The following is a 72,089-nucleotide window of genomic DNA, read 5'->3' as shown; positions in this document are numbered from 1 at the left end:
AATTTAAGGTCTTCTGAGGACTCTATGCAGATTGTTCCTCCTACTTCTATGTTTGCCATATGAAAGTGTCAAAGTGTTTAAAAGATAATGTTTAAGTACCAGGTGTCAGGAACATGAATGTTAGACTTCTTTATGTACAAGTAGTTATACTTAAGCAAGCTTTATAAGATTGGCCCAGATCTTTAAAAAAATAGATTAAACTGTAGGTTTCAATATGGGAAAAGTTAATTCTGAGGGAAAAAAAAGACAAAGGGCAAGTACATGCCAATTATTAGCAGAGAAGCCAAATCTAAAACAGTTTCAATTTAGTAGAATGAAAAGTAAATATATAATTATTTTTCAAGGGATCCCCAAAATATAATGATTGAGCACCAGTCAGTGGCAATGGGAGATATCCACAAAACTTGAATCCTGTATAATTATAACAAGAGATTTGGATGTTCTATGATCCTTTCATATTTAAAAGAGAGAAATTCTTAGAGTACAATTAATTTGAACTGTTTCATACTCCTGCTTTAGGATTAGATGTATCATACCTCTCCTGTACTTTCAGCAGTGATCTAGTATACTAAAATCAAAGGATATTTGAACTCTGAATTCTTACTTCAGATCCATTTTCTATGCAAAACTCAGTATGACTTCCAGACTAAAATCTGTTTGAAACTTTCATGGAGTATACTTCTGAAAGCTCTTCACAATATTTTGTGTTCATTTAAAAATCCTACAAGTCTTCCTATCAACAGTAAAAATCTCCAACTTGTCCACTATTCTCTCCTTATTACCCTTAAACCTTCTTTTCAGTACCTTCTCAATTCATTATTAAGGGGTTCTTGGCAGGAAGATTCCTTCTTTGGAACTCAAAGTTCTTCAAAAATAAATTCTTCAGTAGAAATATTTATTATTTAACTGATTATTAATCAGTTTTAATATTATTCTCTTAATATGCTGCTTCAGTGACAATAGTATCGTGAGACATAAGCAATAATTCCACCCAATAAATTCCACCATTTAAAATTTGCAAGATTTTTCTTTCTTTCATTTTAACACAAGACTGAAAAATAAGGAATTGACTGCAAGTAGCACATCTTTTATTTGCATTACATGAGTTAGAAGCACAATCCCTAGTTTATGTTTATAATGTATGCACCATTTAAATTGTCAACTTCAAGAAACTTTCAGTCTGTACAGACAACTTAAACATTTAGTACTTTCTTGAATATGGAACAAATGTTAAAAACTGACTCTTACACCACAACAATTACGGTTGTCAAATCCCTTCAAGAGATGATATTGTTTTCTTGACTTCATAAATGATTCATGTGTAGATGCATGTTGAAAAAATATAGTGCTTACATAGTTTTTGCATGTGGCTGGTATTTACTCCTTTGTAGAAGCTTCATTTCTGTAAGCCATTGATTTTCACAGTCCAAATCCTGAAATGTAGAAAAATTTGTCCATAATTTGTAGGTTTCACAGAGGTTTTACACCTCTTAGAGAGAAGATTGATTTATTTCCAGATAGGAATCCCAAGAGTTTTTTCTCTTTTAGGTTTCTCATTAGGTTCACTGAAATTGCTTAAACATACCAGATAGACCAAAAATTTAAACCTATAAAATTAAAAGACATATTTACAGAAAGTTTAATATTGCTGATGATGTTGGATGGTACTTGTGGTAATAACAATTTAGTTATTAACATACCAGATAGACCAAAAATTTAAACCTTTACCCAGTCATAGATAAAGGACATATTTACAGAAAGTTTAATATTGCTGATGATGTTGGATGGTACTTGTGGTAATAACAATTTAGTTGTCAGAATAGGCTATGAACAAGATGACTAAAACAGAAAGTCTGGGAACAATCAAATTCTATCACTTTCAAACAGCAGGAAAACATAAGTAATTTGACCTAGATATTTCAAAGATATATTAAGATATAGCAAGGAACACCTGTTCTGAGTCACAAAAATTAGAAAAAATATTTGTTGGATAAGAAAAACAACAGAAATAAACTACTGCCTTCTCTATTTTTTTTTTCACTTTTTAATTGCTCACAGAAATAAGTAGAAATTTTGGTGACAGAAGGCAACTTCAACAAGAGCAACTCTGGGATTTATGAACCTTAAAATGAAGGCAAGGAATATTTGTAAATATAAAACATTGATCTTAAAGACACAATCATAACTAAACTCAGGAAATAGCAACAGAAAACACAAGGAAATTAAAGGAGAGGTAAAAAAAATGTTTAGAGAGCTCTGTCTTACATAAGCAATATTTGAAGAAAAAGGATAAGGCCAAATCATCCAAATGCATCAAAATTATACAAGTGCAATAATCTACCAGTTTACCTGCATCAAAATAGAGGACAAAGAATTTTAAACAATGAAAGGAGAGATAAAGTCAGATCAGTAAATAAAAAATTACATAATCTGGAAAAATTGCATACAGGAAAAAAAGAAGATAAAATGGGAAAAAATGTGTAAGAAGTGCTCTAGCTTGTCTACATAATGTGCTCTGTACATAGACATGCACAGACATTCACACACACCTCTTTCACTCTCCCTTCTCTGTGACAACTTCTCTTCTTCTTTTGGGGTTTTGGGTCTTGAAAAGTTTCAAATTCAGTAAGTTTCAGAGTATGTTAGCAGAATATCTTATATGTTCAGCTGTCTCCTCCTGCTAGTAAATCTGATTAAAGACTAAAGTCGTTTGTCAAACACTACATTATGCTGAGAAAAATGTTATATTTTCCCAAAGAACACATCAGGATCCATATAATATACTCAAAGCATCCACCTCCATATAGTTCTTAGTTAATGTAAGACTTCTTTACTCTGTTTAATTGGTTTCATGTTTGCATAACGATATACAAACTATATAAAGGGCTAAAAGGTTAAAAAAAAGGGGTTTAGTAGTTCAGGAAAAAACCTGATAATTTAATCTCATTTAACCTGAGATTTCAAATATGTGTATGAACTCTTTTGTCTTGTTTCAGTGAAGTCAAAGAGAGATAATATTCATGTAAATCAATTTTATTAAATGTTATTATTTGGCCTGCTGTTTTACTAATATTATAATGCCCAGGTAATATCATCAGTTCATTCTTTTAATTTGTGCCAGTATACGATCATTTTTTTTAAAACTTATTTGAACAAGAGGATGTTAAATACACAAAAATGGTTAGACATTCAACACAAATGCTTTCCCTATATTGTTAATTAATCAATAACTGCGCTTTCCAAATTGTTGTCATCCAGGTTTTACCAAGAAAGTTAAAAAAATGCTTGACCATATATGATCTATATTTTTAAGTTTCTTCACTACATATTTCTTATAAATTTGTTTAAGCAGTTGTATGAAAGTTGTATTTCCATTTGTCTTGTGATCTAGGATAAAAAAAATGCAGCTCCTTTAAAATTTGCAGTTGCTCCAAAGAACGTAATATATGTTTCCACTAATTCAGCAAACGCAATTAGCAAATAATTTAAAACGTATTCTGAAATGTGGTTCTGACATGTTTTTTTTTATCCTCCTCAATGTTTGCTTTTACTGCCTCATTTCCAGCTTACAATTTACAATTTGCTACAATATCTACAGAATGGCATGTGGTAATAGTGTTACATTTCTGTATGCCAGGTAAAATAAGCCAATTAATTCAATGCAGTCATCTCCAACATACTTTACAACGTTAATGTTATGTGCAATTTAATTGTCTAAATAAACTACTTTTTAATGTAAAAGCAATTAGAAAGGACGAATTTTCTAAATAATTTATATATTCTAAGTGGACCATGTCATTCCATATGGAGAACATTCAGGCTAAACAGCTGTGTGAAAAAAACTGTCCAGCTGAAAGGGACAGTAGGAACTGAGCATGCTACATCCTTCTTTAGAGTGCCTGAATCTGTTAAATATTCCAGATGGTTGGAGGGTAAACCAAAGGGCTATTAACATCTCGAATCATAGCCTTGACACGATGGTAGTTACTGTATTCAATCGTGGGTGTTAATGAAGCTTTCTAAATATTTCACAGTCAAAGACTCTGAGTATACTGTTCAATGACTGCTAATATCTGGACCCCTTAGACTGCAATATGTTCTTCACAATATGTTCTGTTTTATTTCCAGGTGTAATCTATATAGATAAAGAGGGTTTGTGTGGAATGTTTGCAAATTAAATATTATGACCTATTCAGAAGTGTAACTATACAATGTAAAAGACACACATCAACTATGACTTCAAGTTTGTAAATAATTCAACATTATCAAGGATACTCAACCATTCCAGCTTTCCTTCTGGAGAACACAAATCAGAAACTCTTGCATTTTGGTAACTGCAGTGAAATATTTCAGAGAAATAATCAAGCTGAACAAAACTACAAAACGACATCCCCGAGCCAGAGAAAAATACTGTAAGGTTTGACTTTCTGCAACAGAGTATGAGGGAATATGTTGCAATGAAAGACATGTCTATTAATCCTTTTCAGAAAACATTAGTCTGTTTAGCTTGCTGTATAATTCTATACTTAATCCACTTGTGACTCTTCCAGAATGAAAATGAAGAACTTTATCAAAGCAGGAGTGTACATATATTTCTAAAATTTCTTTCATGCAGTGTTTTATCACTAAGTGTGAAATATAAAATAGTCTTTCTATGAGATATGACTTTAAAACAGATATTTTTTCACACAATTCCTTTGTTTTCAATCCGCAACAATGCAAATGATTACTTTAAAATGTAGGGAGAGATGATGAAAAAAATGAAAAATAATTTGAACATCTTTGTACTTGCTTTTGACACTTTCTCAGTTTTTATAAAATAAGATTCAAAAAATTAACTAATGATTTTAATTCCCAACCAACAAAATACTATATTTTCTCCCTTAAAAGTAATAAAATCAACAAAACCCTAACCAAGATATGAACTTTGGCTACTCCTGTTTTTGAAGGGTCTCAATTTTTTTTTACCATGGTGTAATCTGAATATTTAAGCATTAACAATATCATTGCTGAAGATATCTAATTCAATAGTATCAACATCTTTGAACAAAAATAAGAAAAATAGTGAATCACATAAAATAATACATACTTCTTGACATTGTGATCAAGCAGATATTTTTTCACAGTAACTAAGAGAAACCAAAAGGAAAATGGCGTAAATATGGAATTTCATTTTGTTCTTTAGATTTTTTTCCTCAAAAACTGTTGCACATATAAGAAGTCTTCACTAAAGGCCAAGGTCTTATTAAAATTGAGCAGGACTTGGACCTCAAATGAGCATTTCATTCTATGGGACAGAGAGAAAATATCACTCTATTCACTGTGATTCTATTCAAAGAAAATTATTCCTCTGATCAGGAAAATTAGTAATTTTCACACAAACATACATACACATAGAAAAACAAAACAAAAGCACATTCATTTTTCCTAGAAAATATGTAACTGCAGAGAGATATTTTGTAGCTTTGAATTTTGGACTTTCTCTTTTTATTTCAAAAATTCATAATATTTGAGATATTCTACAAAATTTTTTGAACTAACATGGCTTTTCAGATATTTTCTGCAAGTATATCTTCTTGTACTCTACTGAAGGAACAAGAGGAATGTATCATTTATGAAAAGTTAGCTGCATGACTAGTAAACCAATCAAACCTTTTGATTTCAAGAGGCTTAGGTGTTTTTTTTGTTTGTTTTTAGGTTAGGTTTTGGATTTGGTTTTAGTTTTAGTTTTTAGTTTTGGTTTTAATATAGAATTTAATACATTTTACAACAGTGAAAATTTTCAAAATTATAAGCTATTGAAGAAATGAGTGAACTATAAACTTTGCCTTTTAAGTCATAAAATTCAGTTCCTCTGCTGCTCTTATTCAAATTCAATTCTGTTATGGTAAACCTTCAGATGAGGAACAGGGGACAAGGTAAACAAGGACATTTTTAGGAAGCTGAACTTACCACTTGCACTGTAGTAGGGTGGGAGGTAAAGAGGAATAAATTCTGTGAGCAGAAAATAAGGAATACTGATCCGTAACCCCAGGACCACGAGCTTCCTTTATATATCATGCCATTCTGCTGGTGAGCAAGAATGGAGCTTGGCTTTCCATGGTTTCAGCACAAGTAAATATCTCAGATGATCTCTAGCTATTATGCTTTTCTGAAAATGTCTCTAATATTAGAGTCACTGTAAGTATGGATGGTAGATATTAACATTCAGAACTTAATTGGTGTCCACAGCTGAGAATGTGCTTAACATAAGTCAGGGTGCATACCTGAGTTATATCTAACAATATCTGAAAAAGTAATAGAAACCTGTTATTCATTAAATTGTATAGCTGGCCATTTGAAAAGGCTAAATAATATGTTGCTTATATATAAGTGTATATGTATATGCAAGCAAAAAATGAAAAATTCAATAAAAGGTAATACAGTTGTGTACTGACTTCTACTACCAGCTACTCCTATAAATCAATGTATATGCATTGTAGCAGCAATTCATGCTTTTTGCTGTCTTCATCACCATTATATCTGAATGTATGTGAGTATTCAAGCAGCTAACAAGCATATTCAACTTGGAGACTAAATAACTAATAACATCAGCCAGAGACAGAAATAGTCAAGGATAGACTGATTCATGTTTGCTGCTCATAAAAGAGAGAGAGGGGAAGAAAAAAGTGATTGTAAAATATGCATGTACCAGACTGAGTTTGCATCATGTCTTTTGAGTGGAAAAGGATTGGTGTAAATGCAGGAAAGGGTGGTGCAATGTAGGATGAATTTCTAAATGCCCTTTGCTAGTTGACAGAACAAAGGCAGGAAGTACATACCCCTCTGTTAGTACTTCACTAGGTGAAGCTATAGAGATTGGCATTCATTCAAGGATCTCTTTACCATGCTTCTTTGCATAAGATTTTTGTCCATAAGTGTGAAATTCTTTTTGGGGATGATCCCAAATCAGTTTAAAATTTGTGTTGTTTGTGTGTGTTTGGTTGGCTTTCTTTGTTTTAAGTTATGTGTGTCCTTAATTCCATCTGTTTGACTTCCAATGACAAAAGAATGATCATTTTAATGTTAGTCAGTTACAAAATAACACTGACACTCTTAACGAATAATTAATATTTTCACCTGATATTGCTTGGTTTTTTTATGCTTGATTCCCTGCTGAAATAACATATTTTTTCATTGTTTTGAAATTGTAAGCAAAACTAAATTGAGTGAAGTTTTAGTATTTTTACTCCACTGACATCTAAACTACCTTAATTGTCCTTAAATCCTGTCAAACAAAGATTTTACTTGACAGGACAAGATGCTTAGAATTTCCTGTAATGGGCTGTTGCAAGACTATACATATAATAAAATATTCCAGAAGTAATTTTCTTGTGTTAGGAAGACACATTTCTATGTGGAAGCAAGGTAAAAGATTCTTGAATTTATGTGTAATTAAATATGCATTGGAAGAGAGTTAGAATGTGCATGTGTGTGTGTGCATGTGCATGCAGATAGCACCAGGCTGTGATGGTAACAGCAGCTCATAATTAGACAGCATTATTTATCCTAGAAATGCATATGCTTTTGAAGCAATTTTCTAAAAAAAAATTTTCTCAGCACTTGGACAAGATAATGACAGCTCCTTTCTGAGTTAGAACAGGGAAGGCTGCCGTGTATCTAAGAGCATGAACAGCACCAGTCCAAATTAGACAAGAAAGTATTAAAATTATTTGTAAAATTCTTTGTTACAACTTGTAAAATAAAAAATAATTAATGAAAGCCGTTTAAATTCAGCTGACCTTTTCCATGTTTCTTTTTTGTTAAAGGAATCTTTTCAATAGGCAGGAGACACACAAGAAAGCTCAGCTATTTACTGATAAAAAGTAATAAAGAAAAAAAATCATGCTTTGAGAATTCATTTGAATGCATCAAGGTTTTTTGGATGCTAAGCAAAAGACAGAAGGTACATACTGAATTAATGTATTCTACTGATTAATATCTCAGCCTATTAAATGAGCAAAAATTTTCCCCTCAGAATAGCAGCCTTTACTGACTCAATATAATGATACAATTGAGCTGATTCTAAGATTATCCTTAAAAGTAGTGCAAACTTTTATTGCGGGTATACTGTGCCCTTCCATGTAGGAATACTGTATCTGACTATTAAAATTAATATCTGCAAAACTCTTAAAAGATCACTAGTTAATCCTGAGATATACATTACTAAATGTCATAGAAATAAAACTGTGAAGGTAAGGAATCCCTTTATGTTAATGAAGATGCCATTCTGACAGTCACACCAGGAAATAATGACTGCTGTCTAAAAAATAACCACAAAAGAAAACTCTAAATCTTTGCAAAATTTAAAAAATGGTACTATAAAACTATGCCTAATAGAATTCAATAGCAAAACACCCACTAAAAATCTTTCTTATCAATCAAACATCATAATATTTTGGACAACTGTACAAATATTTTTGATACCCTGGAGGTTGTTTATCTGCTTTTGATTGCCAGGGATATCAAATAAGAAATATGTACAAAGAAAAACTGGTTCACTCATAAAATTTAAATCAAAGGAAACCATATCAGCTTTACCTGACAGTCAAGAGTAAATGTCAGGAAACAAAATGAAAACTGTGGTACGAGATACACAGGAAAGTGGCACCACTATGTTGCTTTCTTCCTTAATCTGCTGAGGCTTTCCCATATATGTCTTCAGAGAAATCAGGAGCACCAAGAGGTAAAACCTCTCGGTTATTCAAGAGAAGAAATCTTTTAATCAGATAAAAATGGTAACAAGATGTTATATAGATCATTATGGACAGAAATCATGCAGTAGTTTTATTGGGTGTGAAAGTCCTTTACATTTATATACTGTCCATGTAGCAGGCATATTCTTGAAATGCAGAAATTTTTAAGTCTGTCTTTTATACTTCAATTATTTGCAAGGACTGCCTTCTAAAATAATTCAAGGCAAGCATATTCAGAGAAATTATTCATTGTGCAATTATTTTAACAGTTAATACAATATTGAAATGAAATAGGCCAATAAGCTAAATCTCTTGCTCTCTTCCTCTCTCAGAATTAGAGGAACATTATTGTAATTATTGCAATTTAATTCATATGTCATTTGCATAAAAAATGTCATTATTCAGGTATACAGTAAGTAATTAGTAATGACCTCAGAAAAAAACAAGTCACTCCCAGTCACTATTTTTTACTTTTTTATCAGAAACCCAAGCATTTGAGTTAAACCAATCATTTTATTACACAACCAAATAGAAAAAAAAAAAAATTGTGAGTATCACAGATTTTTCTTTTTTGTGGAGAGTAACTAGTGTTTATTTCTTTAATGACACACAAAGGGAACACAATAAAAGATTTGTGGTTTTAGTTACATTTTTAATGAAACCTGATAATGAAGTGAAATACCACAATAACAAAATGTCAAATATGAATTATTATTGTTTTTTCTTTTGCAATATTAAATAGCATGATTACCTGCAAATGCCTGGGACTCATTCTATATATTGCTTTTCTTACCATGCAGTGTAGCTCCAAAAGTTTTCATATTAATATAATTTGATTTTTTGCAGAAAAGTATAGTGAAAATAAAATAGTGTGGGAAATGTGAAAACAACAGGAAAAAATTTTTCAGTCTGTCAATGTATTGTGGGTACATATAAAAAAAATTCTGAAGGAGGAAAGGTGAGAAAAATAATATGTGAGTATTATACTACATTTTCTGTACACGGATAAATTATGTTTTTATGGTCAACGACAATCATGGAGAGATTTGTCATCAGAATACCGAGTTACACTAGAAACTCAGATTTCAGAAGGCATTTCCTTCCCACACACAGAAAGGAATAAATTGAGAATTACCTGTAGCAGCATCTGCATCTTTATTCAAATTTTTCCTATCCTGTAAGCCTGCAAAGGAGAAAGCAATGTTTCCTCTTTTGCAAGCAACACAAATCCATTTCAGCTGCCTTTCTCACAGTAGAATATCTCCACATCAGATTTTCTACTCTCTTGTGCACTGTGAATTTTGAAGTACATAACCTCTAGATATTTGAAGGAAGTAGGAATCCTTGTTGGTATTTTTTTATATTTTCTCCTTCATGTCTACTATAATCCTTAATATTTATATTGTAACTGTGTCCCAAGGTTAAAGTCAGAATCAATGGTTCTTAACATTTCATCTACTGCAGAGCTATGAAAACTTCGCTTGTGGCTAAAAAGAAATGACTGGACACATTAAATAAAACTACAGGAGTATTTTAAAAATTGAAAAGTCTTCTTTCCCTCTAAATATCAGAGTATATATGGGACAGTTATATTTTTAAAAATATTGTTAATTTATAGAAACCTGAGACAGTCATTTACTAACAAGCAAAATTCACTGAGTATCCATTCCCTGGAATTTTTGGAGTTTATATAAATGTATGCAAAGATAGATAGACAGACAGATGCATACATGGAGTGCATATTTTAGTTTTTACTGGCAAAATTAAAAAAAATGGAATCATAACAAAAATTGAAGTACCAAGATTTATCCTTATTTGCCATTTTGGATGATTTTTTTTGGAGGTAAACAAGCATATGTTAGAAATTCTTCAAATAAATTATGAATATCTGAGTAACTTGTATGCAGAGAGTAAAATCCCTTTTCACTGTTCACATGCTATAATAAGTAACTATGTTCAATGTACTGGACTATTTTGAAAGTCAGTTTCATATAGTGATGTTTGGTCTCCTGGATGCTCACCTTTATTACACAATTAAATACAGGTGTGTTATGGTAAGTTTATTGGTTGCTTCTTTTTCTCTCTTTGGCTCTAGGTTTGTTTGTTTGTTTGTTTATAAAAGTGATTATATGTAATGTATCATAACACTTTTCATGCTGATACACTGTTCTGCACAACTACACTTTCATCAAAATAATTCCTTTGGTGTAAAATAAGATCACAGTATTTCTTGCAGAATAACACTCAGAAATCATAGTAGCTATAACACTCAGAAATCATAGTAGCTATAGAAACAACCATTTTTTCATCTAACAAAAGTGTGTCAAGGACAATGATGGTTGGGCTAAAACACAAAAATTGTAAGTGGAAATATATTTTTTTCTTAATGCTCTTTGCATTTGGGATCACTCTAGACCTCTCAAAAGTTAATTACTCAAAAACCTATATTGCAAATATTTAAAAAATTAACTATGCAATACAGAAATTGTCAAAAGAATAAAAAATTAGATGTATTACTGATGTTTTATTTGATACAACAAAGTATGCAAAAAAAGAGGTTCTAAGATACATATTTATATATGACATAGTAGGTATATTCTCTGCAAATTTCATTAATCAATGGGCTTGTTTGTGGGAAACTTTATTTTTAAACAAACAGGTTTCCTACTACAAACTTAAAACTTTTATTTTTTGTATTTTTAATCTTTCTATTTCAGATTCTGACACAGAGTAATTGAAATAGTCTGATATTTAATATTATGCCAAGGAAGCTTTTGTGCAACATTTTTCAACAAAGAGGAAAAATAAGATTTACACTGGAATTATTATACTGATACTGCTATAGTTCTATGTGCAGTGCTAGAGTCTCAGTTATATTTAGAAATGTGTCTTAAGGTTCATTATTTTTTGTATAAACTTTTCTCAGAATTCAACTTAATAATTTTGATTCCTTCATCTTCAAAACATAGCTGCTAAATGGATCTAAAGAAAAACCATTTACTAGACTTTCAGATTACCAAAACACAGATGCTAAAATTGAGAAACAAACAGACAAAAAAAGTTTAGACTTATTAACTGAAAAGAACTCATTAATATTCTTATGTGGGATTCATCTTGCCAACTGAATGTGCCTAGCTTTAGAGCAGAATTAGTTTCTTCCTAGGGCAGTAATCTTAATATGCAGCAGAATAAAATGTATTTATTTGTCCCTTTTGACTTTAAAGGAATCAACGACTAGATTATATTTAGACATTAGTTCTGTAGACAATAAAATTTTGCTGAGACTATTATATTTGCAGATGCCATTTCTACTAAGAGAGGTCCTTGAAATACCATGGGAAGTGGGACATTATTCCTAGGAAGTACTGTGATAAATTTTCCTAAGACTTAAGGCATATTCAAGAAAACTGGTCTGTATTTGAGGCTGGACAACAGGTCTATGTCCCTGGCCTATCTCTACTCTTGGAAGATAATGTATTTTCTATGAAACTTTCAATAATTATTATTTCCCAACCATACACTTTCAGTAAGAGCACATTAGCTGAAAAGTAAGAATCAAGGATTAGTTTTTAATGAGAAACAGAAAGGTTTGGCTACTTGTAAGACATAAGTTTAAAACCTAATAATCTGCAGTTCTATATGTAGGCAAGTTGTACTTGGGTTTTTTGGGGAAAGTTGAAATAGAACACAACATTTGTAATGCAGAGAAATATCTGAACTCCTGAAAGTCCTCAAATTTCTGTGAGGACAGTCTTTCTTAGTATTTCAGAAAAATAAAAACATGAATTTATAAATGAGAAATTTGGGGAGAAACTTATTGCAACATAATATGGTAAAAAGTGAATTCATTAATAATTCAAAGAATTATGATGGCTTTATTTCCTTTTGTTCATTTTTTAAATGCAGTTATTCTGCTGAACTCATCTGGGATTAACTCAAATTCATGTTAGAGTAGTTCTGAACACCATTCAGCCCACAAGTGATAACACAGTTTTCTAGCTATTTATTTAAGTCAATGAATTTCATTGTAACTTAAGAAGACATTTTTCTGTTATTTTTCTTACATTCTTATCTGCTAAAATAGATTTATTTTCTGCTGCAACATTTCCTCAGCATTTAGGTATTCTTCTGAGACTATTGTTTTCATTAAAGAATGGCATTGTCATCAGGGAAGATACTGCTCATATTTAAAGCACATGCTTCTCCATTAGTTTTAGATTTTTGGCCTGGTAGTGACAAATGGCTTCAGTTAAATGGACATATTCTTTCAGTCAAATGTATATGTGTGTGCAGCAGCAAGGAAAAAGAATAAATATTGCTTTATTAAAAACAAATAAATCTATAAGTTCCCAGATCAGGACAACTGAAAAAAAAACCATTTTTTATTCTTATCTCCAAAAAGAAACCACAGAAAGCTATACATAACTGTGGTATCATTTAGCAATAAAGAGAGAGAATTTAACAAAAGCAGTAACAAAGAAAGAATTGTCTTTTAATAATAAAACTATAGTGTATATCTAGATTCACAGGCACTTTATCTTTCTGAGAAGGTTTTGCTTAGTCACATCTAAAAAGTATAATTGTTAAGAACAGATAATTAAAATCAGATTTTAAAAATCAGATTATTAAAGCAAAGTTTTAGTAAAGAATGAATGAAATTCAGAATTAAAGGAAAAGCATTGGAAAGAAATAATGAAGTAGATTTATCAGAGTTGCAAGAGCAAAGGAGAAAGAGCAATAAAAACCTTTATTGTGAAGCTAAAATAAAAAGAAAATTAGAATACTGGACAATAAGACTCAAGTGCATTAAAGTGCCAAAAAAAAAAAGGAGAAAACTGAAAGTTAGAGATACATGGGAGCTTCCAGCAGCAAGGTAAGGGAAGAGGAAATAATGCTGAATTAAAGAGGAACAGAAAGAAAAGGGAGAAAGAAAGAAAGAACTGGAACAAGGACTGAAGAGAGGGCAGAAGGTTGTAGGAAGGAGACTTAAACTGCACAAGAAAAACCTGATTAGTAAAATGTGTTTACCTAGCTAATTAAATAATTCTTGATCTATTTTCCAGTGCTCATTCAAGTCACCTACTTTCTTCTCATCATCCATATTTGCTCTTTCTTAATTGCATGGGTATCACTGGTTAATAAAGGTGATTTTCAGAGTTTATGCCTCAACTGGGCCATGTGTACTACCTCTCTTAAAAAGACAGTAAATCAGAAGTGGCATCTAATCTAATTCAAAAGTGTTTATTATTCCAGCATCTACATGGGTGAATAATGACCTACATACTTAAAACTTGCTGAAACTTTACAGAAATATTTTGAGAAATACTTATTTATCTAATTTTGAAATGAATATGGATTTAAATAGGCTTGACATGCCCAGAGAAAGCTGGAGAGGGCCTTGTGATAGGACAAGGAGGAATGGCCTTAAACTGAAAGAGATTACGTTTAGATCAGATATTAGCAGAAATAAATTCTTTATTGAGAGAGTGGTGAGGCACTGGAACAGGTTACTTAGAGAAGCTGTGGTGTTCCATCCCTGGGAGTGTTCAAGGCCAGGCTGGATGGGGCTTTGAGCAACCTGGGCTAGTGGTAGTCTTCCCTGCCCATGACAGAGAGGTTGAAACTAGATAATCTATAGGGTTCCTTCGAACAAGAAGCATTCTATAATTCTATAATTGTTTAAAATAATTGCCCTTCAAAGTAATATTAATTTTATCACACTTCAGGGGTTTGATTTACTTTCAGATTGCCAGCATGTAAAAACAAGTGTTTAAATATAAATTGTCAGAGTTTTTAGACTTTGTTATTGTTTGCATAGTTTATACAGTCCAGTGAAGACTGGAAGACAGAAGAGTTGATAAAGTATACTTAAGTTAATTTTCTTTCAATATTTACTACAATATACAATAGGTATACTCAATTGCAGGAACTAATCTGGAACTGCAAATACTCATAGGACTAGATGAGTTTTCCTAAGTAGCCCATGTGAGGTTTCTTAATGAACTCTGCTGGCCTTCCAGCTCCTCCTTTAGAAGGACTGGCTTTTCTCCTGAGATTTGTGCCATAATTTCCAGTCCCGTGCATGTGCCCTTGGATAACCTAGGGCATCTGAAAAGTTGCCAGACATCTATGTTAAGGTAACTGAGCCAGCCATCAGATATGTATAGCCTAAATATCTTCATCTGAATTAATCACCAAGGTTCCTTTATAATTAATGAAGGGAAACGGGTACTTCTGAGAAGAAATATATCTGACCTACTTTTAATATGAGGCGGATTTTATTTTAAAAGACCCTATTTCTTTTCAGTTAGGACAGCAGGAGCCTATGGGACCTAGCCTGAATATAAGGATGTACATTATAGAAGTCTAAATTTAGTTAAATAAGTTCTATACAGTTCTGTAAGGATGTAAGTCATCTGGTAAGGACAGGATGACTACACAGAAACATTCAATCTTCAGATCAATTTCTGTTCAATAGTATAGACAAACAAATAAACTGAGCAAACCAATAAAAAAGAGAAACAAATCAATCAGTCTGTGATTCTGTGTTAGAAAATAGAGGACACAAAGATATTTTTCGTTTGAATACTAGCTAGGACAAAATGCACTAAAGTTACTAAATGAGAAATAAGATTTTTTTTTCTTTTTTTTTAGGGAGCACTTATATAGCTTTAACAAGAAAGCATTTCACCAGAGAATAGTGATATATCTTAGCCATAACAAACCAATAAAAAGTAGATGTTTGGGGAACTCAGAATGATGCTCCCTGCTGTGTTTGTATCTAGAAGACTGCTTGAAAAAGCATTTAGCTTTTAAACATTGAAACTATCCAATATTGGTTATGTTTATATGAATTATGCAATTACCTCTTTGATTCATTTTATAGAACTTTGCATTGCTAAATGGCAGACTCTATTTCATCCCTACAAAGTTTTACCTAGTGGTGTCAAAATTAACAAGTTGTTTTTGAATTACTGCTTTTCAAAACTGCTTACTACTTACTCTCTGTCTGGGATCTCCCAGTCAACATTCAAACTCAGGTCTTGCTTATAAATAGGACTCAACTCCAGGTAAAAGAAAGCAGTTCTTTAATTAGTTCTGTTGAGGCTTTTTTACATTTATAATATAATTGAATGCTCATTGAAGCAGGATACAAGTTTAATATTATTCTTAATTAAGAATAGAATCCGTAAAAAAAAAAAATGAAAATACTTCTTTTCAAAATTGTTATAACTGTAGAAATTAAAATTGTTAATCTATGCTTTAAAATTTTTTAAAAATTTATATAGGAACACAAGTTCTAAGATACAATAATATAACAGCTGAAGAATATACTTCTTAGAATATTTCTGAACAAATCTCCTTTTTAAAGAAGTTTTCCATCTTCAGAATACTGAGAATTTAAAATCATTGAATATTTCAGTATATGACAGTGTTTTCTTCAAGAGATAGAAAAATGTTAATATTTACTTGAATTCTTTGGATTCAAATGCATGGCTACAGCTTCCATGTGCATATATTATATGTGAATGCATGCACATAAACTGCATGTGACTCATGAATGCATTCCTAAATGTATTTGTGTGCAAACAAAAAATGTATTTAGTTATCCTATCACAAGGTGCCATTTAAGATATAGCAAATAGAAATAGACAACTAAGGGATATACTAGGTCACACATCATCACAAAGTGAAATTAGAATACTAGTGACAGAGAAGAAAGACAACAGCTACAGCCAACAGCAGCTACTAAAGAAACTGCATGACTTTTAAACAAAGCATTGGTAAGAATGTGACCTTGTAATATTAATGCAAATGGGTAGAAGTTTTTCAGCTTTTTAGAAAGGATGAAATTACTTCTAGAAAACTAATATCTGCAGGTTTATGAATATATTATGGATGATTAGCATAAAACCATCAGTATTAATCATAGACCATTCTCCTTGACTAAAATCTGGCTACAAAGTACTATTAGAAAATTGTGGAACCTGTGTTTTTGAACTAGTACATTGTTTACATAAATGTGAGTTGCTCAACATTGAGACTAATCACCGATTAAAGACTTGATCTCAGCCACAGTTAAGTCAGAAGGTTGCTATTTAAATAGCAGGCGATGATTCTTTAGTAAGTGATCCTTGTCCACAATATCAGTTGCAGTGGCATAATTCATGTACAAGTATGAACACTTTACCTGTATAACAAGATTTCAGGAAGGTTTATTTTTTTGTTTTTCTTTAAATATTCTCTTTACACTTTTCTGCTGCACTTATTATTTCCTGCTAAAACCAGGAGATTTTTATGTGTGAAATGGTGTTTAGATTTTTATTTTAAAATTAATCAATCTGAAATAAAATTGTTGATTAGTATTAAAATAGAGGAAAACTGGTAGCATGCTCTATCTGTCATGGTTTAAATAACAATATTTACATTCCCAATTCTTAAACCAGTTGCAGATATAAGAAAGTAATTACCATACTATGCAGTTCATTCTGTTCTGTAGTGAAACAGTCATTCACTAATATTGGTGATCTTCAGCATGACTAAAAGGGATATATACGATATTAGGGGTAATACTGTTCATTTTCATTAAATACTCTGACATTTTGTCCATCAAGTTTCTTTAGGGCAGGAAATGGCTTATTCTTTATTGGAAGCAGAGGACAAAACTTCCAACATGCAACATTACAGATGCTGTTTTATTAATGTGAGAAAATTATTCTGATTAAAAGATTCACATTAGAACAAAACCTATACTTCAAACTCTGATATTAGTTTTTGAACAGTAAAATTTTAGCTGAGTCATGGTTTGTTTTTGTTAACTCTGGATCTCTGGTTGTAAAGAAGTGTGATTGTGATCCTTGTCCATGAGTACTATTGTGAAGTGCCAAGGATGCTTTACAGCAATGGTGGGGTCCATGTCGACAATTGCTTTGTAACCCTCACTTTGTTCTTTATGGCAAAATAGTGTGAAGGGTTTGAAAACCAAAACACTTAATTCATGACTGCATGCAATATTATGTATTGCCTGATTTCCCCTTTCTGTGTGAGAGCTCAGACTCCAGAAGAAAAGTTGGGCAGGTCAGCACAGTCATTTCAATTCTGCATTATGTAGACCTGGGAAAAGGTCTTAGGGTTCCTTCAGAGCCTCTCTGGTTCTTCCTTTTCTATATTCCCGAGTTCCCCATCTAAAAGACTGGAAGCAGAATACTTCCTTAGTGACCAGGCCATTCAAATTTCACTAATGTTGTCTGTTTTGAGGTCTCCTTTTTCAGCGCTCAGTATCTTCTTGGTCAGGACACCACTGAAAGTTTGCTCTTCTTATGATCAACAGGTTATTTGTACAGTTTGTCTGACTATGTCCCTGAGCACACAAAAACTGTTCACTGTTATTTCTGTTGTTTGAGACGGGTGGTCAAGCATATTTCTCCTACTTCTTGAACAGATTGGTTATTTTTTCTACTACAGCGAAAGGTCATGGATAGGATAAGCAGTCCTTGATGCACCTGGAAAGAACTTATTCTGCTGATACATACAATAACTATGCAGTACAGTGTGGGCTATGTACTGCTAGTTACTGTAGAACTGTAGTTTCCTGCAGTACTTGGGTGTCTCACGGGCATTTTTGATATATTCACAATTTAATTAAACCAAAACTCTCTGGGGATATGGATATCAGAAAGTCCGAAAGAAATAGGAAAATTCAATATGTGAAATATGTCTAGAAAGAGTAAAATACCATTGTTTCTTTTCTATATGCAATCTCAAATAGTTTATGTACAGCTGTAGATTTCATAGCTTTATTTCAGTTCAGCTAAAACAGAATAAATACCAAAGAGGTAGGTAATATAATAAAAAAATTGCCTTAAGTTATGAAAAAATGTTTTGCACATTAGCCTATAATCAAGGTGTGTTCTTCTGTGTATGTGTATATATATATATATATTTTTTTTTTTTTTTTTTTTTTTTTTTTTTTTTTTTTTTTAGTTCTGAAGAATAGACTCCTGTAAAAAGCATGTACAAGTGTGTAGAAAGAGCAATTGAATGAGAGCTTTCAACAATTTTGGTGCAAATCTGACAATAAATATCAGTTATATAGAGAATTTAGATTTTTGCAGTCCATGCATTTAGTACAAACTGTATAATATACCCTCAATTTGCTTTATTTGTATGCCTATCTTCCAAAATTGGACAATCGCTGTGAAACATATTTCCAAATATACAATCCTGATTTACCTCCTCTGCCCAGCTCACTAGTTGAGTTTGCACCAAGCCAGCACAGAAGAGAATACTGTCTAGAGTAGCATTCCTCTGATGCTATGCAAAATTCTGTTTTGAACTTAAGAACTTCATTAAAACATGAGTCCAATGTGCAAAGCAAAGTACATTTATATATGGCAATGTCAGTTTTCTTGGTTATAACGTCATGTCCTTTGTTCTTTCTTTCTAAGGAGGGTGTTTAGTATTTTGTGTTGTATATCTCAATGTTTCAGCTGGTATATTTTTCTACTAAATTTAATTTGCTGAAACTTAGAGGCATTAAGACTTCTACTAGAATGTATCAGCTAAAATTATTTTCTTACTTCTTTTATCCTTTAATTAATGACTTGGAACATACTTTTGAACTCCTTAGCTCTAACAATTAGATATAGAAAGGCTAAGGGTTATAGTCTCTGAAGATCTTAGATGGTATAGTGGTGAATTTTAAAGACTTGCTTTTCTTCTTACTTTACTAATACAATATACACCTTCAGCTACAATCAGGTCTCCATGCAGTTTCTAGAGACTTGTAAAAAAGGTAGGTGCTGAACTTTCTAAGTCAGAATGATTCTAAATTACATGTAAGTGTCTTGATTTACCTGTAAGTGACTTAATAGTTGAGAAATTATTTTGCTATCCAGATTTTCTGAATAGTTATTGGAAAACAATTTTATAATTTGAGGTCTTCCCTCTCTATGTAATCACAGGAGGTCTTCCTTCTGTTGCTTCAGGTCTGTGTTATTCCTGTCAGACCTGTAGAGACATTTCAAGTACCTCATCGCATCTAAAATTGTACTAAATTCCTGTATATAAGTACCTGACTTGCTTACTTTTAGATAGTAAAGTCCTCTTCATTCTCACCTTGTTCTGGTTCTATTTTTCAGTCAAAATATCAAGCTGTTTGACTCATCTCAAAGCAAGCAGCTCCTCTTACTTTCACAAAGGCAGATGTTGAAATAGAGCAGATGAACATACCTGATCTTTCCTGACTTGTTTGTCCTGTAGTGATGAAAAGTCTTCTTTGCTCCAGATTTTCCCAGCAACCTCAGTGGTCTGAGACTCCTGAAGATCATTTTACAATAAAGACCAATGTGAAAAAGGTATTGTCTACCTCGGCCTTTTCCTTAAATTTTGTCAAATAACCTTCTCTGTCATTCAGCAGCCAGTCCACATTTTCCCTGATGTTTGTTTTGCTTCTGATAAACCTATCTACCAAAGGGGTTGATCTTGCTCTTTACATAACCTGCCAGATTTTATACCAGGTGAGTATATTGATTTTCTTGACCTTATACCTAACCACTCAGTGTCTGTATTCTTCCTGGGTGAGTTAAACCCGCATCAACATCCTGTATGTTTCTTTTCATGTCTGAGTTTTGCCAAGAGATCTTTGTTCACTGCCATGAACACTGACAAGGTCCACTGCCGTGTTTACTTGACTCTGTATTTTTGGGGTCAAAGGAAACAATGCTTGAAAAACATTAATTTGTATGGGATAACATTGTTAGTTTCAAACTGACTTCATGAATTTTGAGAATACATAATAGTCAAATCACTGACACACACAATATAGTCCTCTTGAAGGGAATTAGAGTTTTGTTTGTAGTTTCATTTCTGAGTTTTATTTTGAATAGCAGAGATATTATCCAGTAATATGCCTAGTCTGGGCACATGAATTTTGATTATACAAATTTTTTTTCCTCTTTTATTAAAGTCTATCTGCCAGGCAGTTTCTGTTGTAAATAATTTATGTTTGCAGTGGAAGATATAGCTGTCATGTGCTCAGATATCATCTTAATCTAAACTATCAGAAAATCAGAATTTTGAAAGGGATGTAGAATTTGAGAAAGGTTTTGACTCTATTAAAGACTGCTGATAGACATTATATTAGCAGTAATATATTGACTTCTCTCTTAGTCTTGAGGGGATAATTTGTTAGTTCAACAATTCAGGTTCAGTTCTAGGAATATCACTGTCTTTATAATCAATGACATTTTCACTGGCTGCCGTAGGAAATACTAATGTATCTGTGATGCAAAAAAGAAAATTACAATCGCTTTTAACTCTTATAAAATTTGATTATGGATACATTATGAAGGGTCTAAAGCAAATCTTTTTTTGATGATTGCAAAACTATGACTCTGACAGTTACTGCTTGTATGGTAAGGTACAAACAGCTATGCTATATATTGCTGCCTGTTAAATATATCATCATTTCCCAGTAAAAAATGTTATTATAATTTCTCTTCAATCTCATTCTGGGATTAGATTTTTAAGTTTATTTCAGACTGACAACTCTGAAATTTTTAAAAGAAGCTCTTCTCTTCTGACCTTGACTTTCTGAATGTCTAAGTAGCTGGTTAAGAAAGAGATGGCAGAGGAGGGATATAAAGTTAATTTCTACCGAGTTTATGAATAAGTTGTGTTCAAACTGATAATATAAAATATTTATTTTAAATGCTGACAGAAAACATCTAAGGGTATCATTCTGTTCTAGATGCTTACAGCATCTACAGAAATGACTGCATCAATATACAAAGAAAATATAAATATACATTTATATTGCAGTCACTGGACTAATAGTTCTTGATTCAAGTGCACACACATAAAAATCTGTTATAATCTGAGATATTCTGGAATACTTGTGTGGTTAAATAGTGACTCAGAAAGTCTGCATTTTCAATACCTCTCATACATATAATAATCCTACACAAAGTTGTCAGACACATTTAAGTGGACAGCTTAATCAACTCTTTCCTTTGGCCAAATCAAGAACTGTAAGGCTTAGAACAAATTCTATAATCAACATTTAAAGATATATCTTAGTGCCTAAGTACAACACTTCAGCCAACCAGTCTCTTCAATGAAGTAACAGATTTATTTTTGTGTATATGCTAAAATATTAGGTATTGCTAGATAGATATCTTTCCGTTTCAGATATCTAGGTGTGTTTATACATATATTTAAGCTGTAAATACACATACTCATGGAATGCATAAAAAAACCCTGAGAAGTGGTATTGTTTTTTTTCTGTAAACTAACAAAGCAAGCAAGCTCCTCAGATAATATAAAATTAGGCAAAAGACCAGTATTGTTTTAAAACTCCATGGGCATAAGCTTTGGGTTTTTTTTGGGGTTTTTTTGGTTTTGGTGGTTTTTTTTTTTTTTTTTTTTTTTTTTTGTATTTTATTTTTATTACCCATAATATGATGCAGATTTATATATATATATATTTTATTGAAACTAGTTTTCTTAAAACTTGCTATCTCTTCTAAGAACAATGCTAAACAGATTTTCACTCACTATTCAGATACCTAATTTCCACTGAAATCAGAAGTCATGTTCTCACATACCTTTTGTACTTGTATAATTGAGGGATGTAAATGAGAAATGAAGCCCTGACTCTACAGAGTGGGAAAAAGAGTACTGCTTTATCTCAGGGACCTGTGAAAAAATACATATCATGAGGTGCATTAATGAGCGCTGTGAAGCATTTAGATGTTGAAGTGAGTGCCATAAAGGTCAATATGAAAATTATTAGTCCCATCTTTAAACAAGACCGAATCGTGCAGACTAAATAATAGTAACTGGTGCCAACTATGCAGTAATGAAGAATAAAAAAAGGCATGGTAGCTTCTCACTAAATGATCATAATCTAGAGTGTATAGGAGGAGTAGAAGCATATCTTTTGTTGGGATGTGTATAAGAATAGGTGGTTATGTGATTAAGGAGTGAACTGTATTGCATGTAAGTTGGGGAGAGCAATTGCATTATATGTGTGTATTCATGTGCAGATGTTTGTATCTTCCAAATTTTGTCACTTTCTAACTCTATGACGTGTGAAAGAATGACCTCAGTGCAGTTCTAGTTTAATAAAGGCTCCCTCTATCTATGTTATGTATGGACACAAGAGGTTCTCAGGATTGCAGATGGTGAGGATCCTAGGATAAGACTCTAAGAAAGGACTATTGGTTTAGAATTCTCAGTGCTAAAGGCACAAAATCAACAGGATACCTGAAAAAAGAAAGGGCATCTTAATGCTGTGTGTTCTGTGATTCTTGTTATTTTGTCCTTTCTTGATAAAAAATAACAAACATCCTAGAAGAAAATATAGTATTATATACTGTACTAAAATAAGTCACAGGCTTTTCAGTTCATATTGAGCTCATGCCTTAATATTTTAATCTAATTTTCAAAATCTGAACCTTAAATTTGAGAACTCAAGTGGCTAAACAGTAGCATATCAAGATTTGTATGTCTTTAATAGATCAACAAATATTTTGGTGAAAGGAGTTGACAAGTTGCTAAGCTAATGAAAAAAATTCTTCCTAGAAGACAGCTGTAAGCAAAGCCAAGAAATTAAAAGAAATAATTTAGCAAACAGAGAGAAAGATAAAGAAAACATAGAGCAAAATCATAGAGTACAGTTAAGTACTTTCCAACCATTTCTACTGAAAGTTTAAAATATTTTTGTTAAGAATTTTAAGTAGGGTTTGCAAGTAAGCATAATGTCTTTACACTCATATATTTATCATTTAGAATAAAAATATAACTACTTTCTCCTCAGCAGTCCAACAATGATCAAGGTATTGACCAATTCCATGTTATTAACTCATTATTACTATTATTTTTACTATTATTATTATTGTTTTGTTATGCTAAAATTGCATAAGCAGCAGTATTTTACATTAAACCTTTAAGAATTCTGTATTTTGAGTAACAGTGTTCAGAATATATAGGTCTGAACATGGGCAACCGAGATACTTTTACTGCTTTCATCTTTAAAATATTCATGACAAGAGAGAAAACCTGTGCACAAAGAAGAAAGAAAAGAAGAGGAAACATATGATATTTATTAGACTGTCTTGCTTCATTTCTTTCTCTTTTTAATGTGCTGCAGGATCTCTGGTTGCAGTCTGATGCCTTGTCATATTTTATTAGCCCAGGGTTTCTAATTCAGTTTTCTTATCTTTAAAGCTGTCATCAGGTGATACAATATTTATTTTTCAGAACTTCATTAAATTTTTCTTGGCTTGGTAAAATGTCATTTTTATTTTTTAAAGACAATGATTAAGAAAAATCATTGACTAAAAAATCACTTAAGCTCCTACATAAATTATTGTTTAATAGGATGCACATTCACTATATTTTTGAATAAATAATCCTGTGGCCACCTAAATTGAAGCAACATTAAGGTCCCAGGTTGTTCCTCTGACAGCCAATCAAAGTTATGGTTGCACTTCTCAGGGTGAGACTTTTCCCTGATCCACAGGTGTCAAACAGTGATAATAAATGTAGTTTTTTGTGATTTCTTCAAATAAATATTTTATTCAATCTACATGGACATATTAATTTTGATGGTATTCTTTACAGAACTATTTTTAGCAGCACTGTCCATTTAGTATAGGGCCTTGCACTATTTACAGACATTCTATTCTAATTATAAGTCAAGTTGTCTGTTCTGTTTTTTAAGAGTCACAACTTTGGATGAGTCAAATGAAAAGACGATTTTCTTATCTCTAAATGTGAATTCTACCAATATCAATCCTAAAATACAGTTAGATAATATCTTTAGCCCTAAACCCTTGAGCTAGAATACACCTGTGTAACAAATAAGTAATATGGTCGTTTCAAAAATTACTATTAACTAATTCTATATAAAATATTTAGCACACCTTAAAATTAAAATTGAATACACTACTCAAAGTAAAAGGGTAAATGTTTTTTTCCTTTCTGCTCTTGTGATGTCCTAAGAAATGAAAGGGAAGCAAATAAATACTAGTGGAAGCAGTTCCTTATAAATGTGAAATTACTATAATTTGAAGATAAATATTTAAGAATTTGAGAAAGGTTATTCAGTTAATGAATAATTGAAGAGTTTATTACCTTAAAAGTGGAATATGTAGACTTTTCATATTGTTTCCAGCCTTCCTATTATCGTTTTGGTTACAACCTTTAGAAAATGGCATTACTGACTCCCAAGAATGTCCACTTCAAGTTAACCGTTTCTTTTATCATAAGCAATAGTGCTTTAGAGAGTTGCTGGAATAAAATGGCTATACTTTAAAATGAGCTGCTGAAGAAAGTGGCATAGTTGTTGGCAAAAGAACCATTTGTGCTGACATTGTGCGGAACATTCAAACAGCTGTGAAAGATCCTGCAGCTTGCCTGATTAAGTGGGGAACATTATGATCATCTTTAGTTCACGGTGCAGAACTGCAGAATTCTCATACAGGCAGCATGGTATGTCTCTCATTAAACATCTACTGGAAGAGACACACTGAATTTTATGGTGGTTTCTGACTTATGAGAAGCATTTTTAAAATCTTCTATACGTACATGTACAGAACATCCTGTTACTAAACATTTAAACAACATTTAAAACTATTCAATGAATCCCTTTTCAGAACCATCAAATAAATCCAATATATTATAAAAATTTTTCACTGGACTGGAAGATTTAGAAATTAGGACATGCATTGTGAATTAAAATGTGTAAGTTTGAATATTTTCAGGGTTTTTTTTCCCAAATTGCACTACATTTGTTATTCACCCTGAGTTCTTCTAGTCCTCTCTATTATCCCTATAACTACTTGGAAATTAAATATTTTCAGTATTTTACGGACCTTTTTTAAATACATTTTTAAAAGTTTCTAGTTGTGTGTAAGAAAAACAGCCTTTATAAAACAAAGTTCTTTATGGCCAATAAATATTTTTATAACTTTTTCAAATATTATTTATGATCCATTCCTACCATTTCAGACATCCAGATGTGAGTATGTTCAGTACATATGGCAGCATGTTCATCTTGTAAAAAATCCTATTTGTCTCCATACTGCAGCATATGTACCAAACTACCAAAATACTGTAGCATCTCTACCAAAAATACCAAAAATTATAAGTACTGGATTCAACAATTTCAGAGCAAAATCTCCTCTATTTATTTTTCCATTATTTGTACACAGTCATAACAATGTACTTAGTAGGACTGGAAAATTATTCTAAAATAAGATTTCCTATTTCAAAAAAATAAAGGTGTTTGTTCATTAAAATGTCAATTATGTAAATCCAAGTGCATCCAAGTACTTTTACAGTCTGTACTGCAATTGTGCCTGTCAGTTGGATAATATTATTTTTTTGTTAGAAATACTTTCTTGGTAATATCTTCAGGGCATGAAAATTATCCTTGATTGTCTTTTATAAACAAACCGCTGTTACACTCTCCTGTAAAACAAGAACTATGAAATCGGGTATATGACCTTACAGCAGTATTTTTTGACTGTAGCTCATTTCTTATTAAGCCGTACCTTAGAAGTTGTCAATCCTTCACCCTTCTGCAGCTGGTGTAACTAAATGGAGCAAAGAGCTTCTACTCTCATGTGTTTACTGTGTTTTACAAGTCTTATTAAAATACAGTCTTCTGAAAACCTAAATAATGTCCTTCTTTAAGTACATCTTTTCAATTTCTGTTACAGAAGCTACTTTTAGATTGGCAAATTAAGTGACACTAAGACTTATTGTTGTGGGATAGTCTGAATTAATTTTGTTAAACACATTTCAAAACAGGATGGATTTACACAAATGTTGGGATAATGTTTCTTACTCTAAGCCAGTTCTAAATACATTGAAAATATTGACTGGGAGAATTGGACTAAGCAAAATCCCTGATGGACACTCTTCTAACCTTTGAAGAGTGTGTGTATGCTTAAGTTCCTGTACTGAGCAACATTCCCTGTCAATGTTTATCTGATGGCATAAGTGAACAGGCTGGCATTTTAAAACACACAATTAAAGCGACACACAGAACTTTGAAGATTACCCTGTTGTCAGTTGGTTTTAAGGAGACAGCATATTTTCTCTTAGGAGAAGCAAAAATAGTTTTGGCAGTATAGTTAAAAGCCCATGATTTTTTTTTTTTAAGAGGCTGTATAATAAAAAGTAAAAAAGAAAAGCAAACTTGTCACAGAAAAAAAAGTTTGTGTTTCTAGGTTGACAATAGCTGAACACAAACATCTGGGGTCTGGAGAGGAAAGGAAGAAGTTCCAGCTGAAATGCAAGACAGGCTCCATGTGGGAGAAGAGAGGTAGCATGAGTATTTTTAGGTTTATAAAGACACTTGTGCTGTTTAAAGAAGGATATCACAATGGTAACACAATAAGGCTGAGTTCCCATTTGAGGAATATTTGATGTTGTCTGGTTCAAATAAAATTCTGCCTACAGTTGTATCTCATTAAGCATACTGATTAATGGGTGTGCTGGCGGAAAGCACCAGTAAAACTTGCAGTTCTTGTGTTTGTGCATGTCAAAAAAGTTGAGAGAGATATGACTATACTGTGCTTCAATCAAACATGGTTTAAGCTGGAATGTTACTTGTCCATCCCACTGTGTACTGATGACATGGATCTTCCAGTCTGTTGCTTCACAGTAGGATCTTTTTTTGGAAAGCTGGTCATGGATTTGAGGATGATCAGCACAGTGGTTTGGTAATGGTATACACTACACTAGTGGGGAAGCTTTCAAGCACTTTCTAATGCAGTTCACATAGAATAACACAAAACACTAAGATGTGTCTTGAGATACGTAAGGTTTTGTAGAGATGGGACACATTATTAATTTTGCCCTAAAGCATAAAGTAATTTTCAGTATTCCTCTCGGGCCAGAGGGAGTCAGTGTACTAGACAGCCAACATCTATAGACAAAATGTCAGGTAAAAACATAACTTTTTTACAAGATAAAATTTCAGAAAAGAAAAATACGGAAAAATATTATAGTTTTAAATAATTTTAGAAAGACAAATCCTACTCTTAAATATTTTATTTCTGTTTTTAACAAGGCACATTTTTTTAAATCCTGAAAAGAATAGGCTGTCACTTAGGTAATGCAGAGATTCTATTTCTCTGTACCACTTAATTAAAATGTACCTACAAATGTAAAGTAAACCACAGAGGATATTAAAATACTGCACATAAACCTGTACTAGTGTACTTAGTATTTGATTTTGTTACCACAAATGACACTAGTGCAAAGGAAGTATAATATATAATGGTAATAGCAAAATTAGATATTTAAGAGAAATGTAATAGTTATAGCCATTAACCATAAGTACTTTTTCACATTGGGAATTTTGAATGATGAGTTATTTACTTGTGATAATGATGGCTTTCAGTTGTCTTGCTCCAGGAAGCAATGGGAGAGATTTGGGTGTGCAAATGCCTATGGCCAATGAGAGACTGACTCAGATCTCAGATTTATAAACTTCCCACATATGAAATTGCTTCCTCATCAATGTCTTGCTCCTCTAAACTTACTTTTACATTCTTTTTGCCATGTTAATATTAAAAAGGTGCCTTAGAATGGTTGAAAAATCACTCTGAAATGAAATAGATACACAATCACCAGGGTTTTTTCCTTTATGTTAATTAACCATATGTTTTTACTTAAAATAAAACAGAAACTAGATTTTTTTCTCCATTTCATTCAATTTATATTTCTATAATATGAAGGCAAGACAAACTGCGAGATAATAGTGACCAATAACATAATGGGTTGCATAGATTTATAAAGAAGCAGACATTTCATCTGATCAGTTAAAAATATTGTTGAGCTTTTTTAAATTATAAAGTTATCTATAATACAGTTATATCTCTAAATAGCCTCAGTAGTGTCTTCCTTCTCTGGTAGAACAATTGTACAGCATTGTGAACTGCTTTTTTATCTCTATAAACCTATGTATGTTATACATGAAAAGCTGAATCAAAGTAAAATCGGTAAATATATTTCAATCAGTAAAAGAAGATATTTTAAATTTTAACTGAAGTGTTAATATTTCTTCTTTTAAAGTGGAAGATTTGGATGCCTTTTACCTTCAAGCTTTTTGTGTCATCTTTGCTTTCATCTTTCAGGTGCAGAAATTTCCTGTGATGGGAATAGTGATGTACTTGGAATTATATTGTAGGTTAGTCAGTAGGATAGAATAGAACAGAATGCTGACCTATTATGTAGTTAGCTACTGCCTGTAAGCCGTCACACCTTGGATTTTGGGTCCTATGACAAGGTAGATTTAAAAAAGCCTTACCATATTCTTTTTTTTTCATTAGTTGTTCGGTGTTTTTTGGGTTTTTTTGTTAAATCTTGGACTGAAAAAATTGTTTGCTAAGGGAAATTATTTAATCTCCCAAGAATTATCTGCCAATATTTTCTAGATTCCTGATCTTCTCTAATGTCTTGATTACTTTGTCTGTTGTAATTATAAAGGCCAGTTTGAAAAAAGTAAAATTAATTAAAATAAATATTTTTATTTTATTAACAAAAATATTTGGAGTGGATTAACAAGATTCTTCATACAGAGAAAGTCATGTCAAATTACATTTTCAATGGCATGTTCCATTTTAATAGCTTTGAAGCCTTTGATCTTGTTTTCCTCTCATTAATAGCTATGGTATTTGATAATAACATTTTGTAACACTGTTAGTAGAAAACACTGTATTTTGATGCCCTTTAAACCTTTATTTCATTACAAATTAAGGCTTTTCATATAACTTATTCCTGAAGAAGACAGCATCTGTCTGTTTGTTATTATGAGCATTTTGGAGGGAGTATTAGCTGTAAAATTCTAATACCACATAAAATAAGACATAGCATGTTCTTAAAAGATCATCAAGACACTGTCTTTCCTAAAGGTTACTATTCTATGCTTAAAATAATCTTTGTGTTTGACCTGCCCTATTGAAATCTTCATTAGCATGTAATCTTTAACTCCTTACATTATATCTTTCCATTATCCACCACCTCTATGTTTGGAAAGTATTTTCAACAGCATGTTTATATTATAGCTTGTAGATAATGTGATTTAAAGCAGATTGTATTTCTATTGTCAAAAAATTTATTACTGAGGGTAAGGCTGATCTATAATAGTCACCCTGTATTTTTTGAGTATTACCACTTGCTTCTACTGTGACTTTTTGTTTTTTGGTAACACCTTTACCCTAGGAAAAAATTTCTGCACCTTCACTGGCCTTTATTTGGCAGTTCACAATTACCAAATATGTGCTGGGGGTGGGAAACAAATCAAAAACAAAGAAAAAATAGAACCCAAACCAAAACCCCACAACCCATAAAAATGTTTCCCTGGAGGTTTTAGTTAGCACATATCTGAAAATTAGAAGCAATATTCACAGGCCATATATGTCTATGCAGTAGAACATGATAACTGTTAGCTTACTTCCTGCAAGGAAAGACCAGGAAAAAAAAAAAAAAAACTTGCTAAATGTCTGTCTTATATTTTCCTATTCAATACAAATTTCAGGACCACTGCAGCTTTAATTTTCATTGCATTACTAGACAGAATACTCCTTTTTAATACAATTTAAAAGGGGCTGGGCAATAACAGTTCCTGTGTTAAAATCAATAGCATTCCCAATTAGCTTTAAGTGACCAACAAGACTTCCAATGGTTTTGCCACAAGTTTATCACCCCTCTGAGAACAAACTATTTGAGCAGTGTATTTTCTTCTCTTTAGATGGTTTAAAATAAAAATTCTCTGAGTTACAAGCCTTAGTATTCTGTACTATGGACAGAGAAAGTCTCCTGCAGAGGATAGTTCAAATATGTTAGTTGGTTACATCCCAGTGAGACAGAATCAAAACAAGCTAGCAATGCTTATTATTTACATTGGTAGTGTGACTCTTGTGTTACCAACATCTGGTACTCCGACAGACAGGAGTGGGACTGATATCAGTGGAATTGCATCAACAGATAATAATATTTCTCCAGTATAAATTACATTTTTCTTTCAGTGTTCCATTGTGAATTCTAGAACCAAACACAGTCAATTTTATGAATCTTAAAAAAAAAAAAAAGCCTACATAAAAATACCCCCAGCAAATTTTATTGCCAATACAGTTTCCATAATTTTGGAGTGACTGCTTCAATATCAGGATTCTTACACTTCCAGATATCTCACTTACTTCCATAATTTAAAAACATACCCAAAGATGGCATGTTATTAATATGTTATCTGAGAGGGAAAGAAAAAGGAGAAACTTATGCAGAAGGTATTGTTCCTGCTGGGATAATATTGGTGCATTTACTCATTTAGTATAAGTTTTATTCTGAAAATACATTTTCTCTTGTTCAGTGATACTTGTAGTATTCTTTAAAAAATATTTCAAGTTCAAGCTATAAAACACGACTTTATATGTAATTCTATAGCTCTTCTTGACATTAGTCTACTTGTGATACAAGAAAAAAGTGAGGAGAATGGGTAGCAAATGGATGTTAACTTCTGTATTGAAAGTAAGATATATAGGAATAGAAAAGAATTCTAAAACAGCTTTATGAAAAAAATAGATTAAATAGGAACAAGTTGATTAAATAATAGCAACAAGTAGATTAATTGTCTGTTAGAAACTGTTGTGGGAATACACAAGTTGTTTTTAAGGGTAAGAAAATTTTTGAAATATTCTGATAGATATATTTACTGATCTCTAAAAAGATGCTGAGCTGCAGACTAGAAAAGAAGAAAAATCTGTAGACATCACCAAAACTAGAAATTAACCTGCTGCTTCCCTTAGGATCTATCTAAGCTTCAATTGCAAAAGTAGTGATTCCAGCAATTGTCTCCAAGGGAAATGAGCTAGTCAAGCACTGAAAGAAAGTCAAGAGTAAGATATCTGTGTGATGCTGAACTGTGACTGTTTTCTCTTCCACTACAGACTACTTTACAAAGGTTTTCTTGGATACTGAGATCATGTGGAGAGAAGCAAAAGAAGATTCATTATGTTACATACAAATCCATTCTAACTTTGCTGTTTAAATCTTGGTACTTGTGTTCTAAAAGTACCTTTATCGGCATAAAATTTTATAACATTATATGCAAAATATATGTAAATTTATATGCTATATTTTACAATGTTTTAGCCTGAGTGGGAAGTAATTTAATTAGTTTCATAAGAAATGTACATTTGATTTAGATTTGCAGAATGGTGTCTAATCTTTAAGAAAATTTAAAACAGGAAGGAAGAAGTATAGGGGACATCTCCAGATTTTCACAGAAAGAAGGGCTTTATTCATTTGTTTTGATTAAATTTTTGTAGCATGAACAACTTAATGAGCTATTTTCCAGAAGAAAAGGCTAAAAATTTAATACACACAAGTAATGGCAGCTCCAGTTTACATTATATAGAAGGCATCAGTCAGGGGCAAATTTCTAGAGGGTTAGTTTCAAAATCATTGAGTTTTAGTGTATTTTAGCTGTGGCACATACATTATAAAAGGCACTGTATGAATAAGTAGTGTTCATGTATATCACATCAACCAGCCCAGAGGCTAAGAAGCCAAAACTGGTGTTTGTTGTTTACACATAGACTCGAATAAAAAATGTACTTACTGTGCTAATGGGTTTAAACTAAGATTACCTATTCGTAAGTCATAATCTCTTATATAGCCTGGGGAGACACTAAACTACAGTATAAATAATATTTGTTCACAAATGTAATCACTGATGAATAACAGAAGTGTAGAAGATTAAATATGATAAAACAATATACTGTGTATCTTTGGAAGCTAAAACAATTATGCATTTTATTGAATACTTGCAGGATTTCATAGACTCTATGTACAGTATGTAAGAAAAGAACAATCATTAGATCTGCAAAACCGTTATGGGTCTGTTGTGATTTAATCCCTGTAGGCAGCTAAGCACCACAGAGCTGCTCATTCACTCTCCAGCAGTAGGATGAAGAAGAGAATGAGAAGTGGAAAAATGCAAAAACCATGTGGGTTGACACTAAGGAAGTTTAATAGCTAAAAAAAACCTGTGCATGCATGTAAAGAAAAGTAAGGAATGAATTCGCTCCTTCCCATCGACAGTGTTAAACACTGTCCAGGAAAGCAGAGCTCTGTGTTGCATAACAATTACTTGGGAGGACAAATGGCATCTGGAAATCCCCACCTTTTTCTCCTTCCCTATAGCTCTTACTGATAAGCCTGACTTCACATGATATAGAATATCTCTCTGTTCTGTTGGAGTCACCTATCCCAACTCTATTCCCTCCCAACTCCTTGTGTACTCCCAGATTCCTCACTGGTGGGGCAGTTTGAGGAGCAGGAGAGGCCTTGATGCTGTGTAAGCACTGTTCAGAAGTAGAAAAACCATTGATGTGTTCTCAGCATTGTTTTGGTAACAGATCCAAAATACAACACCATATGTCCTACCATGGAGAAATTTAACTCTATCCCAGCTAAAACAAGTACAAATTGGAAAGATAAAATTAATCAGAAAAATAGTATTATTTTGTGTTGTTACATAGATTCAGAATTCACATAAACATACATACTTCACAATAACTCTCAAGTTGTTGATCTATCTGAAGTCCAGTCTGGCTTGTGTTTCTTTTTCCCAACCTGGAAATGAAACTCGAGATAATTTTAACTAGGAGATAATGTAAGAGCAGATCTTTATTTGAAGGCCTTCAGGGGCAGTTATGGAAAGATGTCCACAAAAGCCCAACCCTAGAGGGGTGATACACATTTATAGGTTTTAGTAAATTAGCATAAATTATAAAAAGCACCAGTTCTGAGGACAAGTGGTGATGCAATTCCCTCCCCCCCAGGTCAAGCCCCTTCTCTGGAGCCCCTCTTCAGCACCAGCTGTACTGTGTCCATGAGAATGTATCTCAACGAGTTGTTCTTGGCTTTGGTTCCCAGGAAGAGCCAAGATAGTGGAGGGGCCTTATACCCCCTGGGGCTTGGAGCTCTGGAATTTGTTTTGTCCTTCTGCCTAAGGAAAGGCCATGGAAAAGTATTGGGAAAACTAGCCACTAATACAGTAGGTGACAGTTACAAATATATGTGCAAGGAATATAAAAAACACATAAAAGAAAAGGCAAAACCCAAATCAGCATCCCTTGAAGTGAGACCGTTCCAAGAGAGATGCTGGTCTGTTGAGTTACTGGATTGCTAAAAAAAAATCCAGACCATCTTCTGCTGTAGGCTACATAGCCTGTGCTCAGTATTAGTTATTAATTTATTTATTTCAAATCCCCTATTGTCTCTGATATGTTTTCCTATTTTGTTTTTCATGTACGTGTTCACCTCTCATTTTTCTATATGGTTCCTTTGTGTCTAGTGTTTAGCTTCCTTCTGTCAGCATGTGTATAGTCTCTTATGCCACAGTCTTGAGCAGTGTTCTATAGGACATAAAAGTTTAATCTTAAAAGTGAGAAGGGATGCCATCTAAATTAAACATAGTAATTGTCACTAATTTTCTCAGTTCTGCTTTGGTACATCTAATTGGCAGAACTTTTTTTTTTTTTTAACTTAAACAGAAGTGTATTATGTTCATCTATTTGGAGATTGCCTATTTTACTATAATTAATTTTGATGAAAGGATAAAAGCAAACTACAGCACAAACTTTCTCCCTTCACTACTTTTTATTCCAAGTTCAGCATTGGTTGAATACTGCAGATTTCAAATACATGACATTAAAGATGAATCAGGTTTATTATTCTGAGCAGCTGTTTGAGACTGGAAAAAATACCATATGACTTTCGAAACCAGATCTAGGTGGTTTGTATTGCTAAGCAAAATAGAAAGCAACTTCCATGCATGCATGCAGTGAAGACAGAAAGTGAAAAAGCTCTGTTCAGCTAGTCTTAAGAGTAACCATTAAATCTACTGATTTAGGCTCTAAGGTACAATATTAGATTTGTTAATTTGTTAAGATCTAAAATGTTTTTTCTTCATTCCTAAATTTTTCATGCAAACTGGTTTAATCCAATTGACAGTTATCAAACCCTGGCCTTCACAAAGGGCAAGGAGGACCTAAGGAGCTACCTGCCTGTCAGGCTCACCTCCATCCCCAGAGAGGTGACAGACCACCTCATCCTGAAGGACATCATTAAGCACATAGAAGAGAAGAAGATGATCAGGAGTAATCAGCAGGATCCACCAAAGCGAAATCATGCGTGACCAACCTGATTGCTTCTATGATAAGACAACTGGATTAATAGATGATGAGAGAGCACCAAGAGAGACATGGAGCTCCCAGAACAGCTCCAGCTGATGCCTGAAGCATCTCATTGGTGAGAAAAGATTGAAGGAGCTTGTGTTTCTTAGCCCAGAGGAGGTGACTGATAGGAGATATCATCGATGTATACAAGTATCTGAAGGGAGGGTGGCAAGAGGAAGGACTCAGACAATAAGAGTGGTGCCAAACAATAGGACAAAAGGCAACAGGCAAAAAACTGGAACACAAGAAGTTCCATTTTAACATGAGGATCAGTTCTTTACTCTGAATGTCACCATGCACTGGAGCAGATTGCCCAGAGAGGTTTTGAGGTCCCCCTTACTGGAGATACTAAAAAACCATCTGGACACAATCCTGTGCAAACGTGCTCTCGGGTGACCCTTCTTTAGCAAGGATGTTGGATCAGGTGACCCACTGTAGTGCCTCCCAACATGACTCTGATTTTGTGAGCCTGTGAATTCTCTGAATCTGTGATTCTGTGATGTGTTTTCTCCCATTTTTTTGCGTAAACTCATTTCAGTTTTGCATATATTGTATATATATAACTGTTTCCAATAGGTAGATATCTTTCTGGACCTATCTACACTACTGAGTAAGTCTCTGGAAAAACTAAGCTTTATTCTTACCAGGCCTATGTACCTGCAAAAATTGTCTTATTTTTGTTGTTTAAACACATAAGTAGTGTTAACGTTCTAAAAAACAAAACAAAAACCAACATCCACATGTCTGTGTCAATGTGATTGTATAAAGTTTTCTAGAAGAAGTATAGTATTTATGATAATTACTCAGTAAATAAATTAGTCAGACAGAAGGATTTAACTATATGGGAAATTTTAATTACGATACTTATTATACTTTTGAAAGTTGCATTCCTAGTATTTTGTCTGAGATGCTAGATACAAATAGAGTATCTGGAAGAGGTAGAGAAAGTAACAGGTAAAATCAAGGGATAGATGTGGGACAGCTTCAGTGTGCTATGATTTCCTCCAAAAGCTGTAGGCTTTAGTAAACTGAAAAAAGGCTGCTAGACTATATTGATTTGATATTTCAAAAGGTACTGGAGTACATTCAGTGCAAATAAGAATACCAGTGCAAATAAAATACCAGAGTGTTTGCAGGACAAGTATGGTCAGTTGGCTAAGTATACAGTTATTCATAAACTACTAGAAATTTAACTGGACATGAATTAATTTCTGAATGCATTTACCTGATTAAATTTTGTTCAGTTTTACTCCCCTCATAAAATCACTGATTTTGGCTCAGATAAGTATTAGGCTGATTCAACATTTTAAGAATCATCTAAAAGACATTCTTTCTGATATTAGAAGTACATTGTACACATTTTTTGCAAGGTACTGCCAAATTTTAAACTGAAGCATAACAAAAATAAAAATAATTTTTAAAAGTAATAATATATTTCTAGAACCTTGTTAGCCTTAGTTTTAGATGCAGTGTCTAGACATGACAGATTGCCAGTGTCAATAAAACCAGAATGAAAAGTGAATCAATAAAGCTTATGCTTAGCCTCAAGCTTTTGTTTAAAATATTCTAAGGGGAAAGAAAAACTGGATAGATTTGATCTATACTGAATTTACAAATAAATTTTATAAGGAAACTGTAGGTTTCCTTAAATACATATATATATCTCAACTGCCTAAGGATATGTACTAGAACATAATTGTCATCCCCCTGGGTAAGTTTTTTCCCATTCTGTTCATGAATGATAAATAAGCATCTTTAGATAAATCAGGTATTTACTGCTAAAATGGTATTCCTCCTGAGGGAAAGGAGATACCACACTTGTAGTTACAGCTAAGAATATATATGTATTTCCTCACAGAGAAATGAAGACAAACTAAATAAGAGAAGCTTTGATAAATTAACCAATTTGATGTTGAGGAGATAGCAGTGTTAGTGACAACATTTAAAGCTTCCTTACATGACTTTCTAAATATTGTTCTACTATATCTCTTCTATCTGGGAAGATCAAGTGAAAAAATAGCAATTCTATGTCTGAGTTAGTCCAGGTTTTGCTCAAAAGACAAAAAGAGCATGAAAAGTCTTCAATTTTTGCGGTGGTGGGTTTTTCTTTCATTTGATATTTGTTTAATATCTGTTTCCCCCCCCCCCATCTCCAAGTGGTCAATCCTCCCTTTCCCTGCCCCTTTCCCTAGAACCTTCCCTGTCATTCATTCTAGCCCCCTCCTCAGCTTCCAGATGTTAGTTCTGCCCTAAACTCCTCCCCTGCTATTCCCTCATTGGTTGCTGTTCCTACACCCGTCCTCCTGAGTTCTGTATAAAACCTTTGCCCCCCCGCCCGCCGGGGTCTTGGGGCTCACTGAATAAAACCATCCTGTTCACCCTCCAAGTCCCGTGTCGCCTTCGTCTGTCCCCGCGCGCCACGAACTGAACTGCAGAGCTTGCAGGGGGAAGCGGCCGCCCGTTCTCTTCCCTCACCGCCCAGCCTGGCACCGCTCGGGGTGCCGCAGCGAGGAGTGCGTACCGCGCCACAACATATGGTAGCAAGAGGATGGTTCCCTCCTTCGTCTTGTAAAAAAAACGGGCAAATTCGTGGGGGCGCCCGCCTCACAGAAGAAGAAGGAGGGAAGAGGAACATCTACGGCCGTAAAAGCTCTGCCTGATGCTAAGAGGAGCTGAGCGCCGAGCGAAAAACTGACGCTCCGGGACCCTCTTTGTTCTCGCCATCTACCCGCCCTGGAGCAGCCGCACTGCACGGGCAGCCGGGCTGCAGAGCTTTTTGGCGGGCAGACTTACCCGAAGAACAGAGAGAGCGGTTTTGGCAGCGGCTCGGGGGAGCCTGAAGAGGGACTGACCGAGAAGAGGTTCGTTCCTCGGTCAGCATCTGCAGCGAGACCACCGGAGGCTGATAGTGGCCGAAACCAAGGCTTCGGGGATGAGTCTTGGTTTAACGGGAACACCCAGGCTTCCGGAAGGGCCAAACCGAAAGAGAAGGAACATCCCCAGTTTTCAGCGCGACTTTTCCATCGAGTCGAGGAGAAGATCCAAGCCATCTCCGTCCGAGCCTGCAAGGTAAGGTAGGCTACACGGGGTGGGGATCGCCCCGACGGACGGCTGGGTTTGCCGCGTTTTTTTTTTTTGTGTTTTAACCCCCGTCTGCGCCCAGACTGGGGCTGTAGCCTTGCATGTCCCTGGCAAGCGGGTGGGTTTTCTTTTTCTGGGGGAAGCTAGCACTGAGTGCTATCCTTCGCCTAGTCTTCTGTGGGGACCTAGATTGGATCGCTTTTTCTTCTCCTCGAAAAAGTTGTCTTCTCTATCCTCCCCTCCCCATTCTGGGCTGGACGGAGGGGGTAGAAAAGACACCAGTAGGGAACAGCTAAGAGGGCGACACGTTAGCTATAGGAGAGTTGTTAAAAGGGGCCCTTTACACCCATGCATTGCGCCGACATCCAGCTGCGTCGGGCAGCCCCCCCCCCCCCCCATAAATTTCCCCTTTTTGCTTCTGTGAAGCTCCCTATATCCCCATCCCCTCGGACTTTCCTAAAACCCTTTCCTATCCTCCCTTGGGGATTGCTGTGGCCGAGCCGCCCCAAGTGCCCTGCCGGACACTGCTCAGGCCAAGTGCAGTGTGCCCGGCACCCCCTCCCAAGATGGCGCTGGCCACGCCACTCGGGACCCGCTTTCCCGCCTTGACCCTTCTTTTCCGCCCCTGGTTTCCCGCCAGTCCCATTTCTCTCCCAATAGCCCTGCACCGTCCCTGCACGAGGCTAGTCCCTGTTGGGGGAGGCGGGGTTGGATATTCCCCCATCCTTCTTCGGGCTCGTCCTCCGGGGGGAGGGTCGGGAGGGATCTTCTTCCGAGGAAATGGAGCCGAAACCCGGGACTGAGGATCCGTCATTTTGTCTTCCCCCTAAAATGGCAGCACCCCAGTCCACCCCTTACCGATACCCCCTGTTAATCATGGCAATCACTAATTAAGTGATTGTCTGATTCCCCTATCCTATTCCTTAATGTACCCTACCCAATATTCCTTTTTATTTAACTACAAATTCCTCTTTTTGCTTTTGATTATTTTTGAATAATCTGTTTGTTGAGTTATATTTTATAGAAAAAAAGATCATCTCATTTAATTAATACTCAAGATATTATGCCCACCTCTCAAACGGACATTCAAATTGAACAAACCACATCGCTATCCGCTGACTCTGCTTTAAAACAAGCACCGCTGTCCGCTGACTCTGCTTTAAAACAAGCGCCGTTATCCGCTGACTCTGCTTTAAGAATTTAAGAAGTTGAACATCGCAAGCGCCGCGACGAAGCAAATTCTAAATCAGATGAAGTCACAAATCCTGCTGTGCTTTGTACCCTTAATTTGGACTTTCATTTAGGACAATTTTATATATTCCAGATGAAGTTTTTATATGTTTCATATGTTGTAATCACAATTAGTTTATCATTTTTTAATGTCTTTCAATTTATGTTTTTTTAATAATATGTAATGTTACAATTTGATTTTATATTAAGTTGTTTTGTTGTAATTATAATTAATTCAGTCTTTTCTGATATTTTTTTACTTAAAGGCTGTGTTTAACCATTATTGCTACAGGAATCACTCAGCTACTATATCGCTTCAGGCTTGCTGCATTGCTGCGAAATTTAAAAATTTATTAGTTATATTTAGTTGATTTTTTATTATATTTAATTCCAATAATTTCATTTAATTATTTTATTTAAATTAAATAATTGTGATTTTAATTATTCTAATTCAATTTTTTAATTTAATTTCTGTTAACTATTTCATTTTATTTCAATCGCCTGACTTTATCTGATTTCAATTCTATTTCAATTATTTCAATTATTTACATTATTTTAGATTGTTACTCAGAGCAGCAAAACAGCAAGTTTTGTGCAGTCTTGTGTCTAATTTAGGATATTACTACTCTTCCTGCCCTATAAATGCAATAATGTGTCTTTCATGTCCTTTAAGTAATTTACAATGTTATCATATGATTTTATATTATTTGCATGTTTTATTAATTTGCTTAAACCACAGAATTCTCCTTCTTTTTGTAAAGGAAAAGAGGGAGATGCGGTGGTGTGTTTTTCTTTCATTTGATATTTGTTTAATATCTGTTTTCCCCCCCCATCTCCAAGTGGTCAATCCTCCCTTTCCCTGCCCCTTTCCCTAGAACCTTCCCTGTCATTCATTCTAGCCCCCTCCTCAGCTTCCAGATGTTAGTTCTGCCCTAAACTCCTTCCCTGCTATTCCCTCATTGGTTGCTGTTCCTACACCCGTCCTCCTGAGTTCTGTATAAAACCTTTGCCCCCCCGCCCGCCAGGGTCTTGGGGCTCACTGAATAAAACCATCCTGTTCACCCTCCAAGTCCCGTGTCGCCTTCGTCTGTCCCCGCGCGCCACGAACTGAACTGCAGAGCTTGCAGGGGGAAGCGGCCGCCCGTTCTCTTCCCTCACCGCCCAGCCCGGCAAGGCTCAGAGTGCCACGGCGAGAAGAGCGCTACCACGCCACAACAAATTTTAAATTAAAATACTAGATATTTCCCACAGTTAGAACATTAACCTTGCATGTCTGTTTACTCACCTCTTTTATTAACTGTACTTTATGCACTTATGTACTTTTTAAGGCATAAATAAGTAGATAAAACTTTTTTTCCCCCCCCATAGGAATCCTTACAAGAACAATCTAATGAGGTTAGCTGGAATTACAGATGCCTGTTATAATAAGTTAACATATGTGTATAGAAATGCTAATAACTGTTGGATTTTCCTTTGATTCACTTGTATGTGCATGGATTTACATGTGTGTATTAAGACCTTTCTGCATGCCAGATAGCTTTTGATGTCACCAGCAGTTATTGGAGGACTTTTCTGTCACCCTGGTTTGTACATTATCTCTTCAAGGGAATGCAATGGTTTAGTTTTAGAACATTAAGAATGTGCTACAGCTGAGGTACTGCTTAAGGTGACCCAGAAACTGCTTTACAATTTTGGCATAGTCTTAGGAAAAACAGAATGTCATTTTACTGGGTTGTGGAACCACCAAAAAGGAAAAAAGTAAAAAAAAAAAAAAAAACTAGATTAAAGTAGTTTGCAGATATTTTCTTAATAACACTTAAAATAATAAACACCTATATGAATACTTGTAAGAGAGAAGTGATGCAGAAACAAAAGAAAATCTGCTTATTCTATTTACAGGAAGTACTTAGCAGATATTTCCCAGTCTTTCTTGTTTTAATGACCTGTTGTGTGTTCTTTCTGATGAGGCAACAATTGGGGTTTCTTCCAGCTTGAACTGTTTTTAATGTTCACCAATAGAATTACTCATTGAATGCAGACATTCTTGAAGAGCTGATGACACAGAACACACTCAGGATTACATCTCAGACTGCACATTCAAGAATTAAATCTTAAATCATATCCTTTCTCCCATTATTTTTTGAAGAGTTTGTAAATTTCCTACACCCTATATCCCCTTTGAATTCTTCTAGCGGGCCATGAAAATGAAGTCTTTAATCTAAAATTTTCTCCATTGTTGTTGTATTACTTTTTTAAACAAAGCAGATTTTGGTTAACTTTTTTTTTTTTTATTAGAACAGGAAGCACAGCCACTGCCACTTAAGTAAGTAAGAAGTAAACATGCATTTCAATGCAATATAAACTATTTTTTTTTCTTTTTGTGAATGCTTGTTGTGTATGCTTGTTGTGTATCAGCATTAAACATGTCTTGGACCACACTGTACATTACACTGTAGAAACATTAAATAATATAAATGTAACTAGTTCATAACTAGTTTCTGAATAAGTACAGTTACATTACTCAGTAAAATTAATACAAAGACTACTTTTCGGTCATAAATGAAACCACACATTCTAGCCACATTTACATTGTAAAAGCTTGGCCATGGGTCTTTGTTGTGGATATTTTGTGGCTCTCCAGTTTTAATATGCATCAACAGAAACATCAACAGCACTCAGGAAAACTGTGGTGTCTTGAGAGGCATACAGAAAATTGTAAATTTTCTCTTACAGTAACATCAATCCAGCATCTCATAGGCAGGTCTTGGACAATATAAGCAGCACAATAGCAATCTCTACATTACCTAAAAGTGCAAAAGATGTGCTAGACCCTTCACAGTTTCAATGCAAAGGAATAGGAAACATCATTGCTGAAAACCTACTGTTCTGTGGTTAAGACTAAGTGAAGAAACCTCCCTTAATACCCTTCTCCCTCCTTTTTCCCAAGCTTCTTGTCACTTTATCTGCCTCAGTCTCTCCCCTTCAGTGTCGTTACACTTTATCCTAAACATCACATAAATCTTCAATATTCCCACAATGTCCTTAAACATTTTTCTTTAAATTTCCACACAATTCTTAAATGCCCTTCCTCCTGTATACCATAAATCTCAAGTCCTCATAGGCAATAGTCTGCAAAAAGTTCTGTGGAGAGAATCTTTTTGGTTGACTACTGCTGTGTAGACTCACATGAGGGACAATAATCTTGTTGTTCACCTTTGTTAGTCTTAGACCAGCTGGTTCCACATGGTCCATTTGTCTTGATTAGATTACTAAATTTTCTCCACCTGCCATTGTTTATCTGACCTTTACTGGATCTTTGTATTTTTTCCCCTTAGCAATGTAACCTAATACTATTTTTCTAAGGATTAAACCTAATCTATAATAATTCGGCTGTTTAACTAAAGAAAATTAAACCAGCCAGCCAAAAAGCAAAGAAAACCTTTTGAAAGAAAGTCCTCAACACAGAAAATGCTTCTGGGGAATAAATATATCCACAACCCCTATTAGATGTCTATTCAGGTTCTTATTAGGTTTGGCAGACTAGGTTTAATGTGCTGTTTCAACCCCTAAATCACCCAGTCTTTAGATGTTGAGGTTTACAACCTTGACATGGGTCCAAAGGGGAAATTAATTACACAGAATTGTCTAATCTGTATTCTGCAAATTTTGGGAATTATCCATCTGAGGTGCAAGACTTTACTAACTAAACACAGATATTTAATTTACGATGTGATGAACTGTGCTGTGAAAGACAATATAATGCATATCATCCTAAAGCAAATGTTCATATTTTTTTGGAAGATTTTTTTCCCAGGAGGGTCACTTTGTCTTTACTGACTGAAAGCAGAGCCAAATGCAATTTAGCAGTTGAAATTTAGATTTCTAGTGCTGGTTCAGATGCTATGCAGCACCTGAGAAAATTGTAAACCCTATAAAAAATATCAATAAGGAATACAGGAAGGTATCAAATACTAAAAAGACATTCAACAAGCTATCAAAGGGTGTTTACACACAATTTTGCACACTGGTTTTTATTTTGGATGGGGTCCAAGTGCAGCATAATAGTAGTTTTGACAGAGTTCTGTGGAGAGAGAGTCTAACTGACTAAGTTGCAGCTCTGATGAGACACATCCTGGTGGACAGTAGGTTAAACAGAAGGAAAATATGTGCTTTGGTGGTCATGAAGGAGCAGCAGACCAGGCTGATGAGGGAACTGAGTATTCCCCCTTACCTGGTACTCATTAGCTGCATCAAGAATACCAAATCTAACTTTGAGCTTACCAGCACAACAAGGAAGTTCATTGCCTGGAGTGAGTTTGTTGGAGAGCCACCAGTCAGGGTCTAGAGCATTTGCACTGTGAGGAAATGCTAATATACAAGACGTTGTTTAAACTGGAGAAGAGAAAGCTGTGAGAGAGATGAAGAGTGGTTTCCCAGTGTGTAAAGGGAGGTTACTGACAATGTTAGTCTCTTTACTGAAATGAGTAGTGAGGGAATAGGAGGCAATGGCCAAAAACTGAAACAGGAGGTTGTGACTTGGTGTAATGAGAAAGAAATCTGTGTGACAATAATTATGAACTTGAAAAAGGAGGAGCCTAGTTGAGCTTGGGGCTGATGCAGAAAAAGTGTTTTAAATATTGATTTATAATTATTAATATAATTTGAATTAATTTTCCCTTACTTAAATCTTTTTTGCCTATGACATTAATTGGTAAGTATTCTCCCTGTCTTTATCTTACTTACAAGCTTTTCATCTTGTTTTCTCCCCCTGTCCTTTTGAGGAGGGGGAGTAATTAAAATGGCTGGGTGGGGTTCTGGCAACTGTAAAAGGCTAAGCCCCAACGTTAAATTACATAAATAAAATAGAGAAGCCTATTTCCCTATTTCTGCTCATCAATATATTAGGCGCTTTGATATATTGAGTAATTAACAAAACCCAGAATAACAGGGAAAAGAAATAAACCACTTCAATCACCAAAGAGTTTAGATGAGCTTTTCTGTATCTTAGGCACATGCATTCATTCTTGTTTATGTTTCATGGGCTCTAAGGCTATTTTGAACATGTTTAAATAAACTTCAATACATTACTCCCAAAATATTTCTATTTGATTTCATCCTCTTTATAGTTCACTTGGGAAAACTTAGGACAAATTCTATCTTTTCTTCAGGACAAACTATGATTTCAGAAAATACATCAGTCCTTGAAAATGAAAAATAAAAGCTTTATTGGGAGAATGTTATTCTGAGTGGCTGCCAATATTTAAACTATATATATTAGAGGGAAATAGACTTTACCCTTACCAGATGGCCAGCCTATAAAATTTTCAGTAGTAACTGTATTACATATAAGGAGCATAATCGCTTCCATTACTACTGTTATGTGAACAATTTGAAAATAATAATACTGGCTGCAATAAGCACTTTGAGTAGTTTGAGTCCAGGGAATCTTCATTGGTTTATAAAGTAGATTCCCTAAGTTTTTTCAAATTTTCAACAAGAAGCTGTTGATACTACCTCACTATTTCAAGTGATGTGACTTAATCTCTGTATGTCAGTGGCTCTATTTTGTATAGTCATTTGTGCTAACTCACCACAAAATAGGACCTCTGCCAGACTGTTCAAAACTATAAAAATAGAGAATTCTGAGTATGTTCAGTGAAATAATTCTTCCTCTGAGAGAATGGTACAGAACAAAATAATAATAGGCAAAAAAATTGAAGTTAATACTACTGAAAATTTTACTAGTGGAAAGAACTTAACGAGTGTTTTAGTCTCAGCATAAAAATCCTCAAATAGTGGATAGTAAGAATTAGATTCAAATTAGCAAAATTTTACTGTATAGAATATATTTCATGAACATAATGAGATGTAGGTTGATTTTATGGTCACTTGGTGGGATAGGAAATCATGGGAGGAAGTTCAATCCACCTGTATTTGAAGGGAATGACAGCTTTCTACTTGAGCATTTAACAGGCAACTGGGAAGAGTTCTGATTTTGCCCACCCAAGTGTGACATTTAACAAATTTTCCCGGTTTTGAGACACTGTGCTTGTGCCCTGGTGCCATTGGAAAGGAATCACTGAAGTGGAATGAATGCACTGTCATTTTTAAAAAATTTTTTAATGCTTATCAAAAAAACTAAGTGCTGAATAAAACTGGATGCAGCTATCTTCTCTCACTGATCACAAAGAAATGCAAGAGTATTTTAAATTAGACACACTATGTTATACTGTAGAAATGAGATGGCATGCTGGAAAAAATGGAGATTAAGTAAAGGAGAGGATAAAGATGAGTGTAATTTTCCATACTTTAATTTGCTATTATTGAAAGCACTTTGAAGACTATTTTCTATTAAGAAAGGAAAAGAGTTAGAAAAAAGGAGCACTGTGTAGCTGAAGTTTGATGGTGAATTCTTACTTCCTTTCACAACTCAGTTGACAGAAGAACTGTGCTTAAGTTACATGATAAGAAGATTTTACAAAATATAAACTTAGGAGTGGCATGGCATCATAGTTAAGGTGAAATTGCAGTGTGCAGACTAAATGGACTTGGAGATTAAAATATTTTAGTCCCAAATACCTGCAAATTTATTAAGTACATGACACTTTTGCTCAACAGGAGATACAATGTAGTCCAGAAATTGGATAGGTTGTGGTAGAGGCTTTATCCATGCTTTGTGTGGTGCTGGGCTAGGATCTGACTTCCATGAATGACCTTGGGAAACCCTGGTTACAGGACTGGGATCCCTGAGTGTCACAGTCGCTCAGTGCCTAACAAACAGATGTCAGTAATGGTTTCCTCTGGAAGATTCTGGCCAGGTTTGAAACTTTCACAAAGATTGATATGTTTGCATCTTTCATAGCAACCAGGGCTTCGCAGTGTGTTGCTGTGCAAAATACTCCCCTATCATTATGACTAAAATATGCCCTTGTCCTGTAGGTCTAACTAAAATTATGCTCACAGCACTGTCAACCAGACCTATTTTATGCTATCTGCACACAGTGTATGAGTGAGGAATATTAAGCAGAACAAATATGTGTAAACACATATCACATGAAAAGAAAACTACAGATTTTCTAGTTTAAGTTGATCTCAGTATAATACAAAAATTTGGAACAGATGATTACAGAAGGACTACTTGCAAACTAACAATTTAACAGAAAATGTAACAGCATTTAAGATCTATTTATAGACCGAAAAAAAAGGAAATAAGAAATCCTGATATTTGATGGAGAAATTAAGCAAAAATAGGACAAGTAATTCTAATAATTATGACTCTCAGTATCACAAAATATGATATTAACTGTTTTTTACTATTTCTTTCAACATAAATGTTCTGGATGCAGAATATTAACAAGTGGCAGATCATGGAAGGGTATTTGTTGTTTTTCTTTCACCATGATAATAGAAAATATAAGGATACTATAATTTGAGACAGAGAAGCATGAATATTCCTTAAAATAAAGTAGGGATTAAAAAAAAATAAATGAACCATGAACATATTTCTTAATCACACTTTTCAATAAAAGAGGAATTTAAATTGGAGAAGAGATAGAATACTTTAAAGTAATACATAGGAATAGATCTATAATTTTATTGGAAATGGCTAAACCACTCAAAGTACTTATCTCAGAAAAATAAAGGAAGAGACTTTTGATTAGTACATACAGATTTTTGGGGTTACCCGGTGCAGGGCCAGGATTTGTGAACCTTGTGGGTCTCTTTGAACTCAGGATGTTCTATGATTCTCTTTTTCTATGCCTCCACTCTAATTAGTGCTGATGACATTCACCTGAAGCATTGTGCTGCATCTGGGCTTTGCAGTGCAACTACGATATGGACTTACTGCAGAAAGTGCATCATGGGGCCACAAGGATAGGGGACTGGAACATCTTTCATATCAGACAGGATTGAGGGAACAGTTCTTGTTAGGCTTGCAGAAAATAATGTTTAGGGATAAGTTTAGCAAAATGTTTAAAAACCTGGTGGAACAGAGTAGAAAAGAGTGAGCCAGGCTCCTCTTGCTCAGTAGTTCTCACTGACAGAACTAGAGGCAATAATCATAAAGTAGAAAACACATTAAATGAATTCTTAGCAATAGAGGTTTTTTTGGTGTTTTGTTTTTTCTTTTCAATTGTGAGAGTGATTGAGCACTGGAACTGGTTATTCAGAGAGGCTGTGGGCGTCTCTGTCCTTGGAGAATCTTAAAACTCAACCAGATATTTTCTTGAATGCTGCTGTAGCTGCCCCTGCTTGGTCAGGATCAATTGAACTAGAGAGTCTCAAGAAGTCACATCCAGATTCAATGATTCCATGAATATAATTTTTTTCTTACCCATGTACATTTTCTGGGGGAAGGAAAGGAAACACACCCTGTAAGTAAATTAAGTCACTAGACAGGATCTTCAAATCAAAATTGTAATTTTATACTTAGGGAAATAAAGACATATAATTTAAACTCTAAATCTCAATTTTTATACTTTATTAGAACTTTCAAAAAATTGGTATAAAATACTGTCACAGAATACTTCTGAGTGGAATGTATAATAATTTGTCTGGGAAAGACCTAAGGATTCACTGCTAGTGAAGTCTTGGAAAGTTACAATGACAGAATGTGTCACTCATGATCAGTTGAGTGTGCCATATAAAAACTTCATGGCAGTAATATGTCTTTTAGCTCAAACTGAGCTCAAAACTCAAGCTCATACCTCTTACATATCCTTTTAAAATATGAACTTACTTTACAACAAAAAAAAATGCCCTGCAAATTAAGGAAAAACTAAAAATATTGCAGGATAGTGGAAAAATGTAGATTTGAAATGGTGTCAATGCATGAATGTTGTCACAGGTACAAAATTGACTACTTTATATCAGTCACAGAGAGATAGTAAAAAATAAAATAAATAAATAAAGATAATTTGAAAACATAATGGAACAAGTAATGCTAAAGAATGTGGTTTGTTATTATATTTGTCACAATAATAGATGAAAGCAGCATGAATTTGGCCTCAGTAGTTTAACCTCCCAGTTGTTTCAACTAGATACCAAGGCTGGATTTTATTTACTTGACTTGCACTTTTTTCCTAATTAATATATTTTTACAGTACTGAAGAAAATGAAAATTTGATGTAATTTTTAAAACAGGAATCATTGCGCAGAATCACTCTACTTGTAACTGCAGTGTCTGTGATTCAATTGTATGGGAAAGTAACATAAATGCTGTGAGATTAATCTTTTAATTGGCGCTACTTTGACACATACTGCAAAATTTGTCAACTGTAGTTTAAATTGTCTTTCATCTCTCATTTTAAGTACTGTTGCTCTCTGATGTCTACTTATATGCTGTGAAAAAATCTGTATATATATTTCTCATCTATGTCAATATAAATAAAATAAAAGATCACAAGTAATAACACAATTAAATGATTAATGCTTTTGTTGGAAAAAGGATATATACAGTGCTGTGAAACTTGTCACCCTAGGATCTCTAGGATCTGGTCTTTGGTCTGAAGCTAAGGTATCATATTGTTACTTCAAGGGAAACTCATTAATTAACTGTATGGGTTTGAGGTCCGTTTATTGTTATGTAGCGATAATCTGTCATAATCCTGGTTTTCTGAAATAATTTAGGAGGTTTTAAATGTTAAGGGACATCCATTTGACTTGAATAGAAGGTCCAGTCACTAGAACGAGTTAAATGGCTGTTTATTAAGAATGAAGAGCAATTTCTTGAAGGAGCAGCAAAACACAGTCCAAAATCTATTTCTTCTTGAGTAGTTCTGTGACACTGTGAGGGGAGCATCTGCAGATTTATTTGCTGTAATGCCTTTTGCCATCAGGAATTTAACTCACAGTGTTTTATGAACATGCAGTTTCCAGTGTTGATGTGTTCACTTGAAACTATAGAGCTTTTTGGAAATTAAATGACTGCTGACTTATAAATATGCTCTCATATTTGCATATATTAATGAAATTAGGTTTACAAGAGTAACAATTTAGTTTTGAGCTTAGCAATTGTGTAAAATTTAATATTACACAATAAGTACCCAGAGGTTTTGATTACCACAGTCAATCATTGATGTCAATATTTTTTTCCTTTATTGTTAATAAATTATTTTTCCTGGAGGGGTGATTTGGAATAGAGAATCATACAATTACTTTTTTTTTTTTTTTCTGTGATCAAATTATTTGTTGGAATAACAAACTAGGAACTAACAAGGAAAACATTCTGGGCAGATTTAAAAAAATAATAATTAATTAATTATTTAATAATTGTATTACTGATGAGGGGGTAGTTTTCTCAATAACAGCAATGTAGCATGGTTAAACAATCTATTATTCATAGAATAAATACTTTTAGCCAGAAAAAATTGATAGTTCCTTTAAAATCAGTTTTTGTATCTATCCAGCTAGGAGGTTTCACAGTTACCCTGGTTTCAGCCCAGGACAATATTAATTTTTTGTAGTAGCTGAGAGGGAAAGTGGCTGAGAAGGCATGGCCATGATCCAGATGTTAATTGATACCACCTTACACCATTGCTGGGGGCAAGGGGAAGGGACTCTGACTTCTGATAAAAGGGCATGGTTTCTGGTTAGGAATAAGGAATTAACCAAGGTAGTGTGGTGGCAGTCCCAGAGAGTGGTGGGGTGGCACCAGCTGTGGTCAGGCTGAATTGGGCTCAGTGAGCATTCTGTACTTTGATCGCTCTCTCTCTTATACACTTTTGGTTTTAATACCATTACTGTTACAGTTTGTTTTCTTATCTCGTTGCTTTTTACAGTAAATTGCTCTTATCTCAGCATGTGGTCTTTGCCTTTTGAGCCTCCAGTTCTCAACTCCATCCCACCACAGTGGCAAGGGTGAGAGGAAAGGGCAGTGAGAAATAGACCTGATTGGGAGAGTCTCAGCTGGGGACACTGAACTGGGGACTACCACTCATAAAACATAACAATCAATACTAATTTATATTTGAAACTTTATTCAACATTGAGCATCTCAGAATGTGGAAATTTTAAGATTTTAAATTGTAGCATTTTGCTTCAGACCATTATGAAGACAGAGATCAGATCAAAAAGTAATTAGGAGTTGAGACTTTTCACTAGCTTTTCAAATGACTATTTCTTTCAAAATTTGCCTTTGCATTAATAAAATATAATGAAAACAATACACACTATTTTAATGTAACACTTAGAAAATTATTTTGTGAGGAGAATATCTTTTTTCCAAAAATGTACTGTTATCTGAAAGAGATATTTGTTATGTGATTTAACTAGTATCCAATCAAAGACTGGAAACACTGCAGGAGAAATACTGCAGTTCTTAAATGCTGTGCCTGCATGAAAGTGTAGTACATAATACAACATCCTGAAAATTAAAATGCCTTGAACAATTTTAGTAATCTTCAGCCTATTCTCTGTATATGTGTGTTTCTAGTATACAGGTTTAGTTCTAATGTTTTTTTTTTTTTTAAATCATATTGATAAAAGAAAAAAACAAATCTAAAGCAATTGATAAAAAACATGCACTAGATAAATTGATCTGTGAAGCACCTCCAGCCAAGAACAATTCTAGAGAAGATGACAGAGATTTCTTTAGTTTACAATGTGAAACTAAGATCAACATCTGCCACAAATATTCTCACTGATTTGTGATAACATCAAAGCTGGAAGTAATTTTCTCATATAGTTCTAGATTTTAGGAGAGAAGTGTGGGGGTTTGGGTATTTTTTAGTGACAGCTTAGTTAGAAAGAAGTATCATGCAAGTAAAGAACTATTTCCTGTAAGAATTCAATCATAAAATGGGTTCAATCACAGTAACACTAGAAAATTGTCAGATTCACAGAGTTATGATATTGTAAATGTATTGGTTTCAAGTTCTGTTACAGGAGGTCAAAAGAAGAGATTTAAAAGTTTTTCTGCTAGTGAACTTGTGAACTTTGACCAAGTCAAAGATTGTGATATGTTTTTACTGCATGTGGTAGCACCTTCAATTTCCATATAAATTACAAACAGTAATGCTAATGCAAAGCTACCTGATAGCAATGCTAACTGAAACTGAAGAATTGTACTTAATCTGCACAAACCCAGTAATTTAGTAATCAATTATATTTTAGCTAAACTTTGAGCTAGAATTAACAGTTTCAATACAGCTTTTAAAAGTCTATTTGCTATATGAGGCTGAACTCATCTCTTTTCTTTCAGATTGATGTGATTAAGGAGATTCCTAAAATATTGCTAAAGTTAGAAGATTAGGTGGAGATAGCTGGTCAAAAGAAGCAATTATCCCTCTGTATTGATGAGGCCTCACCTTGAATATGCTATGCAGTTCTGGGCCCCAGCATTTAAGAAAGATGTCAAGGTAATTGAATGTGTTCAGAGGAGGACAACAAAGGTTGTCAGATGGCTGGAAGGAATGTCCCATAAGGAGTGGGCCACAGGATTTTGGACGTGCCTATTTTGGGAAAAAGGAGGCTGAGCAGTGACCTCATTGCTCTCTACAGCTTCCTCACAAGGCAGAGGAGAGGGAGGTGTCAATTCCTTCTCCTGGTACCCAGTGATCAGACACATGGGAATGGTTCAAAGCTCCACAAGAGAGGTCCAGACTGGACATTAGGAAACATTTTGTGAAAAACTGCATTGACTTGTTTGTTCATCAAGAGTGTGAAATTAGGGTAAAGGGTGGGGGTCGGGGCATGGAATTTGCAGGCTTGGGCAAGGCTGGTAACTGCAAGCAAAGATTGTGAAGCAATGTAATGACTATATATATATATAAGAAAGATCTTGCAGGACTTGCTGGAACTGATAACTGCAGCGGAAGGAGATCCATCACCCCCACTTGTGAAAGCAGCTGTTGTAAGCCTGGTACAACGCAGAAAATGCGAAGCAGAAAAGTATAAAAAAAGGGACTAAAGAGAGGGAGGGGTGTCAGCCCTTGAGGAACACAGACTCCCCAGCTGCACCCAGCGCTGTTTGCTTGCTATCGCTTGCTGTAATTAATAAAATTATTAATTGATCTTAAAAGGCTGAATCAAATTATTCGCCTTAATTTATAACAATTTCTTTACTTAGGGGGTGGTCAAATCCTAGAATAGGCTTCATAGAGAGATGGTTGGTGTTAAAAACCTATCAATGTTTAAGAGGCATTTAAAAGGTGCCTGTAATAACTTCATCAGCTTTGAATAACTTGAACTTGATCTGCTCTGAAGTGTTCAGGCAGCTGGATTAGGTGATCACTGTAGGTCACTTCCAGCTGAAAAATCCTGCTGTATTCCAAGAAGAGAAATAAGCTGCTGTCAGGACACATGTAGTGCTGCTTAGTATGGAAGCTGTTGTAATAGCCAGTGTAGACAATGAAGTCCTGGAAAAGTATTCATTGCAGTAAAAGTTTATATTTGGTCACCTGAACCATTCCCTAGAGTCCATTTATAGTTTTGACCAGATATTCAGTTCAGGTGCCTGTGCACTTACATCCTGTGGTCTCCAATATTTTCTAAGATGTCAAAGACATTTACAGAGTATAATTCATCTTACTAAGGTCACTTGTGACGTTTTAGTCACGAAAATTGTATGCTAGGAAGAAAATACACATATATTTATACATATCTTTATGTGTAGCAAGCTGATAAACATTTTTAATACATTAGAGATATATAAATGAGAAATAGAAATTTTATAATATTTATGTAGTAATACATATGAACAAAAATGCTTATTTCTGCAGCCAAATAAATTTTCAAATTAAGTCAATGAGATTTTTTTATCAGACTTTACTTTGGACTGCTAAGACATAACTATCATAATAAAATTAAAGGGTGGCATTGTAACTACTAAATTACCGAAATTCTTTCAATGAGATATACTGATTCAATTTATAAGCAAAACACTGAAAAATATGGATGAAATATGGATGAATGTTAAATTTCAGTGATAAATTGATCTAGTGAAATATGTGTACAATTTTATTTTCTTTAAACATAAGAATTTTCTTTAGCTTTATTTGTTCTTGTTTTTAGTAGATTTCAATGCATTTTATATTAAGTATCAGTAGTATTTTGCAGAAATATGTAGCAAATAGTCTTTAACACTGTAAAAATAGAATCCATAACAAGAATTGAACATGTAAGTTTCCTACAAAATTGCTGATTTAAAGTATTCGTGTTATAAGCATTGAATGCTGTTGATGGTTGGTTTTGAGTGTTGTTAAAGGAGGGATAGAAAACACTACAAAGAAGCAAAAAAATATTAAAGCATTTGGTGATAATCTTTGGTAAATGGAGCATATATTTTCATCTCTCCAGACATGGAAATTTATGTACAAGATATAGAACAGAGTTCTGGAGTCACCCCACTCTCTGTATATAGTTGTTTATCACATGGACACATTTTTAAGCAAACTGAATTCATTATTAAGCAGATGTCTATTTATGGTTGGATGAATCATGTATCGAAAGTTCAGAACAATGAACAACATGTACAGTATAGACCTCTGAAGTTAGTTGAAATTAATTACATTCTGAGAGTCATCAAAGTGATTAATTAAAGCATTAGCATGCATCAGCCTATAAAAACAATCAGTAAATTTCAAATAATATATTTTTTCTTGCAATAACTTCCTGAGTATTTTGTGGCATAAGTGAGACAATTTCTCAGCAGTCCAACCAATATTCATTCTTTTCTATACTTGATAATTTTCTCTTTTATAGCTTGCCAGTTGACTCCTTTTTAAGGTCATAGAACCATTTTTCTTTTCTTCCTGAATTCAAACCTCTGAAGTGAACATATTTTTAATTGCCAAAATTATTATAAATGCTATTATGCCCAGAGATATTTCTGGCTATTCCATTCATTAGTTCAAAATCGAAGACATTTATTGTTTGCATCTCATTGCTTAGACTACACTGTGTGCAGTGGTTTAGAGACAGAAAGAACAAATATCTAATACATATACTTTCATTTGATATTCTTGTCTGATAGTATGTTTCCTTGTAGTGAGGGAAAGTTATTTGCTTTGGGGGAAAAAACCTTTATGAGTTAGAAAAGGACACCTTCTGCAACTAATAGAGCATTAACAAAGAAGAGTACAAAAGCATTGTGGCAAAGGAACGGCACTGATATATATCACAATTTTCTCAGGGAAACATCTTTGTAGTCTGAGAGGTAATTAGGACAACTAACTCTCTTTTCAAGGAAAGAAAGGGCATTATTTCTAAATAGTTGAAGATAATAAAATTCAGCAGTAGGCAACACTCCAGTGAGATAGGGTTTGGTCAGACTCCTTTTTTCTCCTAAACTGCAGATGGACCTGAATTTCAATAATGTTAATTTTGTCTTAATTTTTGTGCATGTGCAGTGTTGCATAATGGGTCACATGAAAAATTGAAATACACAGTATTGTAAGGTAAATGCAATAGTTACATTTTAAAAAATGCATACTAAGTTTTTCTGAAAATTTTAATGCTCTCTTCATAAGTAGTGTGCAGGTTCATAAAGAAGGAAGGCTTAAAAAAGAGTAGAAGGCAGACAAAACAAGTCTGCCTTTAATAAATTATCTTTACATTTTGTCCTCTCCCTATTTAGCTGTTTTATCTCCATGATATTCCCAGGTTCAGTGGTTCACAGCCCAATTTTTAACTATCCATCTCATCCTTGTGAATGCAGCTGGACTCTGACCTAGAGAAAAAACATCAAAAAAATCAGTTAGGAATAGCAAATCCTATAATTTCCCCGCAAAATGCTATCACTTGTTCAGTTAAATATTTTCCAATTAAAAAACAAAACAAACCCAAACCTCAAGGAAATGCCAGAAATACATTATTTAAAAATAAATATCTGCAAATCCAGTGGATCAAACTTCAAAGATGTTAAAATATTTGTAATGTTCCCAAGAATATTTTTGAGGGAAAAAAACCCAAACAAACCCTCACAAAATTTCATTGAAACTCGCTGTAGATATACACCAGTATAGTAAATAATTTGCTGTGGTTTAGTGACTAAACTGTGCTTGCTTTACCTATATGTCACATGTTTTCTGTTGAATTACTATTTTGTCAGATAAAGTACACTAAATTATCAATCATATGCTTTCTATTAAAATACAGGATAAGTCCATAAAATGTCTCTGTGTGTGTTTGCATTCATTTAAATCCCCTGGCATCTGTGAGCAGTGTCCATTCCCATGGAACAAAATTAAACTGGAGAAATGTTTTGATTTTTGGGTTTTTTTACTACTTTTGCTCACTTTTAAAAACCTTTAATACAAACTTCTTTTTCTGAAAAGTAAAGACTGTGAACTCTGTCATTGTTTCTCATATAGTCAGGCTTCAGAGAACAGTAAGTACCATTTTTTGTGATAGACTGATCACTTGGAACTCTGATCTTGCCTCCTCATGGCTCCTCAAATTTTTTCAAACTGCTACAACCACAAGTTAGAATCTAAAGACAGATAAATACTAGAGAAAGCAGATCTGTCTCATAGTCTGATCTGCCAAAATTTAGCCTGCATTCAGTGTTATTTGGCCTGAATAAACAGCATTGCAAAAACTGAAGACAAGATAAACAACCTTTAGTGTAGCATAGATTGCTGAAAAAAGGGTAAACTAAAATTACCAGATGAACAAATGAAAGATATTATTGTTGTAAATATGCAGTTAAAACTATTTGATTTGCGGTTGCCTTGATAATTTCCAATTAAGCATCTGAAGACTACAATATTAGCATATCAATAGGAGCATAATTATATGTTCATTCTTTACGTAAAAATGTGTTTGTTACATGGCGCCTTAATTTCACATTCATTACCCTCGCTTCAGTTTTAGGTCTTGTGTGTACTTTCAAGGATGTTTCTTTACATGGACTCTTTAATGATAAAGCTACAGCAAGTATTATCCATAAAGCAAATATTATTGCCTATCAATACATAAATACCATGTATAAATACATTCACAGACCAAGTGATAGATCAAAGAACAATGGAGTGCTGCTATAGCTCCCTGAAATGTAAAATGTCTGTCTAGTTAATGTTTTATTTTATCAGTAACTTACAAAGCTTACATTAATAAAGGTTCTTAAGAGAAATTATGAGATGGAATAAAAAGTGCTTTAGGACCAGTTATTTAAAAATGTTTTAGATTAAAATCCTTAAGACATTCATAAGAATAGAAATATATTTTGGTAAAAATCATAGATAGTTGTAGTAGATGGTTGCAGTTAAATCATAGCAGTAATTCCTGCACCTAATCTCAGCCTGCACTAGTCTGTGTTTGGAGCTAGTTTGATGGTTTGTTACCATCAAATTGATTAAAGAATTAAAGAATTAAAGTCCAGTTTCTTTAACTAGGGAAAATAACCTTGATTTTTATACTCTTCAGTAGTCTGACACCACCTGAAGGAATAACTCATGAAGTAACATTCTACAGGTACTGTTAAACTGCTAAAGGATTTTGAAAACTGTAACTATTTTCTTGTGTAATATTAAAAATGTTGTGCACAAAAGAAATGTTACAGATTGATGTGGATTTCTCTCTCAGGGTTCCTGAGGGTCAGGGTGACCCCAAGAGAGATCCGAGAAGAGTCTTTGCTTCCCTAGCCCAAACGCAGGTAAATGAGGAGTCTTGGAATGCTTCCAGCTGTGCTTTTTCAAGGTTGTTTATTTCTTCTTATCTATAATATTTTCTCTCTGACCTGCTGAGCTCTGGCTATCAAGGAGGCCATAATGTTCAGCGTGCCCTCTCAGGTGGTGTTTACCTTTTATGTCAAAAGTTGTGTATCCTGTGTTTACAATTTATTACCAATACCTAACATTTATGTTGGACAGTGTGTCCCTACCTAAAACCAATAGAAAAGTGTCACCATCACAGCAAGACATGAAGGACAAGATGAAAGGAAAGAAGGCTAAGACATGCCCAGATTCCTTCATCTTGTACCCCTGAACTACATTCTAAAAAACCCAAAATTCTACTTTTCCACCCTGTGATAGTTTAAATATCACACTACTAAAACCCTTGTGACTTGTAATTCTTCATCCAGAGTTGGCAGCTTTCCACAGGCTAAAATTGAAGCCACAGAAGCTTTTGACTTCTTGCCAGGGCCTCCGAGCCCCCTGCCAGGGTCTTGAGACAGTCAGGCCAGCCAGAGGGATGTCCTGGACTCCAACAGACTGATAGGTGAAGAAATTTGTTTTCATTTGAAGGGCAATATATAGGGTCTGAGTCTTCTCTTAATTGGCATGAAACTGAAAGAAAGACAATGAAATTAAAGAAGTGATAATTGTACAATAGCAAGAGAACACAAGACTCTATACCTCTTTATATATATATATATATATATATACTGAATATATGTATATCCTTTCAAAGACTGGAATCCAGGTCTTTGAAATTGTAAATCTAAAAAGCTAAATTATTTTAAGCAGCTGAACTATTTCAATTCTAATTCTGAGGACATGTAGAAATTCTTTGAATCCACTGGCTGCAATGTGTTCCTTTTCCCAGTAACATAAAAAAATTAAAATCTCATTTAAGTTCCTTCAATTTTTTTAAAAAAAGACAACCTTTGTCTTCTTTTTCTCAAAAAATTCTTTTTGTCAAGATTAGGAAAGGAATGTAAACTATTATTCATATTATTTCCTTATTTTTTATTTTAGAATTTTTATGTTAACAGCTGAATTTTGATTTATACCTCTTTCTGTTAGTAGAATTGTCAACTGTAATGCAAAGTGGGTGAGTCAGATAAAAGTGAAAGTTTACATTCTCTTCTTTCAGTTTGGATGGATTGTAGCAAATTACATTATTGATTAGTTGAATTAAATATATACAATTAATAATGTTTAAAAATACATAATTTCTTAATAACAGGTTTAGAGTCTAGAAGTGTTCTTAGTATATGATAACCTGAGAAAGAAAGGACATTTTATTGTCCCTAATAGGAAGGCATTAATATCTCAAACTAAGGACATATTAACAAGAATATAATAACCAAAAGCAGTTATAACTACCATAACTGGGTAGCCTGTTCTTAGCAGTCTGTCCCCCTTGCAGCAAAGTTTTTCCTCATATTCCAATGAAACTTCCTATGTCTCTGTTGATAGAATGCATCCCAGGATACCACTGACCATCTTGACAACAAGGACACATTGAGAGCTCGTGGTTAACTTGTCCACCAGGACTCTCAGACCCTTCTCTACAGACCTAATTTGCAGTATGTCTGTCCCTAACCTGTAATAGTGGGGTTATTCCTCCCATGGTGCTGGACACTACACTGATCTTTGCTGAACTTCATTAAGTTTCTCTCTGCCCGACAATCTAACCTATCTCCCTGAATGACAGCACATCCTTCTGGTGTATCAGCCCCTGTTCACAGTGTTGGACCAGCAGCAGACCTGCTGAGGGAGCTGTCTGCCCCTATACCCCAGTCATTGATGAATGAATGAATGAGCCAGACTGGACCCTGCACCAACAGCTGGGGAACATTGCTTGTAACACATACTCTTCAAAGAGTCAGAAACTAGTGCTTTCTTGAATATGTTAACATATATTCACCATATTTTCTAGTATTTCTATCACACAATAAACTGTCATATAATACCTTGCAATCTTTTTCCCATTATCCAGCTTTTTATATGATGGCTGGGGTCACTTATGTGAAATCCCTGACTACAGCCTAAGTATACATTTAATTCTTGTTCCCATTTTTCTTATGGGATCAGTAAAAACTGGAAAAAGTATTATTATTAAACCATTGTGGCACAGCAATGTAATTTAAACCAGAAAGAATTACAATAGTGCAGCCTTCATCCATGGTATGTTTAATTCAGTCTTCCATCAGGTGACTTTATGTACTTTTCCCTTTTCTTCCAGAATAATCTGCTATAGTCAGGGTACAGAAATAACCACATTCACGTATAATTCAGTGCTTTTTTCTTTTCATATCTTGCAGAACTTCCCTTCTTCTCTCCATGACAGAAGCTTTCAGTAACTTCATCCCCTTCCTAGAATGATAAGCATTTCTGTATAATTTATCCCAGTAATTAAGTCATAAATATGTCAGATATACAAAGTATAAGATGTGTAATAACTTGCCACTTTTGAAATGAGAGGATTAAGTGATTTGCCTACTGTGATGCAGAAGCTTTCCTATGGTGGAAGGAATTTAATTTATTTCTATATCTATTCTTGAAGATATAATCTAAATTATTTCCTAATAGCATATACTTCTTTCTACATAATCGATAATTTCATCTTGACATGTTTACATTTGCTTGAGTTCTCATTTTATTTAACAGATTAAAAGGAAAAAAATAGATAGCTGACTAGCAGATGAAAACATTCCAGTTGAGCTTCTGAATAACAGGACTGAATGTCTCTTGCCAGCATCCTCCTTTGAGCCCTTTGCCTTTCATTCATACAAACTAGAGATGATGCAGTGATTCTGGCTCAAAGACTGTACTTTGTACTTTGGGAATTTAATGATCCACACAACACCTGACCTACGAAGGCATGATTGCACATACCAGTTGACCTTCTGGATTGTGCTGTGCTGCCCATATTCCTTCACACGATATGAACCCAGACAGCTGATGGTAACAAAAGAGCCTGGAGGCTGCACTCACTTGACAACAGCAATACAGATGCTGGTCTATCTTTGCCTTTGTCATGAAGTGAGGTAACAAGACATCCTTTTCTATCACAGTCCTTATTAAAAATCTTATAAAACCTGTAAAGACCACATTACCCAAAATTATCTCCTTGGACAGGATCTCTGCAGCAAGCCATGGCCACACTAAGCATCAATGCAGGATTTCAATAACAGAAGGGATTTAAGATTTATATCTAGTTATTGCCTTTTTTAGAAAGTTAATTGAATGTGTTTGTTACTTGACAGAGTTTGATCCTTGTGGCACCCAAAAGAATCAGCATCTGTCAGTGCAGAGGAAAAGAGGAGAAAGGCAGACCATTTATTTTCTTAAACTTTTGTGAAGAATGTATCATTCTGAGAGAAAAATACAGTTCATTTTGTCTTTTTTATTATAAAATTTTTAATTTATTCTGTTTTTCAAATAAACATTTGCTTTGCCTTCTTAAGAAATAAGAATACTCCTCCTTTCTGCAGTCCCATGAATGATAACACTTTGTTATTAAAGTTTGCAGGATACAGAAATAGAAAAAAAGAGTGATAAACAATTATAGATAAATAGAATTCTAAAGTCTAGAATATGTAATTTTATATGAACAAATATAACTGTGCACCACACAAATTAAATGGAACAGCAGTTTGTGAAGTTTTGCCTCTCTGAGCTGAAGATGCTGTTGCAAGGACACCTGCAATACAGACTTCTGTTTCCATCCATGTAGTGACTTATCATCCTGCTTGAGTGATGTGATTCCCATAGCAAGTCTTAATTATGTGAAGATCTCAATAAGTTATTGATTTTTATCCAAGACTCATAAATGTCTGTGCAAGAGGTGATATTTCATATGGGAAATAATTAATGTGATTATATTTGATGTTAACTTCATTGACCTACTTCATTCCTCTGATTTAGTATAAATCCCCACAGAATTTTCCAGCACCTGAAATTCACATCAAGAGTGACAGATGATATTTTTGTAAATATTTTAATACTCTCTTATCTCTGGGGAAAGGGGAGTTTGTTCATTTTCTGGAAGAGCAGGCAGTATTCTTGGTATTGAAAAGGAGAGAAAATTTCAAAAGATTGTGGTTTTGTCAGACAGAAGTGGAGATTAAGGATTTCCAATTCAGAAAAAACAGGGAACAGTGGCACAGAAGGGCTTCAAGAAGTAATCTCCTAGGGAAAAAAAAAATAAAGGTGGTTGTGTAGAATTCTGTGCCAATCACTGAGTTGACTAAAACCAAGTCTGAAAGCATGCACCTGCCTGAAAGGAAACAGTGCAAAGTAAAAGAGCTGTATAACAGCCTTTTCTTTTCCTTTTTCCTATGTATTACACTTTACACTGCTAAATAAAAGATATCCAGGAGCCCTTTTCCCATTATTTAAGGTATTAGTGCAATTCCTGCTTGTTTGGACCACCGCATCCACCTTTCTCAAAGATGTGTCTCCTATAGAGAGGAATAGGCCAAAGCAGCATGGACTACTTGGCTTTAGTCCTACAAATTGGTCTCTTATTCTCTATAGTTTAGCACTGAGATATCTTATTTGTTGAGGGGTTTGTTCAGGATTTACTTTTAATTTTGTTGTATGTTTTGTTTTTTTTTTTTTAATGCCTGACCTTTCTATTAAGGAGCACATTGAGAAGAGAAGGACTAGGTATGAGAAGAGAAGGGCTAGGTATACCTGTCATCTTTTGCCATTTTTGGGCACAGGGAACTCTAAAAATACATTATTATCATGTCTGTAAAAAGATTTCAGAGTCACTAATTGTCTGAGAGCATGAAAGTCAGTAACAAATGGGATGTAAGAACAGTGCAAAAGCTAAAACTAGATCAGATCCAAAAGGATCATAACAAAATGAGGTAGCACTGGGTCTTCATCATTAATAAGGTCAGAAGCAAATTTCTGGTCCAACTATAAAGCTGAAACGTGTCATATGATTCAAGACTATCAAAAAAATAAGAAGTAAAAATAGGAAAATTTTCTGCACCTTTTATTCTAGTGCAAAGATTTAGCATTAGTATTTAAGAAAGAAAAAAAATCTAAGGCATATGTCTAAAAACTATAATTATTTGCAAAATTCTGTTGATTTTACCAAGGATAGATTATAAAAAAATAACATGAAGTTTCTGTGATAAACAAAATAGTTTCTGGCTGCAAGAAATACAGTAGATCACTTTTTCCTCCAAGTCAGTCAACTATTTGCTCTATCACATGGGGTTGGAGAAGATAAGCAATAATGGACAGCTTGCAGAGTTGTTCATGGCTATCTTATAGGAAGATAGGAACAGGTAATATTAGAAGGAGAAACATCAATGAAATAATTGGTAAAAATAAACAAGCTTTTCTCTGATGTACCTTGGAATAAGATTTGGATAGTTGTAAATGAAATTAGCTTCTGAGACAGCTTTGAAACTCATTGTGAATATTTGTCAGTATAGAATATTAATATACCACAGATAGAAAAAAAACCAAAACAAACACAAAACCAAAAAAGCTTTGCAAACATTAAACAAAGTTAAATAAAACAATGTAGGTAGTAAAATTCTTGACTAAGGATCTAATAACAAAAATGCTGGATACAAACCATGACCCAATTCTAAGATAAATACTGGGAAATAAAATTGTCTAGATACAGATTTCTTCAGTGTGACAAAGTGATGAATTAATCTGTACTTTTTTCCCAACAAGATAAATTAAACAGATAACTGGGATTTTTGCCTCTGTTCAAAGTTTTATTGGACTTTTATACAAACCACAATATATGGTTCTAGTCATTCATGATTAACAAAGAATTAACTCAAACATAGCTAGTACAAAGAAAAATTAATAGTTTGAAATAGAAGCTTGTCATCAGAAAATAACATAATTTATCTTGTTCAGAAAAACAAATGCTAAGGAAGAATGTGTTTGTTATCAATAATTATATAAAACTACTCTTTGAATTGAAAGACAGCTTTAGTAAAAACAGAAATAACAGAACAAGCAAACAAAAAAAACGAAATCAAAATTTAGATTATCAGAAGGTTCTTTCTCATGAAGAATGTTCTCCAAAATTACTTTTGAGACCTAAAAATATTCTCCTTCTCAAATTCAGGTCTGTAAGTGAATCAAAAACCAAGGAGATTATCTGTCCCAGAAGAGGAACAGGTCTAATGGCCCTAAACTACATTTCAAAATGAAAGTATTTAATAATACAAAGTACATGCCTTAATAGAGAGGGCCTTATCAATACTTCAAGCAAGATTGTGAGCACCCACAGCTTTTAAATTTAAATTAGTGTTTAATAATTTTTAAATAAAGTTATGTCCTACATAATTTCATATCTGGTACCTAAAAAAGGCAATAAGAAAATAAGATTCTCAAATAAATTTCTGCTCTCTTGATCCCAGGCTTAATTTGAAATAATGTCCTTCACTGACTGTGTCTGTAATTGATGCTATGAGAAAAATCCAGTGGTGAAAAAGTGGCCATTGGACTTCAGAATAACTCTTCAATATTTTTGTCTCATGTGAAAATCTGATGAACTGAGTTTGTTACAACTATAAGATAAAAGAACTCTGTTTTCTCTGCAGTTCAAAAAGCAGTTGAGAAATCAGATCTATTCTTTATAGAAGCAAGTAGAAATAAATATTTTTTTCCTTCATACATATTGTAGGTATACATATATTTAGTGTGATGTGGTTTTAATCCACATTCTATAAATTTAAGAGAAATATTTTGTGTCTACTTTACTATGATAAGAACATTGTAGAAAAATTTAAAATATGGTTTAAAATGGAATATCTCAACAGACACATCAATTTCCATGTTAAGTTTCCTTGGCTTTTGTAGATATGACATCAAGCATACGGGAGATGCAGTCTTCTAGAATGGCAGCCAGAGGACAGATACAGTGAAAAGCAGGTAATATGGCACAAAACAGCTGCATGTAGATTCTCAAATCACTTCCCAAATGCAAACCAATAAAGGGAATAATATGAAAAAAAAAAAAAAGGCCAATATTTTCTTGAAAAAAGAACCCTTCTCAAAATAGTAATCACTAATCCAGTGTTATTTAAAATACAAAATTTAATTTTTATGCAAAAAAATATATTTAAACATGAAATAGTAAGTATTAATTTCAATATTTACTATACCATAGACTTAAGATGGAAGACAAGCTGAGACAATTTTAGTTGTTAAGCCTGGAGGAGAGAAAACTGGTGAGATCTAGCAGTCTTAAGTATTTAAAGGAGGGCTATAAGAAAGCTGGAGAGGGACTTTCACAAGTGCATGAAGGACAAGGTGGAAGGGTTTTGAACTGAAAGACAGTAGATTTAGATTAGATGTTAGGAAGAAATTTGCTGTGAAAGTGGTGAGGCACAGGAACTTGATGCCCAGAGAAGTTGTGGATGCAGCATCCCTAGAAGTGCTCCTGCCCATGGGAGGAGGAATTGGAACAAGATAATTTTTATGGTCCCTCTCAATCCAAACCGTTCTGTTTCTATACACATACACACACATACAATTACATGTTTTTTATGAGATAGTAATATATGCATGCATATAATAATAGGAAAGAAAATATTAAATTGTTGAAACACATTTAATCTCCCCCTCATTTTAAATGGCTAATTAAGCTGTTACATCTTTTTTGTACTCTATTTATTTCTAGTCAGTGAAAGGAAGAATGTACTTTTTGAACTGGATTCACCTCTGTCCTGACTTATGCTCTTGCAAGATGAATTTCTCTCCATGAGGTATTTCAGAGATCTGTCTGATCACGGTATTTGCACGTTAGATTTCTACATTTGGTCAAACATATATCACCCCTGGAAGTCTGCTCAATCTCACTTTTTAGTTCTATTTCTTCTGCACATTTTGCAGTTGTACATAAGTTTGTTTTCTTTCATTGCAGTCAGGAAGCACTGTTAAATTTAGTGATGCTGGACCAGCATGACTGAAGTTGTATGTTTTTTTTAAATGCCCTTACATGAATTTCCTGTCATGAATTTTCAGTAGTCTGTCTCTTTCAAATGGATTAATACTGTGGAATTGTAGGTAATGAAAATCTCTCTGCTGAATGACACAAATATTAAAACCAACTTTCTTCACTTCAGTAACATCAGCAGGATCCCCCAGTTTCAATTTTGTTGAACTAATTCATGCCACTTCAAATTTTATTGCAGCTTGAACTTTCATTCCATAATTAATTACATGAGCAGCGTGAGTATGCCCTGGATACTGAAAGATTAAAGCCTGCATTTCTACATCTTAGTTTTGACAGAGCTTTATTTTGCAGCTCCAAGATGTACTGGAGCCAGTACTTTTATCAACACAGAGAGAATATAGTTCTGAAATTTTAGTTCAAGGCATTTTGTGTACAATGTTAAAAATTAATTTACCTGACTTTCTGAATATTTACAATTTAAATTTAAAGAGACAGCAATACAGAAAATGTGCATGTTCTTTTGGGGCAGCAGCTATAGGCTAGGAAAATTACCCCAAAACTATTTGTAATGGTACTATAAATCTATATTTAAGTATCTGAAGGACAATTCAGATGTGAGCTAGCAGTTTAGTTTAGTTAATCATTAGAAAGATACAGACTTCCTTAGAGCAGATTATGCCATGTTAAAAGAATTTTCTAAGAAAGAGGGAATGACTTACAACTTGGAGTACCACTGTCTCTCAATTGACTATTGTGAAAGTGTTGTAACATGGAGCAGTCAACTAATTTTTGGCTAATTTTGCCCAAGATATTTGTTAATGAAAAGAGACAAAAATATGCCTGTCAGTGACTGAGTATCAAGAAGTGATATCTCTGAAGAGATGTACTATATGTGAGAGACATTTGGGGGCCTGTGGCCACTGAAGGAAGGGTTTTGGTATGAGACAGAAAAATGACACAGTGTATGAGGATTCCACCTCTGCTTTTGTAAAAAGGGGAGTAATGCAATTATCACATTTTGAAAGAAGGCAAAATCAGTCCTTGTATTTTTCAGAACTCAGTTCTTTATCTAGGTCTTCAAAATATGCATGAGATTCTGTGGTGAATAAATTAATGTCAGACTTCATTTTATTATGGAAATGCTTCCTCCTAATAGAAATTGTTTCCTTAAAATAGATATTTAGCTTACATTAAAGTTTTTGAATGCCTAATAAATACTCAAAGAAAGAAACCTTGAACAGCTGAAACAGACTGCAGAGGCATAACTTGTTCATTTATCTTAGTCCACTTGGGCCATTCTGGCTGTATGAAACACTGCAGCATCTTATTTCAGAAATGTTTCACCTGTCACCAGTAGCACATGGAGGACTAGATCTTATGCCTTTACCTTGGATTTAAACTCTACTGAGCAGTCCTCATTATTCACTTGTTCCGATGTTGCTGTTTTGGATGCCAAATAGGTAAGAAAGATCTGGGTCTCCTGTTCCATCATTTAAATTTCTTTTTTCCTGCTTTTGGCTGGGATAGAGTTAAGTTTCTCCACAGTAGCTAGTCATGGGCTACATTTTAGATTTGTGCTGGGAATAGTTTTGGTAGCACACTAATGTTTTAGCTATTCCTGAGCGGTGCTCAGTGTCAAGCACTCAGTGTCAAGGCTTTTTCTGCACTCACACCGCTCTGCAAGCGAGTAGGCTGGTGGCATGCAAAAGGCTGGGAGGGGACACATCTGGGACAGCTGACCCCAACTGACCAAAGAGATATGCAGTACAATTTCACATCATGTTCACCAATAAAACCTGGTGAGATGAAGTTTGAGGGGGGCTGCTATTGCTCAGGGACTGGCTGTCATCAGTGGTTAGTGGTGAGAATTTGGAGAATTATGCATAATTTGCTTTTCTCTGGTGTGATTATCCTTTCTTCTTGTAATTTTGCTCTGCTTTTTGTCCTTATAATTATTTTCTTTCAGTTGTTAAATTCTCTGTAATTAAACCCATGAATTTTCTCTCTTTTTTACTCTTCCAATTCTGCCCCACATACCTCTGTGGGGGCGTGAATGAATGGCTCTGCAGGGCATAATTGCCAGATGGATTAAACTACATTTTAATGGCATTCACCAATAATATTTTATATCTGAACTTTTCACTATTTTTATGCATACTTTAATTTCTGTAATAAGTGCAGATTCTTTTTTATTCTCTTTTTCAAATGAACACATATAAATTTTTCTACTTATTTAGATAAGTATTTACAATTTCACTTGTTAACCTTGAGCCTGTGGCTTTCCCCGAAGTAACAGTGGTGATATTGTTCACAATGTTCTTAGAATATGACTGCTCTTTCAGGTTAGTACAATTTGTAAAACAATCCGTACCAATTTTGTAAAACAATCCATAACCGTTTATAACTTTATACTCCGGAAACAAGAAGAGAACATTTCTGACATAAAATCTCTCAAATGGCAAAGAAAAGCTGTAGGTTGCCTGAGGGTCACTAAAGAGATGTTTCTGTGAGTTCTAATGCTTTCAGTCCATATAAGGGTCACCCATGAAATAGAAAATTAAACCTTTTTGCAACATGTACAGCATGCATTTCACTAGGCAAGGCATTCCACCCATGAGACTTAAATAGGAACATTAGAACTAGAATTGTAGAGAACCAAAGCAAGAAAGAAAGTGCAAATGGGAAAACCATTTATGCTCTTGAGATACATATATTGAATGGAGTTTTCCAAGCACTTATCATTCAGTAAATACTTATATGGTAGTCGCAAAATCCAATTTGAAAGAGAAAACTTTAAAATTTTTGCGACTATAATAAACTGACACTTTACAGATTGATTTGAAATGTCATTCATTTAAACAGAAATATTGGGTTTTATATAAAGTTGAGTAAGAGACCTTGAAACAGACCAACATTCCTTGAAATGGTTTATTTTCCTTTTGAAGGTGTTTGTATATCCTGTTTCACATACTGCCTTGCATGCAAGCTTTTGATTAATACATCTGAAATACTCTATAAAGCTCTATAAAGTAACAGTTATGTGGAAGAACAGGACAATTTCCTAACATTTTTCAAATAAAAATAACTCTGCATTAAACCTTCTTTGAAAATGTTTAGGGTTTGGATCCTTACGACTACTTTAATATGAAATGGAGTATAGCTACTCAAAGTTTTATGGAGATATACTGAAGGGTGATGCCCTGCCAGAACAATGTGAAAGCACCACATGTGCTGACGTTTTAACTTCTGTATTTCTCAAGATTACAGAAAATCTGCTGTGGTGGTCACAGAAGAGTGTTTCCAGTCAGCCATGATTTTAAGGGAAGGGAGCTCAGTTGCACAAATTGATTCATGCATACTTAAAAATATCTGAGTGCTACCAGGAAGATTATATAGCAAATAATCAACCAAATAAATCTTCATTCTATAAGGAAAGAATTGAGGTGCAAGGTATTCTTTCCCTTCCAGTTTTCTGATTCTATGTTCTTATTATCATTGACTTTGAATGAATAGATCATTCCTTTTTTAATTGTAGGCTACAGATTGTTCTACATCTAGGCAATTTGGCAAAATAGGGCATCACTTCTGAAATGTAATTAATCCCCATGAAGCTCAAATACTGGAGATGGCAGCTTTCTGTTACCCTTTAATGAGTATTCCAAACAGTAGTAATTTTATAATTTATTTTCATGCTCCAGTGATTTTTCCTATTTTTCTCAATCTTTGTATAATTTCACAGAAAAAAAATGTATTAAATATATTCTGCTTTCACTTCCTTGAGCAAATACATAAAAATGTAGATATAGCCTATATATAGAAATTCTAAAATATTTTTGGTAGGAGTATAATTAACTTTAAAAACATATTTTAATTCTAAGCAATTATAACTGTCACATATTACATGTTGCATGAAACAGATATTTTTGGAAGGTTTTTTATGTCAAGCAGTTTATAAATATCATGAACTTGGGATCTAATAAGGAACGCTCTCCTTTCATTCCTCATTTGTCAGTTCACAACCAGGAGGCTCAGAAACAGAAAGTAGTTGGGAGCCCCAGTGCCTTTTGAGCAATTATTCCTCATAGTGATCCTGTAAAACATACTATAATTTGTAATGTGATACGAAATTGTTAAGAAAACTCCATCCAGAATTCGAAATTATCTTTGATCTCTTAGGAAAACAGCCTGCTCCAAATACAGTCAAGTGTTCCAAACAGAGTGACAGACTTAAAGATCTAACTTGTCAGTAAACTGTTGGAATTAAAACTTATTAAACTTCTGCTTGATGTTCTGTAGAACAATCATCATAATTCTTTAGCAAGGGATAGAGGACATCAAAATCAAATTTTAATGTGACTATTCCATATTATTCTATCAGGTTAAGCTAAGAAATTTCTGAGAGCTTTCCTCTCTGCCTTCACACTTATAAACCAGATGAGACCGGAAATTAAACATTTAAAAAGCCCTGAGATTTCTGTACCATTTATGTAAGGCTCTGATATTTGTGATCATATGGAAGTTAACTGATATAACATGTAGGGATACTTCAGAAAAGACTTTTCTTTTTAAACCTACTGTCTTCGTTACACTCAAGTAGCTCAGACATTACAAAAGAAAAAGAACATAAATAAAATATGTCACAGGATGCTGACATCTTAATGAATTTGAATTTGTTTTTACTGTTTTTAAAAACTAAAAGCAAACCAAGAGAAATTCTATGAAAAAAAATATCCAAAGACTTTAACAAAGAAGTCAATGACAGAAACTACAAAAGAAAGACTTTTGGGGGAAAAACAAAAAAGCAAAGCAACCAACTAACCAAAAAACCTCCAAAACCATACATCCAACTGAACCAAAATAAATAAAAACCCCAAGCATTATAAATATCTGAAATGTCATCATTCACTTCACAAAGAAATCAGAGCTTATTTGTGGTGATGGAAACTTCTGACTTTCTCCTTTACGCTGCCTTTCTCAGAGTCAAAATGACTGTGCACCCACCTCTACAATTTTGGAGAGAGACAAGTGTTATGGTCCAGGCACTGTCCATGCCCTCTGCTGTTGCACACCATCTGCTGGGATGGGTGTCCTCATCACTAAGTGCCAAAGAAAATAAGGCTCTGGAGAATTTCACCAAGGGTTGCACACCTCTGGTGTGGATGAACCACAATTTTTCCTCAGTAGGAGACATTTCTGTTTCAGATATTCCTTGTTAGTCCTGCAAATACAGTTATATTGCTGCTGGTTGCAGGCCATGGGCTTTATGCTGAGTTTACAGGGTGTCAGAACTGAGGCTTGTCAGGCTTATTCTGAACTTGACCTGATAGGGGTGGGTTTTTTTCACTTGGTTTATCTGTAACAGATTTTCACCAGATGTCTATGTCTGTTTAATTTTGTTTATATTTGCATAGTGTCAAAAATTGCCATAGTAGAAAGGAGTATTTGTGTAGAATGAAGTACTGGTAACTCTCACATCTTGATGTAGAGTAATATACAGGCATATAGACAAGGTACAATAACAAAAATTTTGAAATATTGGGATGTAAGTGCATGTGTAGGACACAAGAGAGGGGACAGAGACTGGCACTGAAAATGCTAGTGCTGTAAGACCACCTCTTGAAAGGTCAGTGAACTGCAGAGCTGGGAACTGAAAAAAAATCAGGCTTGGCATTAACAGGGATAAAAAAGGCAGGTATCTAACATATGTAAACCAGACAAATATAACACATTCAGACATCATGTGAAGTTTCACATCCCTGAACGAAAAGCAAACAGTAAAACATCTTAGAAATTATATAATAATGCCAAGTACATCTTACAGTGAGGAGGAAAAATTCTTCACCATAGTCCTTATATTTCCCAGGATGATAATATCTCACCAGGTCAATAGTGAATACATATTAGGATTCCAATGGAAGCATGGACATAACAATAGAAATTAAGTAGATACTAAGAAACATGTTTATACCAAATTAAATTGTACTTTTACTGCTGAGATTGTTTCCATTTCAAAATTCTTTGCTTTTACTACTTTTTCTATAGTAATCCAATTTGTGCTAATAAGAAGTCTTTGAAAACTTGTCAGTGACAGAAATGGGACTGTCATCTTCACTATCTTTCCTCTTCATGTCTGAGGTTTTTATATCTCTTAGTCACTGACAAAAGGGAAGAGGGGTTTGTCTACTTCCAATACTATTACTGATTTTTGTCAGCAATCAGCTCCAGGTTTTTCAGCAGTATATCCTGCCCATTTGGAGTTGCTTGCTCTTATCTTGCCCTTTGTTACTCATCTTGCAAGTTATGTTGCCCTTCTCATACTTTTCCATGCTACTGAAGTACAACTGCAACAGTCTTAGCTTTTTGGTGATTACATCGCTCACATACTTACCTAAAATGCTCATATGTTGGCTGCAGCTGTGTTACCACAGCATTAAAAAATGTTTATACACAGCTATTAGTTACACTGGTTTAGTGTATTGACTTATACTTACATTCAAGGCATGCCAGTTGTATAAGTTATACGGGCTTTTGCTTTGGTTACAGTTGAAAAAGGGTTATTCTTTATAAATCAAAATCAAACTATCAAACAGAAAAATCCTGTATTTCTTATAATTGGTATCTCAGCTTTCTTGCAGAGGGTGTGAGTGTTGAGTTCTGTTTTGGGTTTTTAACATTGTTTTTTGGGTTTTTTTTTGGGGGGGAAGTGTGTTTTTTCCCTCCTCTGCTTTGTTTTCTACCTGTTTTACAAAGTTCAGCTGATTAAACAAATTCCAGCTGAGCTGTTTGGCAGAATAAAGATATTTCTGGGATTGTATATTTTTCTCTGTTGTGATACGCAGAATGCATATTGGTGGATTTGGAAATGACTCTTGATTGCCTCAAGCAGTCTTCAATGACAAAGGAAAAAGTTATTGAATTTTGCAGCACTACCTATGACAGAGATGTGATTGATGAGAAGCAGATGTAAAAAGCTTAATGTAAGTCTGTTTGATAAATGGGGTCTCATTTCTTTCTCACCTGCTGAAATGTACAGAATTCAATTTTTTCCCCTCAGTTTTAAGACATATAGGACAAATACTAGTCAATCCTTTGTTAAATAAGAGTATTTCACATGCTTATTTAGTGATGAACACAAATGCTAAAATTCCTTGTTCATTTCAAGCTTGTTTAGAGAGAAACATTTTATATATGTATATATACACTCATCTTTTGGAGGAAA

This window comes from Lonchura striata, chromosome 1 (assembly GCF_050655825.1).
Source record: "Lonchura striata isolate lonStrDom1 chromosome 1, ASM5065582v1, whole genome shotgun sequence".
NCBI lineage: Eukaryota > Metazoa > Chordata > Aves > Passeriformes > Estrildidae > Lonchura > Lonchura striata.
The sequence above is the reverse complement of the archived record's forward strand: the minus strand, read 5'-3'. Positions refer to the sequence as shown.